Genomic DNA, 60,948 nt, shown 5'->3' with positions numbered 1-60,948 from the left:
TGCGTACAAACTGGCACAGTCAACAAATGTGTGTGGCGCAGTCAGAAGGAGGCGATCACTGCAAAATGACAGACGATGGAGAGACACCAAAATGATGGTGTCATCTGGCATTTTTTTAATTGCCTTCATTTTTTAATATAGCATTTACAGTATATTCCTGATATATTACTAATATAGTATATTTCCAATTTTAAAAAAACTTCTTGCAACATGCATTTTCTTGCCTCTGGATCATTCCAGCAAGTTATTACTGGCCGTGCGGTCTCCCAGAGTGCACTGTCGCGGTGCTAAAAATAGTTTATGTTGTCTAGATGCTTCTCTAATGCCCAGATTATAGTTATGTGTGTCAAGACTTGGACTTTGGCGTGGTTTGTTCTCTCGTGGTGCAAATGATTTGGACCGGACATGGCGTGAAGTTAAATACATGATTTAATAATAACACTCAAAAAAGGAATAAACAAAAGGCGCACACAATGGCGGAAGTACAAAAGTTGGCTATAAAAACAAAAACTCGCAAAAAGGCAGAACTATGGACAAAAAACAAAACTTGCAAACTATGGCAAGAATAAAGAAAACTTACTTGGACGAGAAAAGGGCATGAAAAAGAGCAGCATGGATCATAAGGGTGTGTAGAGAGTGTGTCAAGAGTGATGTCGCCAGCCCGACTGCCTGGCAACAATGGGCTTAAATACTAGTGACATGATTAATGAAAACAGGTGCGTGACTCAAAATGTGAAAACGTGAGACAGGTGCGTGACATGAGGATGTGAACCAGGTGAAACTAATGGTTACTATGGTGACAAAGCAAGGGAGTGAAGACAAGAACTAAAAAGTGTCCAAAAACCAAGCAAAACATGGCCAAACAAAAACATGATCAACACAGACATGACAATGTGCTGCATGTTCCACAACATGGCACAACACCACAGGTTAGATGTGCAAAAAATGAATGTCTCCATGGTGACAGCCGGTAATACACACATAATATGGTGGTATGCATGACTTTTGCACTTGCTTTCAATTGTGCACGCAGTCTTAGGATACACTTTGCATAATAGTACACATGTTTTATAGTTAGGACACGCTATTTAGCACTTGTTGTATGAGATCTTAGTAGATCACACCCTACGCCTCCATGCGACGTATCAGGACATGAATTGGCATGAAAATGCAGAGAGATAGTACACACATCCTGTTCGAAGTCTTTATCAGCGAGGACCAGCTGCCAGCAGCACACTCAGGCTGCAGGCGACAAGGAAAAGATCCTCATTCAGTGAAGACACACGACGCTGACGGTAAATAACGCTTTAAACCGTTAGAGATTCAAAAGTGTTCCATGACTGTTAACCTATTTTTACTTTACAGCATATTTTCTTAAGAATGAAGGAGCTCCAGCTCCTGTGTCTGCTTTTCTTTGGAGGTCAAGGGTCATTTGCGTGCCCCCACCCCTGCGCCTGTCATGGAAGCCAGGTGAACTGCAGCGGCAGGTCTCTCACCTCCTCTTGGCTCCCCGTCAGCTTCCCGGCAGGCACTACCGAGCTGCATCTCTACAACAACCTGCTGACCACACTCCCAAACGGCCTGCTGGACAAGCACACCTCCCTCCGTCATGTCTCCCTGCACGGCAACCCGTGGACGTGTGACTGCGGCGTGCTCTACTTGCGAGGTTGGCTTAGACGACAGCCGGTAGGGGGGCTCTCGTCCCACCTTGGCGTCAACTGCAGCTCCCCTCCTAGCCTGAGAGGGAGGCTGGTGGTGTATCTGACCGAGGAGGAAGTTCTGGACTCGTGTCACTACTGGTACTGCGACCTGGCTTTGGCCTCGCAGGTGTGCCTCTTTGTGTTTGTGCTGGTGCAGGCCGCACTGCTTGTTGCAGTCATCGTGTTCCTCAGGAGGTTTGAAAGACTCTCCAAGGTGGCCAGGTGGACCAAGGAGGAGAGCCTTACAGCTGGCGAGGCCCTTATGGAAAATGAGTATATGCGTGTGTATAAATGACCATAACAGCTGAAAGTGCCCTGTTTTAATACAAATATCAACTTTTATATACCATATAGATCAGTGGTCCCCAACCACCGGTGCGGGGACCGGCACCGGTCCGTGACGCATTTGCTACAGAGACATTAAATAATTTATAAACGATCGCATTTTCTCCCACTTAACTTTCGTCTGTCCCACGAGACACACCAATAATGTATTATAAAACTCCTGATAGGAAGTCGCCATTTGCTATATTTGTTACATCTTTCTTGCATGGGACAATGCAAAATAATAAACATATAAAATGTAAAGGTGCCAAATTGTAATCAAAAGCTAGGTTCCATCTGCAGTCCGCGGCAGGTTGATGACCTAAGATTGAGTTTGAGTTGGAGTTTATTTCGAACATGCAAGCACACAACATGATACATCACAATTTTCAGTTTCTCTTTTCAACAGGTTCGAAAAGGAGTAGGAAGAAGCAGAGCTTATTTAATCTTACCCCTTTTCTTTTACATAACAGTTGCTAAAACTTTTGTTCACTTCCTGTTCTCAATTTATTCACAATATACTCCATAAGTAATCACAATAATAAATAAATAAATAAATAATAATTGGTGAAGTAAGTTACATTTCATATGATGAGATAAGTAAGATTATTTTGAGAATGAAAGAATGGATGGATGAAATAAATTCAGAATGTTTATCTTGGTTCTTCTTCTTTGTACTTTGTAAACACTTTAAGTTTGAAGAGTTTCTTGAAGTGGATCATATTAGTATTAGTGCATACACTACCGTTCAAAAGTTTGGGGTCACATTGAAATGTCCTTATTTTTGAAGGAAAAGCACTTTAAACTAGTCTTAACTTTAAAGAAATACACTCTATACATTGCTAATGTGGTAAATGACTATTCTAGCTGCAAATGTCTGGTTTTTGGTGCAATATCTACATGGGTGTATAGAGGCCCATTTCCAGCAACTATCACTCCAGTGTTCTAATGGTACAATGTTTTTGCTCATTGGCTCAGAAGGCTAATTGATGATTAGAAAACCCTTGTGCAATCATGTTCACACATCTGAAAACAGTTTAGCTACAAAACTGACCTTCCTTTGAGCAGATTGAGTTTCTGGAGCATCACATTTGTCGGGTCAATTAAACGCTCAAAATGGCCAGAAAAAGAGAACTTTCATCTGAAACTCGAGAGTCTATTCTTGTTCTTAGAAATGAAGGCTATTCCACAAAATTGTTTGGGTGACCCCAAACTTTTGAACGGTAGTGTAGTTTGATTGCTCAGGGCGGATCAGGAACAAAGTGACCATAGTAGTTAAAGATGGAGAAGTGCTAAATTGTTGCATATAATAATTGTGCTGGAAGAAGAAAATACACATTTCCTTTGGCCTAGTAAGTTAAAGTGATGGTATACTCCTATTACACAAGTAGTTAACAATAACAGATGTATTTACGCATGGAAAATTGGAGCAAAATAAGATAACATTAGTGTGTCTACGTATGAAATATTGCACAAAATATGAATACATAACTTTTAGAATGGAAATAGACAGACATCTATTGTAACCAATGGCAAGTATTTCTAGCTTTCTTATATATCCATGCTCTTGTCCTTGAATGTGATGTATCACCTATAACCCATCATATAATAAAGCCAAAACAAAGCCTACTACTAGCAAAAATAAGTACAAAGCAAAAGTCTATGGAGGGTTTTTTTGCAAAGGCAAAAGGCCAGGGGCTCCCACTAATTATAAATGATAAATGGGTTATACTTGTATAGCGCTTTTCTACCTTCAAGGTACTCAAAGCGCTTTGACAGTATTTCCACATTTACCCATTCACACACACATTCACACACTGATGGCGGGAGCTGCCATGCAAGGCGCTAACCAGCAGCCATCAGAGGCAAAGGGTAAAGTGTCTTGCCCAAGGACACAACGGACATGACTAGGAAGGTAGAAGGTGGGAATTGAACCCCAGTAACCAGCAACACTCCGATTGCTGGCACAGCCACTCTACCAACTTCGCCACGCCGTCCCTCAATTCAACATTTTTGGGTGAGTATTTTCATGTATTCATTTTTTATGCACTTATTTGCTATACATGTATTTATCCGCCACATGTGGAAAGCCGGTCCCTGAAAATAATGAAATTAAATCGGTCCCTGGTGCAAAAAAGGTTGGAGACCCCTGATATAGACCATATTTTGTGTAAATGTATCTTTACTCAATGTGCTAATTCTCGGACCGGTACCAGTCCGTGATGCATTTGCTACCGGTCCGCACAGAAACATTAATTAATTTATAAACTACCGCATTTTCTCAGACTTAACTTTCGCCTGTCCCACTAAACACACCAATAAGCCTGTTAATAGATGTATATTACAACTTATAGTACATGGGACCATGCACATCAATGGACATATAACATTTTAATGTGCCAGATTGTGGCCAAAGGCTAATTTACACGTAGAAAGCCGGTCCGTGAAAATAATGCATACATTAAACTTTTTTTAATTCATTGGGTGTGTGATCAAAATATTTTTTTGTCAATTTTTGTCAAATTATTTTTTTACCCAAACACAAAGTCACTTACTGTTTTTGTTTTGAGAGTACCTTATTTTAAATTTTCTATAGAAATCAACTTACTATAATAATAATTGTAATAACAATGATCATCATTATTATTTGTGATGCCAACCGATTTCAATTCACTCAAACACAAAAACTAAATCCTTTTTAAATCATAATTTATTTAAATTAAAGCGAGACTGAAAAGTGCCAATAAAAATCTCACACAAAACCAAATAGGGTATTTTTAGAATGTTATATCTGTGCCATAATGTATTTCAATTTGTGTTTTGTCAAAATTTGCTTAATTGATGTGTCATCACCTTTTGCAATTTCATACAACATTGTGTTAATAAAAAAATTTGGAAAAAAGTGACATTTTTCTTCATTACTTGCAAAGCAGTTATACAAAGACATGCTAATTTACAGAACACCTAATAAAGACACAAACGTGGATACCATGCACATGCACAAACCATGCAATCATGTAGAAAATTTATTATTTTTTTCATTTCATCCCATTATAATGGAAAGCTTTGTTTTTAAAACATGAAAAGAGAATAATCCATTTATAAAAATACCATTTTAAAAACAAAAACACAAATTCAATGTGGCTTTTATGAGCGGAACCAATATTTGGGGAACAGTTCTTCCACGGGCCCTGCAATGAGGTGGCGACTTGTCCAGGGTGTACACCGCCTTCCGCCCGATTGTAGCTGAGATAGGCTCCAGCGTCCCCCGTGACCCCAAAAGGAATAAGCGGTAGAAAATGGATGGATGGAGTTCTTCCACGGACACATTAAGTACAAGGACTCAGTTGTGTTTACACGTGAGGTTTCGCTCAGGCTTCTGTACAGAAAAGTGCCTATACAAATCTCACACAAAATAAAATAGAGTATTTTTAGAATATTTTACCTGTGCCATAATGTATTTCAATGTGTGTTTCGTCAAAATATGCTTAATTGATGTGGCATCACCTTTTACAATTTGATATAACGTTGTGTTAATAAAGAAATGTGAAAAAAGTGAAATTTTTCGGTATAGCGGGGCGGTATAGCTCGGTTGGTAGAGCGGCCGTGCCAGCAACTTGAGGGTTGCAGGTTCGATCCCCGCTTCCGCCATCCTAGTCACTGCCGTCGTGTCTTTACCCACCTGCTCCCAGTGCCACCCACACTGGTTTAAATGTAACTTAGATATTGGGTTTCACAATGTAAAGCGCTTTGAGTCACTTGAGAAAAAGCGCTATATAAATGTAATTCACTTCACTTCACTTCATTACATGCAAAGAAAGCATACAAAGACATTGTAATTTACAGAACACCTAATAAAAACACAATCGTTATGCAAAAATGTAGAAAATGTATTATTTTTTCATTTCATCCCATTATAATGGAAAGCTTTGTTTTTAAAACATGAAACGAGAATAATTCATTTTTTTAAATACACACTAAAAAATACCATTTTAAAAACAAAAACACAAAATTCAATGTGACTTTTATGAGCGGAACCAATATTTGGGGAACAGTTCTACCACGGACACTTTAAGTACAAGGACTCCGTTGTGTTTACACGTGAGGTTTCGCTCAAGCTTCTGTACTGAAAAGTGCCTATAAAAGTATCACACAAAACAAAATAGAGTATTTTTAGAATGTTTTATCTGTGCCATAATGTATTTCGTCAAAATATGCTTAATTGATGTGTAATCACCTTTTGCAATTTCATACAACGTTGTAATAATAAAGAGATTTGAAAAAAGTAAAAAAGTTCTTCATTACTTGCAAAGCAGTTATACAAAGACATTGTAATTTAAAAAACACCTAATAAAGACACAATCGTGGATACCATGCAATTTTTTTTATTATCATTTAAATGCAATAAAGTAGAATTTTTTTCTTTTTTTCATTTCATCCCATTATAATGGAAAGCTTTGTTTTTAAAACATGAAACGAGAATAATTCATTTTTTAAATACATTTAAAAAAATACCATTTTAAAAACAAAAACACAAAATTCAATGTGACTTTTATGAGCGGAACCAATATTTGGGGAACAGTTCTACCACGGACACTTTATGTACAAGGACTCAGTTGTGTTTACACGTGAGGTTTCGCTCAAGCTTCTGTACAGAAAAGTGTGAAAATCTCAATGACATTATTTGGACACTGAAAATCAACGGTTTGTGATTTTAATAGTATTTGTTGACGAGAATTGATGTTTAAATATGTTTTTGATTTAAATCGATTGTTACCAAAGTCTCGCCGCCTATCATTATTTATGGTTCCCCTTTCTCAGGTAGCGATGGGCAACCTGAGAAAGAAACACAACTGGAAAGGAAGACAGAAAGGCGACCCTAAACAAGCAGTAAACGTAGAAAAAAATGAAATCGCCATCGAAATACGAGGTGACTTAAAACGGCGTGATCGGCGCTTTTAGTGGAGCTTAGCAGCAGTTAATAAGTAGTGTTGTGCTTTCCTAGATGGAGTCAGACTGAAGGGTGTCGATGAGAGCAACGCCTTGGTGCTCCCAGCCAACAAAGCCAAAAAGAAGAAATGTTCAGTGCCTCCTGTTTCCACCAAGAAGCCTCTCACTAAGAAGCAGAGGAAGGAACTGGAGAAAGTTCTAGAGAAGAAGCAGAAGAAAGCCCAGGTAATGAGCTCCTAATGCTTCTGTACACAACCTCCAAGTGAATTAGTAACTAGTAAAGATTGACACCGGTGTGTTCTGTTCAGAGGGCTGACATTCTGACCCGACTGGCGGAAGTGCAGGTTCCGGAATCTGAACTGAAGTTACTGTACACAACATCCAGACTGGGTCTTGGGGACAAGATTTACCACACTAAACAGTATGTATAGAACAGTGTTTTTCAACCACCAGTGCCGTGAGATACAGTCTGGTGGGAGATTATGTAATTTCACCTGTTTGGGTTAAAAATATTTTTTGCCAGCCAGTAATTATAATCTGCAAATGAGTGTCGGTGCTGTCTAGAGCTCGGCAGCGTAGCCAGGTTATACTTTTCCATATCAGTAGGTGGCAGCCGGTAGTTAATTGCTTTGTAGATTGATTGATTGAAACTTTTATTAGTAGGTTGCACAGTGAAGTACATATTCCGTACAATTGACCACTAAATGGTAACACCCGAATAAGTTTTTCAACTTGTTTAAGTCGGGGTCCACTTAAATTGATTCATGACACAGATATATACTATCATCATAATACAGTTATCATCAGTCATCAACAATTGAAAACAGAAAAATGGATATTGGAACAGTGTAGGTCTGACTGATGTCAGGAACACGTTGTGTGAGACGACAAGGGTTTGTCGTCGTATCTAATGCTTAAACCAAAAATAAATAAAAGGTTAGTGCCCCTAAGAAAAAGCATTGAAGATTAGGGAAGGCTATGCAGAACGGAACTAAAACCTAACTGGCTACAAAGTAAACAAAAACAGAATGCTGGACGACAGCAAAGACTTACTGTGGAGCAAAGACGGCGTCCACAAAGTACATCCCAACATGACATGACAATCAACAATGTCCTCACAAAGAAGGATAGCAACAACTTAAATAATCTTGATTGCTCAAACAAAGCAGATGTTTAAGGAAGACATGAAACTGGTACAGGAAAACATCAACAAAACAGGAAAAATCACCAAAATAGGAACGCAAGACAAGAACTAAAACACTACACACAGGAAAATAGCAAAAAACTCAAAATAAGTCACGGCGTGATGTGACAGGTCGTGACAGTATACCTCAATCAATCAATCAATCAATGTTTATTTATATAGCCCTAAATCACAAGTGTCTCAAAGGGCTGCACAAGCCACAACGACATCCTCGGTACAGAGCCCACATACGGGCAAGGAAAAACTCACCCCAGTGGGACGTCGGTGTGAATGACTATGAGAAACCTTGGAGAGGACCGCATATCAATTTCATGGCTGGCTCAAAGCGTGAACACTCTGTGATCACATACGACCGACAGACAATTCTGGATGTGGATGGATCGGGTCGTTATAGACTGAAAGATGCATGTACGGTGGACCTCCTCACTAGCATGGGAATACTTCGCGGGCTACATCGAGCGACCTTTGTAGCAGCGGAGTCAAGTGCTAGCGGTGACCGCCGATGGAGACGACGTAAGCGGTGTGAGCGGAAGCAGAAGCGGGGATGCCGAGCAGGGCTAACAACAAAGGGAAAAGCTAACCAAAGAAGCGTGGAGTCTCCGGGTAAGAAGTCATTTAAACTAGAACTAGCCGGCGCCAGGCTGGATAATCCCCGCACACATAGCAATTCTCTTAGAATAAAACACAACTCACATAATGTTTTTCTTTTGTGACCGTGTCAGAGGCAGACATACATTGTACTGAGGTGGCTAACTATGATGCGTTCAGTATATCGCAACATCTAGCAAACAATCGGACAATTCCCGTCGTATCAATTATGGTCGATATGGTCGAAACTATTTAAAGTGCACTACGCATAATAAACGCAACATTATTAATATTGCTACTTCGGATAATTTCAACAAACAATCCTCAAAACAGCCCACTACCTATAATATGGGCTTTTTAAACATAAGATCATTATCTTCCAAAACGTTATTAGTTAATGAGGTCATTAGAGACAACAAACTTGACGTCGTTGGTCTCGCCGAGACCTGGCTCAAACCAGACGATTTTTTTTGCGCTAAATGAGGCATCTCCTCCTAACTATACCAATACACATGTTGCCCGACCTCTTAAAAGGGGAGGGGGTGTCGCACTAATATACAACGAAAACTATAATTTTACACCTAACCTAAATAATAAATATAACTCGTTTGAGGTGCTCACTTTGAGGTTTGTCACACCGCTGCCTCTCCACCTGGCTCTTATCTACCGCCCCCCTGGGCCCTATTCGGACTTCATCAGTGAATTGTTAGAGTTTGTTGCTGATCTAGTGACGCACGCCGACAATATAATCATAATGGGGGACTTTAATATCCATATGAATACCCCATCGGACCCTCCATGCGTGGCGCTCCAAACTATAATTGATAGCTGTGGTCTTACACAAATAATAAATGAACCCACGCATCGCAACGGTAATACGATAGATCTAGTGCTTGTCAGGGGTGTCACCACCTCTAAAGTTACGATACTCCCGTACACTAAAGTAATGTCCGATCATTACCTTATAAAATTCGAAGTTCTGACTCATTGTCAACAAACTAATAATAATAATAATAACTACTATAGCAGCCGCAACATTAATGCTGCCACAACGACGACTCTTACTGACCTACTGCCTTCGGTAATGGCACCATTCCCAAATTATGTGGGCTCTATTGATAACCTCACTAACAACTTTAACGACGCCCTGCGCGACACTATTGATAGTGTAATACAGCTAAAGCTAAAAAGGGCCCCTAAAAGGCGTACCCCATGGTTTACAGAAGAAACTAAAGCCCAGAAATTATCATGTAGAAAGCTGGAACGCAAATGGCGTGCGACTAAACTTGAGGTTTTCCATCAAGCATGGTGTGATAGTTTAATAACTTATAAACGCATGCTTACCTCAGCTAAAGCTAAATATTACTCAAATCTCATCCACCTCAACAAAAATGATCCTAAATTTTTGTTTAGTACAGTAGCATCGCTAACCCAACAAGGGACTCCTCCCAGTAGCTCCACCCACTCAGCAGATGACTTTATGAATTTCTTTAATAAGAAAATTGAAGTCATTAGAAAAGAGATTAAAGACAATGCATCTCAGCTACAACTGGGTTCTATTAACACAAATACGACTGTATATACAACGGATACCGCCCTCCAAAATAGTTTCTCTCTCTTTGATGAAATAACATTGGAGGAATTGTCAAAATGTGTAAATGGGACAAAACAAACATGTTTACTTGACCCAATTCCTGGGAAACTTATCAAGGAGCTTTTTGTATTATTAGGTCCATCAGTGTTAAATATTATAAACTTATCACTTTCCTCTGGCACTGTTCCCCTAGCATTCAAAAAAGCGGTTATTCATCCTCTACTCAAAAGACCTAACCTCGATCCTGATCTCTTGGTAAACTACCGGCCGGTGTCCCACCTTCCGTTTATCTCGAAAATCCTCGAAAAAATTGTCGCACAGCAGCTAAATGAACACTTAGCGTCTAACAATCTCTGCGAACCTTTTCAATCCGGTTTCAGGGCAAATCACTCTACGGAGACAGCCCTCGCAAAAATGACTAATGATCTATTGCTAACGATGGATTCTGATGCGTCATCTATGTTGCTGCTTCTTGATCTTAGCGCCGCTTTCAATACTGTTGATCATAATATTTTATTAGAGCGTATCAAAACGCGTATTGGGATGACAGACTTAGCCTTGTCTTGGTTTAACTCTTATCTTACTGACAGGATGCAGTGTGTCTCCCATAACAATGTGACCTCGGACTATGTTAAGGTAACATGCGGAGTTCCCCAGGGTTCGGTTCTTGGCCCTGCACTCTTTAGTATTTACATGCTGCCGCTAGGTGACATCATACGCAAGTACGGTGTTAGCTTTCACTGTTATGCTGATTACACCCAACTCTACATGCCCCTAAAGCTGACCAACACGCCGGATTGTAGTCAGCTGGAGGCGTGTCTTAATGAAATTAAACAATGGATGTCCGCTAACTTTTTGCAACTCAACGCTAAGAAAACGGAAATGCTGATTATCGGTCCTGCTCAACACCGACATCTATTTAATAATACCACCTTAACATTTGACAACCAAACAATTAAACAAGGCGACTCGGTAAAGATTCTGGGTATTATCTTCGACCAAACTCTCTCGTTTGAGTCACACATTAAGAGTGTTACTAAAACGGCCTTCTTTCATCTCCGTAATATCGCTAAAATTCGTTCCATTTTGTCCACAAGCGATGCTGAGATCCTTATTCATGCGTTCGTTACATCTCGTCTCAATTACTGTAACGTTTTATTTTCGGGCCTCCCTATGTCTAGCATTAAAAGATTACAGATGGTACAAAATGCGGCTGCTAGACTTTTGACAAAAACAAGAAAGTTTGATCATATTACGCCTATACTGGATCACCTGCACTGGCTTCCTGTGCACCTAAGATGCGACTTTAAGGTTTTACTACTTACGTATAAAATACTACACGGTCAAGCTCCTGCCTATCTTGCCGATTGTATTGTACCATATGTCCGGCTTATTAGTGATTCCCAGAGCCCAAAAAAAGTCTGCGGGCTATAGAGCGTTTTCTATTCGGGCTCCAATACTATGGAATGCCCTCCCGGTAAAAGTTAGAGATGCTACCTCAGTAGAAGCATTTAAGTCTCATCTTAAAACTCATTTGTATACTCTAACCTTTAAATAGACTCCCTTTTTAGACCAGTTGATCTGCCGTTTCTTTTCTTTTCTTTTGTACTCTGCTCCCAACCCGGGGTGGACCGCTAGCCTGTCCATCGGATGGGGACATCTCTACGCTGCTGACCCGTCTCCGCTCGGGATGGTTCCTGCTGGCCCCACTATGGACTGGACTTTCGCTGATGTGTTGGACTTTCACAATATTATGTCAGACCCACTCGACATCCATTGCTTTCGGCCTCCCCTAGAGGGGGGGGTTACCCACATATGCGGTCCTCTCCAAGGTTTCTCATAGTCATTCACATTGACGTCCCACTGGGGTGAGTTTTCCTTGCCCGTATGTGGGCTCTGTACCGAGGATGTCATTGTGGCTTGTACAGCCCTTTGAGACACTTGTGATTTAGGGCTATATAAATAAACATTGATTGATTGATTGATATGTGGGTAACCCCCCCCCCCTCTAGGGGAGACCGAAAGCAATGGATCTCGAGTGGATCTGACATAATATTGTGAAAGTCCAGTCCACAGTGGATCCAACACATCAGCGAGAGTCCAGTCCATAGTGGGGCCAGCAGAAAACCGTCCCGAGCGGAGACGGGTCAGCAGCGCAGAGATGTCCCCAACCGATGCACAGGCTAGCGGTCCACCCGGGGTCCCGACTCTGGACAGTCAGCACTTCATCCATGGCCACCGGACCTGTGCAACTCCCCCTCCCAAGGGAGAGGGGAGCAGAGGAGAGAAGAAAAGAAACGGCAGATCAACTGGTCTAAAAAGGGGGTCTATTTAAAGGCTAGAGTATACAAATGAGCCTTAAGATGGGACTTAAATGCTTCTACTAAGGTAGCATCTCTAACTGTTACCGGGAGGGCATTTCAGAGTACTGGAGCTCGAATAGAAAACGCTCTATAGCCCGCAGACTTTTTTTGGGCTCTGGGAATCACTAATAAGCCGGAGTTCTTTGAACGCAGATTTCTTACACCTACTTTGAGACAAGAGCTATAGTGATGTATGGTTGGTTATGGTTTAAAGTCATATCCAACAATTGCGACAACAACTTTTTACTGTCAACTGAGTTTCATTTTTAATGATTTCTGCTGGTGGCGTGCCTCCGGATATTTTCAATGAAAAAAATGTGCCTCGGCTCAAAAAAGGTTGAAAAACACTGGTATAGAAGATGAATAAACTACTTATTGACATTTTTTTCTGTGGCAGATCACTCACTTGTTTCCATCTTTCAGGTCATCAGATGAAGTAAAAGATGAAGTTTCTGGCTCAAAGATCAGCAGTGTCAGTGGGGCCAACAGGAAGAGAAAATGGAAAGAAGAAGAAGAGGAGGCGGAAGAAGCAGAGAGTAGTGAAGGCTCATCAGATGATGATGATGATGATGATGATAACAAGGAGAAGGAAGATGATGCGGTGGACAAAACCGCAGAAGCAAGTGAGTGCAAGGAAATAAGCACTCTGAGTGAGGACTCCAAAGAGGAGGTCAAAGAAGCACAGGATGAGAGGAAGCAGATGAATAGGATGTTGCAGCCGTCTGTCTTCATCCCAGTTGATCGATTACCGAAAATACAGGTAAGAGAAAATGACACTTTACTTTATCCTTATTATTATTGTGCAAGATGTTAGGCCAGCTGTAGTTTTGCTGTTTTAATTAGGCAAATAGTAATCTGCATCATAATTGTACTACCCACAGGATTGCCATCCTCCATAAACCAGGAAGTAGGTTTGTGCGATACAGACAATATATGATATAAATTATTTAAATTTGGCTGCCAATAGAGATTTTAATACAATCGGAATAATGCATGTTGATGACAGATGTTTTTCCGTAAATTTGACAGCAACAGCAACACACTGTACGTTCTTACTAGTGATGAACTAATCCTCGTCTCCATGGAGACAAATAGACTACGTTTCTCACACATAACATTATCACTTGAGAACGAAGAATAGCTAAACATGCTACACTACATAGAGTAGGAGGATGTGATAAGTCATGCTAATTGCTAGAGGTGGGGGAAATAATAGATTTTTAGATGCATCGCATTAGCAATTTTGACATGGAAGATAATCAAATTGATTAGTTAACGTCAATAATCGATTTATTTATTGTAAATAAAGTAATACAGACGGTTCTAAAATTTGGCTGATTGCAGCGAGCCACCTCACCAAGAGATCCGACCAACTCCTCTATTATCGCACACTTATGGTCCAGTTTTGCACACAATTGTATTCATTTAATAAATGTGGGAATTAATTTAACTGTTTGTTATTCCAATTTTTTTTTTTTATAGTTGCAAGTGATAAACGCTTATTTAGTGAAACGAAACAAAGTTTAATACTGCGTTAATATACATAAACTAAAGATGGATCGATAATCGATTTTTAATCGGATCGTAGCTCCTGAATCATTATCGGAGCTACGAATTCCTAAGCTCGAGCTCTTGAATGTAAATAGGAGTGGGCGGATATTTGTATGGTCGATACTGAAGTGATTACATCGATATTTTAAAATACAAGTATCTGAAGACAGGAAAACTTTAAGGGCAAAACCAAATAACTCATTTCGGAGCCAATAGTAGTTTTTGCTTAGTTTTTCTTGCTTACTTTGTTTAGTTATTTTGAACTATTGATTTTATTTTAATATTTAAAAGGGAATAAGGAAATCTTTTAAATATTAATTATTTTTTTTACACCGCCATTCTGTGTTTTAGTCTGATTACAATTGTGATCAAAATTGAATCATTTAAGTATATTGAACATTTTAAGTATGAACATTGGTAGGACCAATACTGCCTTTGTAACTACTTGGTATTGTATCAATACCCAAATTTGTAGTATCGCCCACAACTAAAGTAAAGTATCCAAACAACAGAAGAATAAGTGGGGTTTTTTTACATTTTAACACAAGGGTAGGTAGAACCATGTTACAACAGAAAGTAACCAGGACCAGCTATTGATAATAGATTTGATAAAATAATACAACTGGAAATGACACAATATGTTATCGCATACACTACCGTTCAAAATTTTGGGGTCACATTGAAATGTCCTTATTTTTGAAGGAAAAGCACTGTACTTTTCAATGAAGATAACTTTAAAGTAGTCTTAACATTGCTAATGTGGTAAATTACTATTCTAGCTGCAAATGTCTGGTTTTTGGTGCAATATCTACATAGGTGTATAGAGGCCCATTTCCAGCAACTATCACTCCAGTGTTCTAATGGTACAACGTGTTTGCTCATTGGCTCAGAAGGCTAATTGATGATTAGAAAACCCTTGTGCAATCATGTTCACACATCTGAAAACAGTTTAGCTCGTTACAGAAGCTACAAAACTGACCTTCCTTTGAGCAGATTGAGTTTCTGGAGCATCACATTTGTGGGGTCAATTAAACGCTCAAAATGGCCAAAAAAAGAGAACTTTCATCTTAAACTCGACAGTCTATTCTTGTTCTTAGAAATGAAGAATATTCCACAAAATTGTTTGGGTGACCCCAAACTTTTGAACGGTAGTGTACGTCGCATACGAAATTGTTCGATTAACATTTAAATGCCTAATAATATATTGTGATATATATCGTATCGCAGGAGGTTGCAATATATATTGCAATATAGATTTTTCGCAATGTCGTCCATCTCTACCAGGAAGTTGCCTGCTAACTGACAAACTAATGCACAAATTCACCGTGACTGGGGTCTGCTTTCTGCTGACTAACATTCTTATTCCTCATACTGCAATACAAGCTGTGTACTGACTGTATGGTAAACTGTACGGTAATTAAGTTTCATTTTTAAAATCGTTGATGAAGTGTGGGGAGTGTACACATGGTATCTTTGAAACTAAGTAACACATTTTGTGTCTGTGGCTTGTAGGAGGCTCGTTTGAAGCTGCCCATCTTGGCAGAGGAGCAGGTGATCATGGAGGCCGTGAGCGAGAACCCCTGTGTCATCATCTGTGGAGAGACGGGAAGTGGGAAAACGACGCAAGTGCCTCAGTTTCTGTATGAAGCCGGCTACGGCAGGTTGGAACCCCACTTTCTGTGTGTAGTGCACATACAAGCTTAGAGACCATTGTTGACGTTAGTTGTGTTTCCTCCCCCCAGTGACACAGGCATCATTGGTATCACTGAGCCAAGAAGAGTAGCAGCAATCAGTATGTCCCACCGAGTGGCAAAAGAGATGAACGTGTCCACACGGTAACACACATGCACTAATGCTAATATTATCTTCAACTTTAATACATTGTTTTTGTCTGTGTTGTTTAGAATGGTGTCCTATCAGATCCGATATGAGGGGAATGTGACTGATGAAACCAAAATCAAGTTCATGACAGATGGTGTTCTTTTGAAGGAGATCCAGAAGGTAGAAGCTCTACAGAACTACAGTTCTTTAATTTAATTATTTACATTCTGGTAATGTCCAGTTGTTGGCTTTAGTTAAATTTTTTAAATATATATTGTTTACATTTAATCCCTTTTTCCATGGATCTGTTTTAAATTGGTAATTTGTTTTTATCCAATCATTATTTTTATGTAGAGATATTGAGAAAGTGTTTGAAAATTAGGATGTTGTGTTTTTTATAGCAACAAACCACCTGTTGTATTAAAAGTAAAAAACGGTTTGTACATGCAAACCAGTTTTATTTTCCTGTCACTCACACAAACAAATCTGGAAAAATGCAGCCATGACACAGAGACTCGAAAAGGGATATTCATAAACGAGAACTGTAGTTATGGCCTCAGTCCTTTGCACAGTCCTCTGTACATGTTTGTGTATATGAAGCTTTTAAGTGGCTAGTATAGCTTGGAAATCCATCCGGAAAAAAATATAAGTTTAAATTAAAATATTGATTAAAAGGGGTTTATTCTTTTTTCTGTGTAACTAGGATTTCCTGCTGCAGCGTTACAGCGCTATCATCATAGACGAGGCCCACGAGCGAAGCGTGTACACAGACATTTTGATCGGACTGCTTTCTCGTATTGTTCCACTGAGAAACGAGGTAACAAGCAGCGTGTGTCTGTCTATGTGTGTGACCTTTTAATTTCTTATGCTGCAGTAATGTTAACTTGCTGTTTTGTGTATCCTCTGTCTGCAGAAAGGTTTGCCCATGAAGCTGCTGGTGATGTCAGCTACTCTGCGTGTGGAGGACTTCACCGACAACCAAAAGTTGTTTAAGTTGCCCCCACCCACCATTAAAGTGGATGCACGCCAATTCCCTGTCACCATACACTTCAACAAACGCACCCCACTAGATGATTACACAGGAGAGGCCTTCCACAAGACCTGCAAGATTCACCGGATGCTGCCTTCAGGTGCATGAACATATTTTTACTGCTTCTTTGCTGCCCCCCAGTGGACAGTCTTTGTGGACTCATTGTCATTTGTCCATGCTTCAGGGGGTATCCTGGTGTTCCTTACCGGTCAGGCTGAGGTTCACAGCTTTTGCCGACGACTGAGAAACGCTTTCCCTTTCAGGAAGGGCAACACAACCACTGGTAAGTGTGTTATACATTTGCACTTTAAAGGCCTACTGAAACCCACTACTACCGACCACAGTCTGATAGTTTATATATCAATGATGAAATCTTAACATTGCAACACTTGCCAATACGGCCGGGTTAACTTATAAAGTGCAATTTTAAATTTCCCGCTAAACTTCCGGTTGGAAACGTCCATGTATGATGACGTATGCGCGTGACGTCACGACGGCAACGGAAGTATTCGTACCCAATGTGTCACCATACAAACTGCTCTGTTTTCATCGAACAATTCCACAGTATTCTGGACATCTGTGTTGGTGAATCTTTTGCAATTTGTTTAATGGACAATGGAGACGCAAATAAGAAAGTTGTAGGTGCGATCGGTGTATTAGCAGCGGACTACAGCAACACAATCAGGAGGTTGTGTTGTGTTTGAGCTGGATAGCAGACGCACTACCGCGAGTACAGCTTTGGCTTCCAAACATTTGATCGCTTGCCCGTACGTGCGTGTCGCTATGTGCATGTCACGTACGTAACTTTGGGGAAATATATGTTTCTTGCCGACTCTGATGGCGGCCGGGGTGTCGTCGAAAGCTACAACGCCCGCCGCCGCTCCGTAGTTAGCTTCAATTGTTAAGCTTCGCCAAGCTGGAAATTATTAACCGTGTATTTACATGTTCATGGTTTAATAGTATTGTTGATCTTCTGTCTATCCTTCCAGTCAGGGTTTTTATTTATTTTGTTTCTATCTGCATTTGAGCCTGATGCTATCACGTTAGCTACGTAGCTAAGTTAGTTAGCTTCAATTGTTAAGCTTCGCCAAGCTGGAAATTATTAACCGTGTATTTACATGTTCATGGTTTAATAGTATTGTTGATCTTCTGTCTATCCTTCCAGTCAGGGATTTATTTATTTTGTTTCTATCTGCATTTGAGCCAGATGCTATCACGTTAGCTCAGTAGATAAAGAGCTTCACTGATGTATTGTCGTGGAGATAAAAGTCACCGTGAATGTCCATTTCGCGTTCTCGACTCTCATTTTTAAGAGGATATAGTATCCGAGGTGGTTTAAAATACAAATCCATGATCCACAATAGAAAAAGGAGAGTGTGTGGAATCCAATGAGACCTTGTACCTAAGTTACGGTCAGAGCGAAAAAAGATACACCCTGCACTGCCTCTCTAGTTCCTCACTCTATCGTTCCTCATCCACAAATCTTTCATCCTCGCTCAAATTAATGGGGTAATCGTCGCTTTCTCGGTCCGAATCTCTCTCGCTCCATTGTAAACAACGGGGAATTGTGAGGAATCCTTCCTCCTGTGACGTCACGCTACTTCCGGTATAGGCAAGGCTTTTTTTTATCAGCGACCAAAAGTTGCGAACTTTATCGTAGTTGTTCTATACTAAATCCTTTCAGCAAAAATATGGCAATATCGCGAAATGATCAAGTATGACACAGAATGGATCTGCTATCCCCGTTTAAATAAAAAAAATTCATTTCAGTAGGCCTTTAAAACAAGCACGTTTTTGCCTGACTTTTGTTTTTCTGTCCAGGCCATGATGAGGAGGGGGCAGACCACTCAGAGGCAGTGAAGAAGTTCAAGAAGGCCAAACATAAGAAGACAATTGTATGTTTCACTGTTATGTTGTGTATCATTGAACTACATTTAACCAGATTACATTGTGACAATGTTGTGGTCTCTTTGCTTACAGTCACTGCCTCGTATCGACTTGGACAACTACTCTGCCTTGCCTGTGGACGAAGGAGACGAGGACAGGGAAGCAGGCATTGCAGAAGACGAAGACGAAGGCTCTGACCTGGACATCGGAGATGATCCCGGCGACACAGGTGAGTTTTGGCACTAATTTCAAAACAGTAGAGGGATGTGAAACCTATCAGCTGAAAAGTTATGTTGTGTTTTATTCTCGTAGAAGAGAAGGCTGACCCGTCCATCCCCATGTACGTCCTCCCGCTCTATTCTCTTTTGGCTCCTGAACAGCAGGCCAAGGTAAACAAACAAAACAAACTGACCTGGAGATTATATGAGTCTATTTTTACTCCTATCATAATAATATCCATAGAGGAAGTCTTTATTTAAGGCATATAGCCTCGCCTCCAAAAAATAGTACTAGTATATAGTGATAGTACTATTAGTTTGTCCAAATGTATGGCTTAAAACTTCTAGCAGATTAAAAAGTTAAGGCTTTTGCTCATTGTATAGATTTGTCCACTGTTCCTGGCGATGAAGTCATGTTATCGATGGGAAAGTTCATTTTTAGACAATATGATTTGCCTGAGCGGCTAGGAGACACTGAGAGTAACAAGCGGTAGAAAATGGATTAGAAAGGACAGATTTTTAAATAAAAAATTTTTTTTTTACTTGGGATTTCCCGTGGGCCGGTTTATGGATGCTGGCTGGCCCGCGGGCCGTAGTTTAGGGATCCCTGATCTAGAATATAAATAGCTAAAAGAAAATTTTGCCAAATTTCTTCTAAATACAAGGTAACAAATATTACCAAGAGTCCACAACTCTATCATAAAATAAATTATAAAATTAGGGCCGTCAACTTTAATGCATTAATTGTGTGATTAATCACAAAAAATGATGCATTAACAGATTAATCACGCAAATTATTTTAAGCTCTCTTTTATTTTAACCGTGAAAATCCCCGCTTTCCATCCAAGCTGATGGAGCTTGAGAGGTGCTGCAAAGACAAATGGGCAAAACTGCCCACAGCTAGGTGTGCCAAGCTTGTGGCATCGTATTCTAAAAGACTTGAGGCTGTAATTGCTGCCAAAGGTGCATCAACTAAGTATTGAGCAAAGGGTCTGAATACATGTGATATTTTCGTTTTTTTAATTGTAATACATTTGCAATAATTTCTACATTTGTTTTTTTCTGTCAAGACGGGGTGCTGAGTGTTCAATAATGAGAAATAAAATGAACTTTTTTGATTTTATTAAATGGCTGCAATGAAACAAAGAGACACAAATTTAAAGGGGTCTGAATACTTTTGGTACCACTGTATGTATGTGATAATTGTGTTTTTTACTTGCAATTATTTTACAAAATGTCCTAAAGTGTGTCATTCTCTCCCAGGTGTTCAGGCCTCCTCCTCCTGGCACTCGTCTGTGTGTGGTCGCCACCAATGTTGCTGAGACCTCGCTGACAATCCCTGGCATCAAATATGTGGTCGACTGCGGGCGGGTGAAGAAACGTTTCTATGACCGTGTGACGGGCGTGTCCTCGTTTAAGGTGACTTGGACTTCGCAGGCCTCAGCCAATCAGAGGGCGGGTAGAGCTGGGCGAACGGAGCCGGGACACTGTTACAGGTACGAGTTATTGTTGTGTCTGCTTGAGGAGAATATGTTTCTTAATGAGAGTTATGTAACCCTTCTGCAGGTTGTACTCGTCTGCGGTGTTTTGCGACTTCAGTCCATTCTCTGAAGCAGAGATCACTCGCAGGCCTGTAGACGATCTTGTTCTGCAGATGAAAGATCTCAACATAGAAAAGGTCCCTTCTTAGATCATCGGCTGACTTATGTTAAAAAAAATTATTATAATAACAGTATTTCTTGTGGTTGCAGGTGGTCAATTTTCCTTTTCCCACTCCTCCGCCTATTGAAGCTCTTGTTGCAGCGGAACAGTTGCTCGTCTCCTTAGGAGCACTCAAACAACCGCCTCGCATTGGAAGGTACCGTTAACTATCTTTTTCCACTCCCGCCGTTATATTGGAAATATTTCAGTCAGTTAAAAGATTAGATTGCCTATATTTATATTTATTGGTTATACTATACTGGATAGCAGTATTTAACATGTCAGATGTAAACACATGTAAATTCTGTGTTGTTTTAAATTACTGTATAGTCCCCTCTGTTTTCAACATACTCGATTATCCCCCTAGTGCTAAACGACATCTTTATTGATGTCATCAGCCATATTTATTGATTACTTTTTAAGTTTTTTAAAAGCTATCTGTCTTCTTCCAGGGTAAAAGAGATGGAGCAAGCTAGGCTGAGCTCGCCTATTACGCCGCTGGGTAGAGCCATGGCCTCTTTCCCTGTCGCGCCACGCTACGCTAAGATGCTGGCGCTCGGCAAGCAGCAGGAGTGCTTGCCCTACGTCATCGCCTTGGTCGCTGCCATGACAGTCAGGGAGCTTTTCGAAGACCTCGATAGGTGAGGATGCATTCGGTTTGAAATATACAGTGCCTACAGTAGATGGCGAAAATAAATATAATGGGATTATTATGATTCTTGTTCAGACCTGCAGGTAGTGAAGATGAGAACTCCAAGCTCTCCCAACGTCGTGCTCGTCTGGCCCAAATGAGGAGGTTGTGGGCAGGGCAAGGGGCGTCACTCTTGCTTGGGGACCTCATGGTCATGTTAGGTAAGTTTGTTTTGTTTGGGGTGGCATCCACTGCATGCATAAGTCTGGGTACTGGGGTTGTGCGATTATGATTATAAATCAGGGTTTGTTAACCTTCTTGACCTCGGGAACCAACTTTTCCAGTACAGAGGGACCTGGGGCCCACTCAAATGTTAACAATGAAATAGTAATCTTACTCGTAATTAATCGTATTCAATAATTATATCTAACCTACAGTACAAACACTTTCACAGGCTACACCTTGTCAAATGATATGGAACCATGTGCCTCACTGCTTGGCACTCAGCATCAAGGGTTGGAATTGGGGGTTAAATCACCAAATGATTCCCGAGCGCGGCCACCGCTGCTGCTCACTGCTCCTCTCACATCCCAGGGGGTGAACATGGGGACGGGTCAAATGCAGAGGATAATTTCACCACACCTAGTGTGTGTGTGACCATCTTTGGGACTTTAAATTTAACTTTAACTTTAATCACAAAGATTATTATCAAGGCTTAGCTCATAAAAAAAACATGTACCGTATTTTTCGGACTATAAGTCGCAGTTTTTTTCATAGTTTGGCCGGGGGTGCGACTTATACTCAGGAGCGACTTATGTGCGAAATTATTAACACATTACCGCAAAATATCAAATAATATTATTTAGCTCATTCACGTAAGAGACTAGACGTATAAAATTTCATGGGATTTAGCGATTAGGAGTGACAGATTGTTTCCTTCTTTATTATACATTTTCGGACGGTGCGACTTATACTCCGGAGCGACTTATACTTCGAAAAATACGGTACATACAAACAAATAAATACACTCTAAATAAATTAATAATAAATAATAATACATGATTTCTTAAATAAACTGTCAATAAAATGTATGTGCAAATGAAAATACAGCTTACCACTTCCGTCATCATTTTTGCGCTTATGGAACTTCTCTGTGACTTTAGCTCCAGACTTCTTCTCTTTGTTTGATATACCGTAGTCATTACTGCCACAAGTGGTGGAAATGTGTTTTACAACTGTGTACCGCTGCGGCCCATACTAAAAAACAGATATTTTTTGGCCACCCTCTATAGGGCGCATGCGGCCCAACAATGGTTAAAAAACACTGATATAAATTATATAAATTTGGCTGACGATAGAGCTTTTAATACTATCGTTATATCGTGATAATGCATGTTGAAGACACATTCTAGCAGTGTCCCACAAATTTGACAGCGACAAACAAACATTTACATCCTCAACACAATGTAGCATTCTCGCTAGTGGCCATGTCACTTCACAGTACAAAGACACTTCTAAGTCAGCTATCCAAATAAGCTTATTTTCTTACAAGTATCAAACCTGGAATAGCTTATTATGTTACACAACACACTGTAGAAGGATAATGCTAACTGCAAGCGAGAGCTCTTGAATGTAAACAAAGTTGGCGGATTGATACAAATATTGACCGTACCGAGACAAAGTAAAGTATCAGTATACATTAAGGTCGATACTACAGTGCTTACACCGATATTGTTGGGAATCAAAAAATCTTTTGTCGTTTTTGTTATAGTTTAGAAACTCAGGAAATAAGTCCCCGGATACAGGAGGGCTTTAAGTGCAAAAACCAAAGGTTTTACTGTAAATCAATGCCAATAGTAAGAACTAGTTTAAACATTCCTAAAAAATCTACAAATGTCCTATTATTGGCTTGATATTGTTACACAGCCCTCCTGTTTTTTGGTTTTTGGTCTGATTATAATTGTGATTAAAAAATGTTGTCATTCAATGATCTTGAAAATTTGAAGTATCAGTAAGCATTGATATAAACAATACTGCCCCTGTAACTACTTAGTATTGGATTGACACCCAAACGTGTGGTATATCCCAAAACCAATGTTAAGAATTGAAACAGCAGCAGAACAAGGTATTGTTACATTTCACCAGAAATGTAGATAAAACCATGTTACAACTGAAAGTAACTAACTATTAACACAAAATTAACAATGATATTATTACTTGTTTTGAGAAAACATTTGTAACCCGTTTTTTATTGGTTATTTTATAATTTACATACCAAACAATATGTTGTGACATACTGTATGTCGTTATCCCAGGAGGCTGCAATATATAGTGTATTGTGATACAGAACTTAGGCCATATTGCCCATACCTACTGGTTATAGTCTGCATGTCTCACTGCAGGTGCTGTCGGTGCGTGCGAATTCACCGGCTGCACGCCCAAATTCTGCGAAGACAACGGGCTGAGATACAAAGCCATGGTGGAGATCAGGCGGCTCAGAAGTCAACTTACTAATGCAGGTACTTAATATGAAATGTGCCTAAATGCAAAGATGTGAACACCTGTGTTAAAAGCACACATCATCATATAATATTTTTTCCCAGTGAACGCTGTGTGCCCAGAGCTGGGCATGTTTGTCAACCCCAAGATGAGTCCGCCTACAGAGCACCAGGTGGTGTGCCTGCGACAGATCACTTTAGCAGGACTCGGGGACCATCTGGCAAGAAGAGTGCAGGCGGAGGAATTGTTAGATCCAAAATGGATAAACGCTTACAAGGTGAGCCCCTTGTGTGTGTTTTGGTATCACTTTCCTACACCGCTTTACATTTTCCCTCCATCCCCAGACGCCGCTTATAGACGACCCGGTGTTCATTCACCCGACGTCGCCACTATTCAAAACACTTCCTGAGTTTGTCGTCTACCAAGAAATCTTGGAGACTACAAAGATGTACATGAGAGGTTAGTCTGCATAAGTACAAAGTTGTACTGTATTTTATGTTCTGTTTTTTTTTTTTACATACAGTACAGCACTGTGCAAATGTGTTAGGTCTGGGGTCTGCAAACCGCGGCACTGGAGCCACTCGTTATAAAAATGGCAACAGATTAGGGAAAAAATATATTTATTGTTTTAATATAGTTTCTGTAGGAGAACAAACATGACACAAACCTTCCTAATTGTTAGAAAGCCCACTGTTTATACTAAACATGCTACAGTGTTGAGAGTATTTGGCAATCGCGTTTTGTCCTACTAATTTTGGACTCTCCGTAGTTTGTTTACATTTACAACTTACACCAACGCAGCCACAGAAAGACGTGTTTAAAGCCACTCCTTCTTTGTCTCATTATGTCTACCAAACCTTGTATGCTTTGCATGAAAGCACAAAAGTGCGCTTTGTAGATGTTATTGACTTGTTGGAGTGCTAATCAGGCATACGTATTTGGTCAACGCATGACTGCAAGCTAATCGATGCTAACATGCTATTTAGGCGTGCATCATTATGCCTCGTTTGTAGGTATAATTGAGATCATTTAATTTCCTTTACTCATGTCCTTTGTGTTTTTTTTTATATTTGCATGTCTCATGACACATTATCTGTATGTAATATTGGCTGCATTTCTGATAGTTGTTTATGCTATAGTCCGGTGGTCCCCAATCACCGGTCCGGGGCCGTGATGCATTTCCTACCAGTCCGCACAGAAACATTAATTAATTTCTAAATTACCGCATTTTCTTCGACTTAACTTTCGCCTGTTCCACTAAACACACCAATAAGTTTGTTAACAGATGTATATTTCAGCTCATTTATATTACAACCTCAGGGTTATAGTGAGGTGATTTTTCATGCTAATTTTTTGCTGTTTTTACCTGCCACATGTAGAAAGCCGGTCCGTGAAGATAATGCATACATTAAACCGGTCCCTGGTGGAAAAAAGGTTGGAGACCCCTGCTATAGACCACAGCAAACGTTACCCAGCTTGCAAAGATTGTAATAAATCCATTAGAAGAAGAAAGCCTGCCGTTTCCTTTAACTTGGACACACACATCTATAACTTTGGCCACTCTAAGCCAGTAATTTCAAGGAATTATCTCACTCTCTGAGAAGCATCAGTTTTACTAATGTTTTCCAATGTTGTAAAAATGTGTAGAATAAATATTACATTTCAACACATCTGTCAACAAAGATTTGCGTCTCCCTGTGACACATAATCATTTTGATAGTAGGCTATTATATCTAATATAGACACATCATGTGTTGCCTTCATTATAAGACTTATGTAAGGCTCGTATTTGTTTGTGGCTCCAGACAGACCATCTTTGCATTTTGGGTCCAATATGGCTCTTCAAACATTTTGGCTTGCCGACCCTCTGTGTTAGGCCTTAGTCTAGTGTATTCTTTTACATGGGCAACAAATTGCAAAACAATGTAATTATATGTTGTAGGCCTCTCTAAAATCTTCATGGAATGGAACCCTCATTAAGCCTTCAGAGTCCAGGGTAGTATTTAGCAGCTAATCATTATTTTGTGTTTACCTTTTATATTTCCCCATATAAACTGTTGATCTGGCCTAGGTTGGTTTCCTTTGTTTCAATACAGCTTCATGTGTATGACTGCACTGTTTTCATTTTGACATAGTGGAATACCACATTGGGCCTAAAATCACATTTAAACCTCAAATCTGAGTAGAGTGAAGAATGTTTTACTGTAAAAATGTCTCGTGTAATGAGCCCTTATTGCTAAAAATGTGAATATCGGGTGTATGATTTAAAAATGTACAGTATTTACACATTTAGTCCACAACAAATAGTGTTAAATTCCAAAAAAGTGATTTTTGTCCAACTCTAAAAAGCTGATAATGCTGTAAAACCGATGGCAACGTTGGCTTACTTTCCCCTTCTACCTCAGCAACCAAACAGCCTCTAATACTTTGATTGATTGATGAAGCGCTTTTTTTCGCTAATAAGAAAGTGGTGTCATGTTTTAGTGCCGACTTTACTTTCAGAGTGCTGCCTTCCTGCACCAAAAGCGCATCTAAAGGAGCAATAAACATGATTTCCAAAGTAATGGTGAACATTAGCGATCATAAATCTGATTTTACATGTCTAATTTACACTACATAAAGACAAGTATGCAGTTTAAAGTCATGCTACGCCACCCTTAATGGTGCGCCTGTGTAGACCGCTGATTCTAGATTGTGGACTCTTGAGAGTTTGTTAGTATAATAGCCAATGTCTGTGCTTTCCTGTTCCTGTCAGGTGTGTCCGCGGTGGAAGCCGAGTGGGTCCCCCAGCTCCTGCCACAGTACTGCCATTTCAGCTCTCCTCAGGAGACACCACAACCGTGGTTTTGTTCCTCCACAGGCACCATTCGATGTCACCGCTCAAGCACCTTTTGTATGTTACTTAACTTTTTTCCCTCATTTCAAGGAAATGTAACTCCAGTGTCTTTTGTTTTGTAGTCCGAGTGGCCTGGCAGTTGCCTGCTGTGGAGATGGAATATCCAGATGGTCTGGAGCGATACAAACTGTTTGCCCAGTTTCTTCTTGAGGGACAGGTACTGCAGGATGGATCGCATTTACACGGTTGTAGTAACATTTTTTAGAACATTTTATTAGAAATCTCTTCCAAATTCACCCCAGATTTTTTTCTTGCACTACTAAACGGTTGGTTAAATAATTTTTAATCACTACATGTTTGTAATTGTAGTTTGTCCTTTCTGAAGTGTCTGGCTACAATCTGTAAAAAATATTAATCTGGATTTTTTCCATTAATTTAACTGTTTTTATTATTACACACACAGCACAGCCTTTATTGCAGAAAAAAGTATTTCTATTATTGCCCAGGGTCTGAATCTTTATAGCAAAGTTCATCCCAAATCAAATCCAGGTTGCATATATTCAATGCGTAATTTGAATACTATATAATGCATTTACTGTACTGTCGTTGCAATACATACAACTCTACAATAACGCTTACATTGCTGTCATAAATGTAGTTGTTTGGTTATTTTTATTCATTTTTTTTATATGTTGCTGTTTATATGTGCCCTGCGATTGGCTGGCGACCAGTCTAGGGAGTACCACGCCTCTCGCCCAAAGTCACTTGGCATAGGCTCCATCTTCAGGCATGTGAGCACCCTTTGAGGAAAAAAAAGAGGAAAACTGGCGACAAAAAGAGGAAAATTTATATTGGCACAAAGTGCTGCCATGCAATCCCCAAATAAAATTTGGAAAATCAAGACTAAATTTCCTGCAATTGGGTGGATTTCCACACTTTATTTTACCTTTAGATTTATTCTCATCTACCAACCTCTTTTGGCTGTCGTTTTGGGACTTACATGTCTCATGTAACTTTCCACATAATTTTTTGTAGATATTTTCAATTATTAAAATTAAAATGTAATGTAACATTTTTATTACATGAACTCAAAACTCAAAAGTTGACCATTTTGGACGGCGTAGCTCGGGTGGTAGAGCGGCCATGCCAGCAACTTCAGGGTTCCTGGTTCGATCCCAGCTTCCGCCATCCTAAAGTGTCTTGCCCCACTTCACCCTTGCTTTTGATGAGTCGTGGTTAGGGCCTTGCATGGCAGCTCCCGCCATCAGAGTGTGAATGTGGAAATAGTGTCAAATCGCTTTGAGTGCCTTGAAGGTAGAAAAGCGCAATATAAGTATAACCCATTTACCAAACGGCAAAGCTATCCTATAGCCACGCCGCCTTGGTAATATACGTCCGGTGTTGTCATCCGTGACGTCGAAAAATATACCTTCTTCAATGGTTCAGAACTAACAGTGTTCGGATTGTAATCATCCAAATAATATTAACAGCAAAGTAGAAAGCCGTGAACGTTGTGGCTTGGAGAGTGAATGCAGACGACAACAAGTAAGCTAGCTGGATGATGCTAACCATGCTAATTAGCGAGCTTGTTTCCGCACCCCTGATCGTCTCCTGTCTTGCAATTCAGTGCGGCGTTTAGGCAAGAGGAACAGCTAGTACCTTAAAACAAATTTTGTTCAGAGTCAAATTTTTTTATATTTCATTGAAAAACCGCAGAAATAATATTTTTTTATGAAAAATAAATGTTCAAAAACAAAGATTTCCATGTTTTCTAAGACATTTCACATGCCTCCATCTTACTCGTGATCCTAATTAGAGATGTCCGATAATATCGGCCTGCGGATATTATCGGCCGATAAATGCTTTAAAATGTAATATCGGAAATTATCGATATCGGTTTAAACCTCCCGATTTTCCCGGGAGACTTCCGAATCGGGCAACCATTCTCCCAAATTTCTCCTGATTTCCACCCGGACAACAATTTTGGGGGCGTGCCTTAAAGGCACTGCCTTTAGCGTCCTCTACAACCTGTCGCCACGTCCGTTTTTCCTCCATACAAACAGCATGCCCAGTCACATAATATATGCGGCTTTTACACACACATAAGTGAATGCAACGCATACTTGATCAACAGCCATACAGGTCATACTGATGGTGGCCGTATAAACAACTTTAACACTGTTAAAAATATGCGCCACACTGTGAACCCACACCAAACAAGAATGACAAACACATTTAGGGAGAACATCCGCACTGTAACACAACATAAACACAACAGAACAAATACCCAGAACCCCTTGCAGCACTAACTCTTCCGGGACGCTCCAATATACACCCCCCCCCCACCCCGATCTCAACCCCGTACAACAAAATTAGGCATAATAATGTGTTAATTCCACGACTGTATATATCGGTGTCAGTTGATATCGGAATCGGTAATTAAGAGTTGGACAATATTGGATATCGGCAAAAAAGCAATTATCGAACATCTCTAATCCTTATGAGCGGTATAGAAATTAAATGGATGGATATTCGATTATCCATATAAGGAGTTAATATGGATGGATGGATAATAGTTACTTGTATTTAGTTTTTCTCCGTGTACCCAGAAAAAAGTGTGAAGTCCTTATTTTCGTTGATTTCATATGTAATAAATATTCATGTATTGGTGGAGGTCTGGCCTCTCAGTGTTCATGTTTGTCCGGTGCGCAGGTGTGTCCCAAACTGAAGGCCCACAGGAGTCATCTGCTGTCCAATCCATCCATCATGATGAAAATGTGGTCTAAGTAGGTCAATGCCCTCACTTACAATTTCTCAAAAGAAAGAAAACGAGCAACTTCTCACTCTTCTTCGTCAGGCTGCAGCCCAGGACGGAAGCCGTGCTTGGGGCTCTCGTGTCGCAGAGAGTCGACTGCAGAGACGCCCTGCTCTCCCTGTGGAAGACTGAAGATAAATGTGCGTATTTGTTGACGCTGCCAAAACTTGTCTGCTTTTAGGTTTTCACCTAACCTTTGTGTTTATACTCGCACAGTTCTGCTGTCTCCTTACTGCCAGTGGCTACCTGAGGCAATGCATGAGGACATTGCCAAGAGTTGGCCTCCGCTATGAAAGCTGGCCTGAAGAAACAAAGTGTGCAGAAGACCAGAATGACCATTTTCACTACTCTGTATTTTTGTACATGCATCTTATGGTAAAAATATCTGTTAGGACTCAGATAATTAATTGTGCTCCTGTCAACCATGTTCGTTTGATTTAGTCTTCATAAGACTCATAAAATATTAAACTTGGAGTAATGAATTTTGTGTCACCAGCAGAGGTGGGTAGTAACGCGCTACATTTACTCCGTTACATCTACTTGAGTAACTTTTGGGATAAATTGTACTTCTAAGAGTAGTTTTAATGCAACATACTTTTACTTTTACTTGAGTATATTTATAGAGAAGAAACGCTACTTTTACTCCGCTCCATTTATTTACATTCAGCTCACTACTCGCTACTGATTTTTATTGATCTGTTAATACATGCTTTGTTTGTTTTGGTTTGTCAGACAGACCTTCAAAGTAGGATCTATCGCATGCCTGCGTTTCACCAATCAAATACAGTCACTGGTGACTTTTGACACCGTTTCACCAATCAAATGCAGTCACTGGTGACGTTTGACTCCGTTTCACCAATCAAACAGAGCCAGGCGGTCACATGACCGCCTGGCTCTGTTTCTGTGCCGCTGAAACATAAAGCTTAAGCTTACATGAACTCAACGTCAAATTTGAGGAAGCACATGGCGGTAAGTAACGTTAGTAGATATTTTGGCTGTCACTATAGGCTGATGTTAGCTTCCCTGCTATGAATCACTGTCAAATGTACATCGTGTGGGGACATTTATTAACGCACTGCAGCCTCATAGACATGCACAGTCGCACACACACACACACACGCATACATAGAAACACCAATCAGAAGTGCACAGTGTGTTCCCAGGTTTAGTTAGTTTAGTCTTTATTTGAAGGGACAATGCACAGAAACATTAAGCTCAAAGACCGATATGTTCTGTACCAGATTATAGCTAAATAGCTCATTTCCATCTGCAGTCCCTGGCTACCTAAATTAAAGGGATACAAAAATTATGACAATAAAATCATACACAAGTATTAAGAAAAAAGTCATAAAATGCCCTTTCATGGACACATACTTAATATACAATACAACCACACCTCATTTACATCATCACACAAAGACAATACATGCTCTTGTTCACATCTGTCATCATTTGTAAAAACAACCTTGATTTTAACAGACACACCTCACAATTTACAACAAAAATGCTCTCATGGATAAATATAATACACATTAAGTTGACATGTCAAACAAGGTGCCCACCTTAGTGACCGTGTGAGCAGCTTTGATTGCTCCAAAGCCACTTGCAGCCCACACCTATCAGTTTATGGTTTGCGTAAAGGCTAACTTGTTATTTTCCTTTGTAATCTCTGCCTACTGAGCCTATGGTGCTGTTAAGTTATTGTGGCTCAATTTGCCTTAATTTTTTTATGTTAATGTATATTATTATTTAATATATATTATTGTTTTAGTTGTTTAAGAGATATTCCTGGCTCTGAATTTGCTCATTGCTATTTTTATGTTTTTGTGCATTATTTGTTGCCACCATCATTAAATGAACAGGATACTCATCAGTTACTCTGTACTTGAGTAGTTTTTTCACAACATACTTTTTACTTTTGCTCAAGTAAATATTTGGGTGACTACTCCTTACTTTTACTTTAGTAATAAATCTCTAAAGTAACAGTACTCTTACTTGAGTACAATTTCTGGCTACTCTACCCACCTCTGGTCACCAGGCAGAATTCAAACTGTAAATCCCGCCCCCCAGTTTGCACACCTCACTAATAGTCCCGCCCAGTTTCTTCCTCTCAGGAAGTGCACGACATCGTGCACGCGCATAGATTGTTGACAGTCTGAAGAGTACCGGAGGATCCCCGAGTTCCTATTTTGTTGCAGAAAATGTCGTCACAGGTACGTGTTTCTTTATTCTAATTATGAAATGTTTATGTTGCTAAGCTGTAATATCACCATATATAATACAAATATTTAGGAAAGATCTAAAGGCAAAAACCACAAACTATGTCTCCGCTTACAATACACGGGACAGCAATCGTGTCAGCACGCAACAAGATAGACACCAAATATAGGAGAATGGAACACGAGATGACCTGTCTAGAAGGAAAACAGCCGCTTACGCTTCCGAAGTTAGTCCAAAACTGGCCCGTAATGCCCTCCATCTTGAATACGCCGGACCAATATTAAATCGAGTTTTGGCTCTTTGTTTGTTTAGACGTACAGCGTCTTTCTTTTCTTCTTCGGATTTCCTCTTTTTGTTTTTTTTAGCAGCGCATGTGGGTGTTTGGCAGCCGTTCTTTACTGAAAACAATTCCGCGCAGTGTACGCGCGTCACTATATATTGCGTCAGCCAATGAGGAGGCTCCTTCGTGGGCTCTGCCCCCCCCCCCTCCCCTCTTTAAATCCTGTGATTGGATCTTAAAGGCCTACTGAAATTAAATGTTCTTTTTTAAACGGGGATAGCAGGTCCATTCTATGTGTCCTACTTGGTCATTTCGCGATATTGCCATATTTTTGCTGAAAGGATTTAGTAGAGAACATCGACGATAAAGTTTGCAACTTTTGGTCGCTGATAAAAAAAGCCTTGCCTGTACCGGAAGTAGTGTGACGTCACAGGTTGTGGAGAGCCTCACATCTGCACATTGTTTACAATCATGGCCAGCAGCAGCGAGAGCGATTCGGACCGAGAAAGTGACGATTATCCCATTAATTTGAGCGAGGATGAAAGATTCGTGGATGAGGAAAGTGAGAGTGAAGGATTAGAGGGCAGTGGAAGCGATTCAGATAGGGAAGATGCTGTGAGAGGCGGGTGGGACCTGATATTCAGCTGGGAATGACTAAAACAGTAAATAAACACAAGACATATAAGTATATATACTCTATTAGCCACAACACAACCAGGCTTATATTTAATATGCCACAAATTAATCCGCATAACAAACACCTCCCCCCTCCCATCCATGTAACCCACCAATACAAATCAAACACCCGCACAACACACTCAATCCCACAGCCCAAAGTACCGTTCACCTCCGTAAATTTCATACAGCACATATATTTCCCCAAAGTTACGTACGTGACATGCACATAGCGGCACGCACGTACGGGCAAGCGATCAAATGTTTGGAAGCCAAAGCTGTACTCACGGTAGCGCGTCTGCTATCCAACTCAAAGTCCTTCTGGTTGTGTTGCTGCAGCCAGCCGTTAATACACAGATCCCACCTACAGCTTTCTTCTTTGCTGTCTTCATTGTTCATTAAACAAATTGCAAAAGATTCACCAACACAGATGTCCAGAATACTGTGGAATTTTCCGATGAAAACAGACGACTTAATAGCTGGCCACAATGGTGTCCCAATATGTCCGCACAATCCGTGACGTCACGCGCAAACGTCATCATACCGAGACGTTTTCAGCAGAATATTTCGCGGGAAATTTAAAATTGCACTTTACTAATCTAACCCGGCCGTATTGGCATGTGTTGCAATGTTAAGATTTCATCATTGATATATAAACTATCAGACTGTGTGGTCGGTAGTAGTGAGTTTCAGTAGGCCTTTAGGAGGTTAACCCATAGACATTTTATAAGTAGACGCAGCATTGGCTGCTGTGACGCGAGAAATTCGGCCGCCATCTTGAAGTGGTTTTGATTGATTGATTGAAACTTTTATTAGTAGATTGCACAGTGCAGTACATATTCCGTACAATTGACCACTAAATTGTAACACCCGAATAAGTTTTTCAACTTGTTTAAGTCGGGGTCTACTTAAATTGATTCATGATACAAATATATACCATCATCATAATACAGTCATCACACAAGATAATCATCAGAGTATATACATTGAATTATTTACATTATTTACAATCCGGGGTGTGGGATATGGAGGGGGGGGAGTAGGTTTGGTCGGTATCAACACTTCAGTCATCAACAATTGCATCATTAGAGAAATGGACATTGGAACAGTGTAGGACTGACTTGGTAGGATATGTACAGCAAGTAGTGGACACAGAGAGAGAGATCAGAAAGTATAAGAAAAAGTGTCTACATTTGATTATTTACATTTGATTATTTACAATCCGAAGAGGTATGATGTGGAAGGGAGGGTGTTAGTTTAGGGTTGCATGGAGGTGTTCTTTTAGTGCGGTTTTGAAGAAGGATAGAGATGCACTTTCTTTTACACCTGTAGGGAGTGCATTCCACATTGATGTGGCATAGAAAGAGAACGAGTTAAGACCTTTGTTAGATCGGAATCTGGGTTTAACGTGGTTAGTGGAGCTCCCTCTGGTGTTGTGGTTATGGCGGTCATTTACATTAAGGAAGTAGTTTGACATGTACTTCGGTATCAGGGAGGTGTTGCGGATTTTATAGACTAGGCTCAGTGCAAGTTGTTTAACTCTGTCCTCCACCCTGAGCCAGCCCACTTTGGAGAAGTGGGTAGGAGTGAGATGGGATCTGGGGTGGAGGTCTAGAAGTAATCTGACTAGCTTGTTCTGGGATATTTGGAGTTTAGATTTGAGGGTTTTGGAGGTGCTAGGGTACCAGGAGGTGCATGCGTAATCGAAAAAGGGTTGAACGAGAGTTCCCGCCAGAATCCTCATGGTGCTTTTGTTGACCAGAGAGGAGCTTCTGTAGAGAAATCTCGTTCGTTGGTTAAAGGCCTACTGAAACCCACTAGTACCGACCACGCAGTCTGATAGTTTATATATCAATGATGAAATCTTAACATTGCAACACATGCCAACATTTCCCTCGCCCGGACGCGGGTCACCGGGGCCCCCCTCTGGAGCCAGGCCCGGAGTTGAGGCACGGCGGCGAGCGCCTGGTGTCCGGGCCTGTCCCCATGGGGCCCGGCCGGGCACAGCCCGAAGAGGCAACGTGGGTCCCCCCTCCAATGGGCTCACCACCCATAGCAGGGGCCATAGAGGTCGGGTGCAATGTGAGCTGGGCGGGAGCCGAAGGCAGGGCACTTGGCGGTCCGATCCTCGGCTACAGAAGCTAGCTCTTGGGACGTGGAACGTCACCTCGCTGGGGGGGAAGGGGCCTGAGCTAGTGCGCGAGGTGGAGAAGTTCCGGCTAGACATAGTCGGACTCACTTCGACGCACAGCAAGGGCTCTGGAACCAGTTCTCTCGAGAGGGGATGGACTCTCTTCCACTCTGGCGTTGCCGGCAGTGAGAGGCGACGGGCTAGGGTGGCAATTCTTGTTGCCCCCCGGCTCAGAACCTGCATGTTGGAGTTCAACCCGGTGGACGAGAGGGTAGCTTCCCTCTGCCTTCGGGTGGGGGGACGGGTCCTGACTGTTGTTTGCGCTTACGCGCCAAGCAGCAGCTCAGAGTACCCACCCTTTTTGGATTCACTCGAGGGAGTACTTGAGGGTGCTCCCCCGGGTGATTCCCTCATTCTACTGGGGGACTTCAACGCTCATATTGGCAACGACAGTGAAACCTGGAGAGGCGTGATTGGTAAGAATGGCCGCCCGGATCTGAACCCGAGTGGTGTGTTGTTATTGGACTTTTGTGCCCGTCACGGATTGTCCATAACGAACACCATGTTCAAGCATAAGGGTGTCCATATGTGCACTTGGCACCAGGACACCCTGGGCCGCAGTTCCATGATCGACTTAGTAGTTGTGTCATCGGATTTGCGGCCTCATGTTTTGGACACTCGGGTGAAGAGAGGGGCGGAGCTTTCTACCGATCACCACCTGGTGGTGAGTTGGCTGCGATGGTGGGGGAGGATGCCGGACAGACCTGGCAGGCCCAAACGCATTGTGAGGGTTTGCTGGGAACGTCTGGCAGAGTCTCCTGTCAGAGAGAGTTTCAATTCCCACCTCCGGAAGAACTTTGAACATGTCGCGAGGGAGGTGCTGGACATTGAGTCCGAGTGGACCATGTTCCGCACCTCTATTGTCGAGGCGGCTGATTGGAGCTGTGGCCGCAAGGTAGTTGGTGCCTGTCGTGGCGGTAATCCTAGAACCCGTTGGTGGACACCGGCGGTGAGGGATGCCGTCAAGCTGAAGAAGGAGTCCTATCGGGTTCTTTTGGCTCATAGGACTCCTGAGGCAGCGGACAGGTACCGACAGGCCAAGCGGTGTGCGGCTTCAGCGGTCGCGGAGGCAAAAACTCGGACATGGGAGGAGTTCGGGGAAGCCATGGAAAACGACTTCCGGACGGCTTCGAAGCGATTCTGGACCACCATCCGCCGCCTCAGGAAGGGGAGGCAGTGCACTATCAACACCGTGTATAGTGAGGATGGTGTTCTGCTGACCTCGACTGCGGATGTTGTGGATCGGTGGAGGGAATACTTCGAAGACCTCCTCAATCCCACCAACACGTCTTCCTATGAGGAAGCAGTGCCTGGGGAATCTGTGGTGGGCTCTCCTATTTCTGGGGCTGAGGTTGCTGAGGTAGTTAAAAAGCTCCTCGGTGGCAGGGCCCCGGGGGTGGATGAGATCCGCCCGGAGTTCCTTAAGGCTCTGGATGCTGTGGGGCTGTCTTGGTTGACAAGACTCTGCAGCATCGCGTGGACATCGGGGGCGGTACCTCTGGATTGGCAGACCGGGGTGGTGGTTCCTCTCTTTAAAAAGGGGAACCGGAGGGTGTGTTCTAACTATCGGGGGATCACACTCCTCAGCCTTCCCGGTAAGGTCTATTCAGGTGTACTGGAGAGGAGGCTACGCCGGATAGTCGAACCTCGGATTCAGGAGGAACTGTGGTTTTCGTCCTGGTCGTGGAACTGTGGACCAGCTCTATACTCTCGGCAGGGTCCTTGAGGGTGCATGGGAGTTTGCCCAACCAGTCTACATGTGCTTTGTGGACTTGGAAAAGGCATTCGACCGTGTCCCTCGGGAGGTCCTGTGGGGAGTGCTCAGAGAGTATGGGGTATCGGACTGTCTGATTGTGGCGGTCCGCTCCCTGTATGATCAGTGTCAGAGCTTGGTCCGCATTGCCGGCAGTAAGTCGGACACGTTTCCAGTGAGGGTTGGACTCCGCCAAGGCTGCCCTTTGTCACCGATTCTGTTCATAACTTTTATAGACAGAATTTCTAGGCGCAGTCAGGGCGTTGAGGGGATCCGGTTTGGTGGCTGCGGGATTAGGTCTCTGCTTTTTGCAGATGATGTGGCCCTGATGGCTTCATCTGGCCAGGATCTTCAGCTCTCACTGGATCGGTTCGCAGCTGAGTGTGAAGCGACTGGGATGAGAATCAGCACCTCCAAGTCCGAGTCCATGGTTCTCGCCCGGAAAAGGGTGGAGTGCCATCTCCGGGTTGGGGAGGAGATCTTGCCCCAAGTGGAGGAGTTCAAGTACCTCAGAGTCTTGTTCACGAGTGAGGGAAGAGTGGTTCGTGAGATCGACAGGCGGATCGGTGCGGCGTCTTCAGTAATGCGGGCGCTGTATCGGTCCGTTGTGGTGAAGAAGGAGCTGAGCCGCAAGGCAAAGCTCTCAATTTACCGGTCGATCTACGTTCCCATCCTCACCTATGATTATGAGCTTTGGGTTATGACCGAAAGGACAAGATCACGGGTACAAGCGGCCGAAATGAGTTTCCTCCGCCGGGTGGCGGGTCTCTCCCTTAGAGATAGGGTGAGAAGCTCTGTCATCCGGGAGGAGCTCAAAGTAAAGCCACTGCTCCTCCACATCGAGAGGAGCCAGATGAGGTGGTTCGGGCATCTGGTCAGGATGCCACCCGAACGCCTCCCTAGGGAGGTGTTTAGGGCACGTCCGACCGGTAGGAGGCCACGGGGAAGACCCAGGACACGTTGGGAAGACTATGTCTCCCGGCTGGCCTGGGAACGCCTCGGGATCCCCCGGGAAGAGCTAGACGAAGTGGCTGGGGAGAGGGAAGTCTGGGCTTCCCTGCTTAGGCTGCTGCCCCCGCGACCCGACCTCGGATAAGCGGAAGAAGATGGATGGATGGATGGCACATGCCAACACGGCCGGGTTAACTTATAAAGTGCAATTTTAAATTTCCCGCTAAACTTCCGGTTGAAATCTCCTTTGGATGATGACGTATGCGCGTGACGTAACCAGTGAAACAGGGGTATGGCTCCCCCATTGAAGCCAATACAAAATAGCTCTGTTTTCATCTCATTATTCCACAGTATTCTGGACATCTGTGTTGGTGAATCTGTTGCAATTTGTTCACTGCATTATGGAGAAAGAAGCTGGGCAAGCAAAGAAGAAAGTTGTCGGTGCGAAGCGGAGTATTTTGCGAGGGAAGTCAGCAACACAACACGGCCGGTGTTTGTTTACATTCCCGAAAGATGCAGTCAAGATCGAAGAACTCGGACAACAGAGACTTTTACCAGGAGGACTTTGACTTCGATACACAGACGCCTGTAGAGAACTGGGACAACACATACTCTTACCAGGATTACTTTGATTTGGATACACAGACGCAGACGCGGTACCGTGAGTACGCAGCTGCGCTTCCACATTGATGTGGCATAAAAGAGAACGAGTTAAGACCTTTGTTAGATCGGAATCTGGGTTTAACGTGGTTAGTGGAGCTCCCTCTGGTGTTGTGGTTATGGCAGTCATTTACATTAAGGAAGTAGTTTGACATGTACTTCGGTATCAGGGAGGTGTTGCGGATTTTATAGACTAGGCTCAGTGCAAGTTGTTTAACTCTGTCCTCCACCCTGAGCCAGCCCACTTTGGAGAAGTGGGTAGGAGTGAGGTGTGATCTGGGGTGGAGGTCTAGAAGTAATCTGACTAGCTTGTTCTGGGATGTTTGGAGTCTATATTTGAGGGTTTTGGAGGTGCTAGGGTACCAGGAGGTGCATGCGTAATCGAAAAAGGGTTGAATGAGAGTTCCCGCTAGAATCTTCATGGTGCTTTTGTTGACCAGAGAGGAGATTCTATAGAGAAATTGCGTTCGTTGGTTGACCTTTTTGATTACCTTGGTTGCCATTTTATCACAGGAAAGATTAGCCTCTAGAATGGAACCTAGGTAGCCGGATGAGGAGCCGGCGAGAAGCCTAAACTGACAGTTGACAGGTAGAAAACAAAGATGGTGTTCAGTGTTTTCCTGCTCAAATGAGCAGACTGTTGAAAATAGGAATCGGGGGATTACTTTTCACAAGTAAGATTTAACATTAACGTACTACTGGTTGTATTTTGTAAAAAGAATATTACCACAGAGTTGAGAAGGAGCAAAGATCTTCAATAGTACTGAAATCGTCATCGGCGGTCACTCGAACGAGTATGACGATCCTCCTGGTAGGGGTGTATCCCTTTATGGAGGATGCCTGTGTGTGACTTAGTTTAACGTGGGGAGACTGGTGCACAGACAGTCACCACACGATCCTTGACAGAATCGGGTCAGGGTGCAGTGACATGGAGTCCAAGACGACTGGGGATCCTTTTCTGCTGCAGCCTTCTTCCGCTATCGCAGCCGTTGTGGTAGTTCTTAAATCTACCGTCTTCCGCCTGCTCGGCCGTTGAGGTCTTCACCGTATCCTTGGCTAGGGGGCAGTCAGGTACTAGGCCTTTGCCAAGGGCCACCTGGGGTAACAGTAGTAAAGGGGTTAACCTCCTAGTGCACCAAGACCCCATAGAGGAGCCTCCACTGCCGGATGCACTTTAACGCCGCTAGCAAACAAGAGTATGACCATAATAGAATTGCTTGTTAATTAAATTAATTACATTTAAACATTTCATACTTGAATAACATAAAGTTGAAATAAATGATGAAGATAAAGATTGTAAGACAGAATTTGATTTTATTCTGAATTCAGTTAAACAAATTGGTGGTTTTAGCTGATATAAAGACTTTCAGGTGTTTATATATGTTTATGTTTAAGTATTTGGCAGATGTTTTTATCCAAAGCGACATACATAAAAAATAAATATAAAACAATCACTGTAAACATTATCATTTAAGGGAATAATGTAAAATATCAATACAAAGTGTCAAGACAGAATAAACTCTCTGCTGCAGCAACAGAAATAAGTCTATAGGTCCCTAAGATACATAGATATCTAATGTATTCATACATTGTTTATGTAGGATATACGCATGTGTATATATAACCTAATCATATTGTTTCTTGAACTTGTCAGTGATGCCTACTGGCGTCTCGTCAGTGCCAGTAGGCAGTAGCGGTCGATGCTGCGTCTACTTATAAGATGTCTATGGGTTGACCGACAGGAAGACAAATAAGTTTGTCCTCCGGGTTAGCGTGCAAACCAAATATTTTTTTGTTTTATTCTGAATTAAAATATTTGTATAACTCAATAATTAAAGAAGAAAACAAAAGAGCCATGATAACCTACGTTCTAAATTGTTTTGTTATTTGTTATTCCTTTATGTTTGTGTGTTACTTCTCGTTAATGTATGGAAGTACTCGATTATCGTTATTGGAATTGTTCAATGTCTGTATTATTCTTTAAAAGATAGATAAATAAAACAATTTTTAAAGTTTGTCATTCAGGGTTTTATTTACGTAAATACTTAATTATAAGGCACACACCCCATGCAGACGTACAATTTTTTCAGAAATAATTACTGTTACGATATACTGTATGATGCTAATATGATTTTTAGTTAAAGATTATAATTTAGGTACCCCAACTTTAAGACTGATCTGTGTGTTTTGTAAGCGCTTTGAGTTAACACAAGTGGTTTTATAATGAGTTTAAACTCATTTTAATTGAAGTGCTTTCATTGTTAACTACATTTTAAATCGTATTTATCAGCAGTTTAATGTCTCGTTAATCTCTAAAATAACTCTCGTTTTTAAAAAATACTTTCTTTTATATTTGCTTTTGTTTACAGTAGTACTGTAATCTTTACCATGTATATGCCATCTGTAGCTTGGATTATTCGGAAAAAAACAAGCAATCCTAATAATGACCTTTGACCCCAACAGCAAGGATCATATAATCCCATTGTTTTTTATTATCAATTCTTGTAAATTACAGAAAATGCACGCTTTAGACTACCACGAATTGATTTACGTGGACTCCGACTTAAACAAGTTGAAAAACTTATTCGGGTGTTACCATTTAGTGGTCAATTGTACGGAATATGTACTGTACTGTGCAATCTACTAATACAAGTTTCAATCAATTAATCAATCAAACCATACATCCATTTTCTACCGCTTGTCCCTCTCGACTAGTAGTGTCGAAATACAGACATAATTATTATTATTATTTTATTTATGTATTTTTTTATTTTATAAACCTTTATTTATAATTTTAAAAAAACAAAACAGGTAAAGAAACAGTTCAATAACAGTACAAAACAGCGCCAGGGGGTTATAAATTAACTAAAATAGAATGCAAAAAATATATATGTAACAGAATGTAAAGCCATAGGCTCACACAAGTTCTGTAAATAATTTAAATTTGGAACACAGCATCGTAGTTTTCACAGCTTTTTGTTTGTTAGAGGTAGAGTGTTTTAAAGTAGAGTTCTAATTCTTTTTTTAAAGGCACAACAAACAAGTCCAGTATTGAGAAACTTACATTTATGAATATATAACTTAGCCCATAGTGTAATGAGGTTGCAAAGGTAAAACAAATAGCACATCTTTAAAACAAAGCACAAATTTGTCATTAATATTCCGACAGAATTATTTTAGTTATAAAAGCCTACATCAAAGCGTTTTAAATGAGACATCACGATTGGTTGGATTCACAAACGTCATCGCCTACGTCATCCAGTGTACTTCCGGTATGATCAGAAAACAACAGAGAGGAGCGAAACGGCGTGTGTAAATGTTAAAATAGCGTAACAGAAGCTTGTATTTTTCTTTTGGCTTGTTCAAGGGAACAAAGACAAACACGTCGACATGGTAAGGCAACACTTGCTTTCATCTACAACCACTGACGAAGCCGTCAAAATGTAACAAAAAGTCGACGCTGTTGAGCTAGCTGCTGCCAACAACACCACAGAGAATCACGCACCGTCATCATGAAACTTAACATGAACAAACCGCCATTATGTGTTTATTCCTTTCCAACATGTTCTGGTTCATAACACATTGGGTTTTCTTTTACAGTTTTCTTTTCACGTCTTCGACCACCCAATGTCTCGCGGGTTTCAGAACCGCTTTTCCACCCAGTACCGCTGCTACTCGGTGTCGATGCTGGCTGGTCCGAATGACCGCTCTGATGTGGAGAAAGGAGGCAAAAGTAAGCTGGAATAATATTGCAAAATCAAATATGTAGAACTGTCAACAAACTAAGAAACATCTTCCATTTCATCACTCGTCATTTTTTTTCTGGTGCAGTTCTCCAGTGGTTTACTTCTTGTATAAATGGGAGAACTATTAATACTTCTTTTAATGATGTAATGTCCACTGTGTCCAAGCTGTCATGTGGTGTGGCCCAGGGTTCAGTTCTGGGGCCTGTTTTGTTTTTGTTGTATCTGATGCCGCTTGGGAGGTTGATCAGTAGTTTTAAAAATGTTTCTTATCATTTCTATGCCGATGATATTCAACTCCTTCAATGATTCAGTTTCACTTGTTATCTGAGTATCCTGTATTAAAAACTGGTTGTCCTCAAATTTCCTTCAGATAAATTCAAACAAAACGGAAACTCTGATAATTGATAAAAAATATCCCCCTGATCAAGAACTGACTTGGTGTTCTGGGTGCATCTGTTAAAAGCAGCCTCAGAAACCTTGGTGTTGTGTTGGATCAGTCCATGTCTTCGCAGGGTCACTGTCGTCAACTGACCAAAACTGTTTTTATCATCTCAGAAATATTTCTCAAGTGAGAAATTTGTTGTCAAAATTGGATCTCGAAATGATCATTCACACGCTCATTTCGTCTCGCATTGACTATTGCAATTCTCTCTTCACCCTTTTCAACAAGTCAACACTAAAGATACTTCAGATTGTACAAAATGCGGCTGCCAGACTTTTGACCGGTGCTCCCAGAACAGCCCATATCACCCCCGTTTTATCCAGTCTTCATTGGCTTCCAGTCAAATACTGCATTGAGTTTAAAATTGTAGTCCTGATATTCCGTGCGTTGCATGGTGGGGCCCCTCAGTACATCACTGACTTGCTATGCCCCTACTCTTCAGGGCGCAGCCTCCAGTCTTCAGGCCAGGGTCCTGAAAGATCCCGAAAACTAATTTTAAAACCCGTGGAGACCTGGCATTCCTCCTAACTCCTCATAGCTCCCAGACTCTGGAACAATTTGCAAGAGTCCCTTCGTGATCTTGACTGTGTTGAAACTTTTAAGAAACATTTGAAAACTCCTCTTTATATTAAAGCTTTTAGTTAATGCACCTTTTAACTATCATTTTTAATCCACTTTGTATCCTTTTTATGATGTTGCCCCTGTGGTTTTAAATTGAATTGTTTTACTTTATCTATGTTTTGTACAGCGCTTCGTGATTTTATCTGTGAAAAGCTAATTACTAATTTGCCTGATTTGTTTCCCTCAGTTATAATGCCACCTTCAGCACTTGACCAACTCAGTAAGTGCACATCTTCTCAGAAAAACTCTGTCATTACCTTTTCCCCCTAATTCCTAACTCTCCTTGTGTTGTCCATCTTCACAGGTAGACTTAACATCACCTACCCTATGCTATTCAAGCTGACCAACAAGAACTCCGATCGAATGACACACTGTGGGGTTCTGGAGTTTGTGGCCGATGAGGGAATCTGCTACTTGCCACACTGGGTGAGAAACAGATTTGTTATAAAAACCGAACCTTAAAAGGAATATGTTGCCTTCCAGCATACCTGTCAACCCTCCCGTTTTCTCAGAGAAACTCTGTTCCTATATTTTTTTTTACTTCCATGTAGGGCAGAAACTCGGTCTGGGCTTAAAAAATTAGATTAACAATTGTTTCCAATATTTTCCCCTTCTTTTTAAAGAAACAATCAATCAATCAATTTCCTTTATTTAACTAGGTAAAGACTCATTGAAATGAAAATCTCTCTTTCAAGAGCAACCTGACAAAGAGGGCGGCACAAACAAAGTTACAATAATAATTACAACAAGACAACACAACAGAACAACAGCAGTCATACCACAACAGGTCAAAAATAATTTAAAACAATTAAGTCATAATTCAATTTAAAAGAAAGTACATTTCCCAATAGAACCGGTATCTCGATCTTTTAAGATGGACTTAAACTCCCCCAAAGTGATCAATTCTACCAGTGAATACAAATGACAGAGATAATTCAAAACATGTTTTGCTTTTATTTGATCAAAACTAGTAGTTTGAAATGATATTACATACACTGCATCTTACTTAATCTTAGCAAAATTCTCATGTGTATAATGTTGTTATTTTTAGACCGCATATAAATTGTACCTTTTATGCAATCATTATCAAATAACTAAATTAGGAGCTTCCTCTGGGAGGCACTACTTCTGCTTCAATAAAATACTTATGCAAACAAAAATGTAGCATTGTACATTGCATGCAAATAAGTAATAATCTTCAACATTGAGATTAATGAAGTGCAAACTTAAAACTTCTGTCTTGAAAAAAATACTTCTGTAAACAAAAATGTAGCATTGCACATTGCATGCAATTCAATAAATCAATCAATAAAGATACCAATAATCCTTAAGTAGTAATAAAATGTAATCAGATGAATAAAATGCAAACCTAAAACTTCTGTTGTAAAAAAAAGATTACTGTAAATAAAATTGTAGTATTGTACATTGCATGCAAATAATCAGGTAAAACATTGAGATGACTCTGTATTTTTAGTTGGTGGATAAACACAGACTTTTCCTTGAAGTATCCTGTGTTCCTGTGTAGTGTGTACTGATGTTAAAGACATTTCATTGCACATGTAAAATATCACTATATTGATGTTTCAATGCTATATAATTACACGAGAGTTTTGCAGCTGCACTCCTGCGTAGTAATCGTTCTGTGCATTGTTTTCCTTTCTAATCATACTGTACATAGTACAATGTGTAAATTATTTCACCACAGTAAGCTGCTTATTAGGTGGAATTTGTTGTTCTTGCGGTCTTGTAGTCTCGTAAAGGGTTGCGTTACCCTTCAGTTCGATGCTGTTCAGATGCTGGAATAACTTTGTTGTGTTGCTGCCTTTTAAAATAAATTTTGCAGTGGCAGTTACTTGTTTTCACACCTTTTGCCACAAATCTAAAGCATTTTCATTAAGTTGAAATCACACTTCTGCACCCTGTATGGCCAGAACTTTTTTTATTTATTATTATAAGTAATAGATAGTGATGCTTTAGAATAGCATATAATAGAATGCCTTTTATATTCACTATACACAGGTACAATGAGATTAAAAGCAACTCCAGTATCTGTGCTACAGTCTACAAATATGCAAAACATAGGAAGGAAAGAAAATAAAAATAGTGCAAAAGGGGCTAAGGTGCACAGTCCAGTCCTGACAACAAATGTTCTGAATGTGTTGTTTAAATATTATACTATATACATATCAAGATACAGGTGATGGAATTCCTGCTGGGCATTGCTGCCTGACGCACCTCCTCCAGTGCCTTTTGACAGGTGTGCAGTGACACCTCACCGAACACCTCTGTGGGCATAATCGGGTCATCAGCTGGGGACCACCATTCATCAACGTTTCGCTCCTTTAACCCCAGAACGTCTCATGGTGGCTGAGCGATGGCAGGGATGTCTCACTGCCACCCCCTGCTGATGTCCTAGGTGTTTTCCCCCCAACTCTTATGCTTCCTCCTTAGCCACAGCCAGAAGCTGCCTTTTTCAGCCTCCTCGGCCAGCTCTTTCATGGCTTTCCGATGCCCCGCTCCTGTGCATCCAATGTCTCGGAGTAGGCGGGCAGTTGAGGAACCCACGAAGCCCCTACACCCCACTTCCACAGGGCAGATGACAGCTTTCCAGCCAGCCTCGCTGCACTCTGCTGCCAGGTCAGAGTACTTGGCTCGCTTCCGCTCATAAGCAGCCTCCAACCCCCCCTCCCATGGGACAGTGAGCTCGACCAGAAGAACCGTCCTGCAAGCCTCTGACCAGAAGACCAGGTCTGGCCGTAGCGATGTTTCGACGATCTCCCTGGGGAACTGGAGCTGCTTCCCCAGGTCGACCCTCATGCTCCACTCATTTCCTGGTGAGAGGAGTCTCGCTGTAGCTCTCTGGTGGGGGTGTTTGGCACCATCCCCAGCCCTCGCGAATTGGATGAGATGTCTGGCTGGAGCGGAAGGTCTGCTATTTGCCTCCTTTCTGCAGGTCTCTGACACCTCTGCCAACTTTTTCAAGACTTGGTCGTGTCGCCATCTGTAGCGACCTTGCGACAACGCTGTCGAGCAGCCCGACAGGATGTGCTGGAGGCTTGCGTTTATGGTGTTGCAGGTCTCCTCGGCACCAAACCATTGGTGGAGGTTTCGGGGACAAGGCAAGGTGTCGTATGTTGCTCTGATCAGGAAGCTGAGCCAGGCTTGGGGGATCTTCCACAGGTCAGACCATGACATCGTCCTGTCTGAGACCTTCCCACAATGTCCAACGACCTTGCTGGCCCTGGGACACCGCTTTGATGTTCAGTTGTTCCTGCTCATTTCTTGCCACTTCTGCCACCACCATGGCTCTCCGGTCTTCTTTGGAAGCCTTTGACCAGAACAAGGGAGCCTCGCCCCTCCCAAGCCCTGCTCGACCTTCCTGAACTCTGCCGACCACTTCACGGTGCTTCAGCCTGCAGATCGCCGTGTCGACCTCTTCTTGGGCTTTCCACTTTCATCCTGTTCTTATCTGGGTGCCCGCTGCTCTCACCAGCTGGTCAGTGGATTCCCTCAGCTCCAGCACTAGCCGAGCCTTCTCTTGCTTGTATCCCAGGCTGATGGATCGCAGTGGTAGTTGAAGAGCGTTCCTACCAAAGAGGCCTACGTCTGAGAGGCACCTTGGTAGTCCCAGCCACTTTCTGATGAACGAGTTTGCCACCCCGTCCATCTTGCTTACCACTGAGGGGATTTCGCTCATCTTCAGTGGCCACATCACCCTTTGGTACAGTATGAACTGGTAGCACCATACTTTGTACTTCCCAGGGAGTTGGCTTTGATTGATCTTGGCCAGGCCATCTGCGAGCTGCTTCCTCACCGTCTCCCCCATCTGCCTGTCAGAGAGCTCTGCTGTGTAGGTGCAACCCAGGCTACGAACAGGTTGATACATACATATATACAGAAGCATTCAGACTGTGGGTGGAAAGTAAAAATTTCATGGTAAAAGTGGAATTTTTTACATCAAGTCGAGCGTCACGTGACTCAATCAAACCATATTATTTTACGCTACATCATCAGTGTTTCCCATAAACTGCCAAGATACCTGTGGCGGTGGGGGCGTGACTGTGGGCGTGGTCACCATGACATCATCGAGTAATTTGCATAATTTACTACAATGATATGATTTTCTCTAAAAAGGCTCAAAAAATGTATACTTACTTATTAATATTAACAGTTTTGTTTTAAACGTCCATCCATCCATCCATCCATTTTACAATATAATTACAACACTTTATGTACATATTTATATACAGATTTGAACAACAAGTTATTCACTGAAATATATTTATTAATTGTGGTTCTTACAAAAAAGATATCTTATAAAATATAAAAGCTAAAATGTCTCTTAAAGCTCTGCCCCTTTAATTAGTGCATACTAAATCATTTAACTTTAGCCTACTACTACAACCATATTAGGGGCGGCGTGGCGAAGTTGGTAGAGTGGCCGTGCCAGCAATCGGAGGGTTGCTGGTTACTGGGGTTCAATCCCCACCTTCTACCATCCTAGTCACGTCCGTTGTGTCCTTGGGCAAGACACTTCACCCTTGCTCCTGATGGGTGCTGGTTAGCGCCTTGCATGGCAGCTCCCGCCATCAGTGTGTGAATGGGTGAATGTGGAAATACTGTCAAAGCGCTTTGAGTACCTTGAAGGTAGAAAAGCGCTATACAAGTATAACCCATTTATCATTTATTCATTTATTTATATTATTTACCAGCAACATAAAGTGAAATAGAGGCAGAGGTGTCCTGCCACAGTCAGTAACAAATAAACAGAAAACAGTAGTGGTGGTAGATAGACTCAGAGCTTCATCAAACATCTGATCCACTGAACAAAGAGCTCACTGACAAAGCTTAACCTATTGTTACTATAACAATCTACAAGGTTAATGTAGGTTGCTTCTATTTCTTCCCCTCCATTTTTCTGCATTCTTTCGTATCTCAAGTTATCATTACGTACAGGTATATGTATTGTTGCATTTGAACAACTGTATTGTGGATAATAAAGGTAAAGTATTGGTATTGTTCATTATCAATAGCGCTATTTCTATTGGTATTTGTATTGCTCCATTTGTAGTGTAATAATGCTCATTGTCATTTCTGTATTGTTTTATTTTCGCTAACTGCTTATTTGCTATTACTTTTACCATCATATTTGTACATGTCGTATTTGCTGATGTTGCTCTATTGTTGTTGTTGTTGTGTTTGCTGTTGTTGTTTTTGTCTCTGTCTAATCCCCCTCTTGTCCCCACAATTTCCCCCTCTGTCTTCCTTTTTTTCTCTTTCTATCCCCTCCTGCTCCGGCCCGGCTGCACCAAATGATAATATAAATACATTTAATAAAGTCAAATACAAATAAGGCAACAAGAGAAGTATCCTACACTTCTCATTTGTAAAGTAAATCTGAACAGCCGATATGGGTATCTACATCAACTATATGATTTGCCTGAGAAGCTGGACAGGACAACAACAAAAAATAAAAAAAATAAATGTTTTTAAATTTGTGGCGGACATAATTCTTTCGTGGCGGGCCGCCACAAATAAATGAATGTGTGGGAAACACTGATCATGTAGAAATGTTAACAGCATTAGTTGACGGGACATTTTGATACTGGTCTGCGGGGTTGGGTTCCCTGTTACTGTTATTTCAAGGAAATGTATGTTATTTTCAAATGAAAATGTTGACATGTATGCCTTTTACTAGATCTAATATTTTTCAATGGCAGTATAAGATATTGACATGATCTACATACCCCCACAGATGATGCAGAATCTGCTGCTGGAGGAAGGTGGTCTGGTCCAGGTGGAGAGTGTCAACCTTATGGTGGCCACCTACTCAAAGTTTCAGCCACAGAGTCCCGACTTTTTGGACATTACAAACCCAAAAGCAGTGTAAGGAAAAAAGCCGTGTGGAACATAAAACGGATCCCTGTCACGTGATCATGTAATATCTCTTTTTCAGGCTGGAGAATGCTTTGCGGAACTTTGCCTGCTTGACCACTGGTGATGTCATAGCCATCAACTACAATGAAAAGGTAGAACATTGAATTCACCAACTTGCTTAAGTAGTTTTTGTACAATGACGTTACCGCCACCACACCTGCTTTTTACACAATAATGACTGTGTTCTTAGTCATTTTCAGTGGATAGTAAATCTATGCTGCTGTACCAGCTGTACACTGACTACTCTGAAGTATATCCAAGTTTCATTTCTAAATCATTGTCCCTTGACAAGATATAATTGAATAGAACAATAGAGTTGTATTGTCATTATTACAGTGAACAGGTTCAAAGAACAACGAAATGGGAGCAGATCCCCTAAGGTGCATACACAATAATTTAGTAATATAAATAGTAAAAAAAGATTAAAAAAAAGAAGATATGTATCTATATATATGTATATATCCATACACATGCATATATCCATACATATGCATATATATACATATACACATATAACATTATTGCACATTATAGTCCAAAAAAATAAAAAGACATGACACATGAGGACATGACGGACACATTGTGCTCACTCAGGGCCTGTTTAATGCTATTATAGCTCTTGGTTAAAAACTGTTTTTTAGTCTATTTGTGCCCGCTTTTAGCACCCTATAGCGTCTGCCCGAGGGTAGCAGTTCTAGGTGGCAGTGCCCGGGGCGGGATGGGTCTTTCAGGATGCTCTGTGCTTTCCTGAGACAGCGGGAGCTGTACAGATCAGCCATGGAGGGGAGGGGGCATCCGATGATCTTCTGGGCAGACTTTACGACCCTCTGACATGTGGCGGCCCAACTGCACCCTCTGGGGGCGGTTGGATAAGAAGTCCTTAATCCACATGCAGATGGAGTTCGATAGACCCAGGTCTGACAGTTTGGACACCAGTCTGTCAGGTATTATGGTGTTAAATGCCGAACTATAATCCACAAAAAGCAGCCGCACGTAGCTCCCCCCCGTCTCCAGGTGACCCAGAGAGGAGTGTAGGGCTGTGGCGACGGCGTCCTCTGTGGACCTGTTGGCTCTGTAGGCAAACTGGTGTGGGTCGAGCTCGGGAGGGAGGACTGAGGTGATATGGGTCCGTACCAGCTTCTCGAAGCACTTCATGGCTATAGGTGTAAGTGCAACTGGACGGTAGTCATTCAGGCAGCTGATGGAGTTCTTCTTCGGCACCGGGATTATTGTGGAGGTCTTCAGGCATGATGGGATGACGGCCTGAGAGAGGGACTGGGTGAAGATCTTAGTATATACCCCAGCCAGCTGGTCTGTACAGTCCCTCAGTACCTGTCCCGGGACCCCATCTGGGCCCGTAGCCTTCCCCGGGTTCACCGCCCTCAGCGTGCGCCTCACCTCATGCTCCTCCAGTATAAGGGTACGGCTGCGGTGGGTGTTAAGTGGGGGTGTTGTGACGGCCGCAGGTGTCTTTCTCTCGAATCGGGCGAACAAGCTGTTTAACTCCCCCCGCTCGAGAGGTGTCACCGTCAGCCGAAGGGTTACTGGGTCTGAAGTTGGTCAAGTGTTGTATTCCATTCCATACCTCCTTGGTGTTGTTGCTCTGAAGGTGGTCTTCCATTTTCCTCCTGTGCTCGACTTTTGCCTCTCTGATACCTCTCTTCAGATTGGCTCTGGCAGCACTGTAGAGTGCCTCGTCCTGCGCTTTGAAGGCACTGTCTCTCTCTTTGAGTAAGCCCTGTACTTTTTTTGTCATCCAGGGCTTCCTGTTGGGGTAGACCCGGATGCGCTTGTCCACTGTGACAGTGTCTATGCAGTGTTTTATGTACCCCAGGAACGCTGCTGTGTACTGCTCCAAGTCTGAGTTTTCAAAAACTGACCAGACTGTTGATTCAAAGCAGTCCTGCAGCTGTTCCATGGCTCCCTCCGTCCATGTTTTGACCGTTTTGGTTGTGATAGGAGCACTTCTCCTTATTGGTATGCAAGCTGGTAATAGGAGCAGGAACATGTGGTCAGACTTGACTAGTTGGGATAGTTGTTTGGCTCTATATCCATTTTTTATGTTGGAATAGACTTTGTCCAGTGTGTTAGCTCCCCTCATGGCACACTTCACATGCTGGGGATGTTTAGGGAGCACCTTTTTCAGGTCGGCATGATTAAAATCCCCCGCTATGATGTGGACTGCGTCAGGATATTTGTTCTGTTGTGCACTGATTGTATCGTGCAGCAGAGCTAGCGCCGTGCTAGCGTTAGCATCGGGAGCTATATACACGTTAGTGATATAATTGAAAAATGGCTGCTGAAATATGAGTGGCCTTTTGAAGCCTGACCATTAACAAGAACAAACTTATTTCAGATTTATGAGCTGCGAGTAATGGAGACCAAGCCTGATAAAGCAGTATCAATTATTGAGTGTGACATGAATGTAAGTATTTCTCCATGTGCAGTATTTTTTTCAATGTTGTGCCACATGTAATACTTCAATGTGTCGTCACTCACACAGGTGGATTTTGACGCTCCGTTGGGTTACAAAGAGCCTGAGCGCCGTCCTCAGAACCACGAAGAACCAACCGTGAGGACCATGTTTAAAACGTGTATTTTTCTGCTCTGAGCTTCATCGATTGTTTTATCTATACAGGAGGAAGAGGCAGATCCAAGCAGTTACTTTGACATGGATCTAGGATTCAGAGTAAGTAGTTGTTAATAATGAGGGGGAGATGTCTTCATGTAGTTATGTGATCACACTGAGTCGACTCTATAGGCTTTCACCGGCTCTGGCAATCGTTTGGATGGTAAAACAAAAGGGATTGAGCCCAGCCCATTTCCTCTGACCGCCAACGACATTAAAAGGTTAAATAAAACTTGTTCAATATTTACCGTCCACTTACACAAGCGAATTCAGGCGCTGTAAAACATAGCTAGACATTTTTGTTGTTTTTATCTTGCCATACAGAGGTATTCCCAACTATGAGTTCAAAGTCGGCAGAATCACCTTCATCAGAAACTCAAGGCCACAGCCTAGGAAAATGCTTGATGATGTAAGTCCATGTGTTTAATATTTCCCTAAAATACCATCAATGTCATCACTTTGCTTACTCTCCAAGCCATGTGCCGCTATTAAAACTATTTTTCTCAGGATGACGCCATGAACAGATTCATCGCCTTTTCCGGAGAAGGACAATTATTACGCAAGAAAGGAAGAAAGCCATGATGAGTTCGAACAGGACTTCATTCAAATGCGCGTGCACTCACACACACACACACACACACACACACACACACACACATATTGTCACTTACACTTGTAGAGGGAAAGCATTCTTTCAGGTGCACAGGGATGTTGTGTTCCCATCACTTTGGAAATTGCAGTTCTGTGGAGTTGGGCTAAGTGCCGTGTTAAAATGGGCAGTCATATTTCTGCTCAATGAAAGAGCCATAAATTGCAGCCAGTGCTTGGTTTGGATTCTTATAGTAAAACATGACCAAGGTTAATTTATGAAGCATCATTATTTGGATTTGAAGGTTTACTTGACCTATTTTTATTATAATTATTAATTTGGGGAAAAAAATCATTCCACTTCCAACATGCTGTTCCCGTTATGACTTATTATTGTAAGAAAATGGTTGCAAAATTTGTTGACCTAGTTTTTTGATAATAATAATAATGGCAAATAATTTTTTTTCTGAGACATTGTAGGGATTATTTGGATTATTTATAGATAAATAAATGATTGTTCCAACAAAAGTGGTTGTTTGTGTTGTTCATTAAGCGCACCATGAAAAATAAAACATGTCCATACATAGTAGGTGCACTGGTGCATTTATAATCAACTGTTAAAATAACAGTATTTTTGCAATATTGTGACATAGTTTCTCAAAATTAGAATATTGTGATATTTATTTTCTGTAATGCAATTAAAAAAAAAAAAAAAAAAAAGTCATACATTATGGATTCATTACACATCAACTGAAATATTGCAAGCCTTTTATTATTTTAATATTGCTGATTATGGCATACAGCTTAAGAAAACTCAAAAATCCTATCTCAAAAAATTAGAATATTTCCTCAGACCAAGTTAAAAAAAAAGAAAGATAACAGCAAAACAAAATCAAACATTTGAAAATGTCAATTAATGCACTCAGTACTTGGTTGGGAATCATTTTGCACTGATTACTTACACCAGGGTGGCCGAGTGGTTAAGGCGTTGGACTTAAGATCCAATGGACATGTGTCCGCGTGGGTTCGAACCCCACTCCTGGTAATTTCTTTTGATTTCAAATTAGAAATGGTCACAGCTGATGAGGTGTTTAAAAAATTGAGCGCGCTCCACCCAAACAAGGCCACCGGCCTTGATAATATTCCCTCTAGATTCCTCAGGGACTCTGCCTCCATCATTGCCCCGATCATCACGTACATAATAAACCTATCAATTACACAAGGCCAAGTACCAAAAGACTTTAAGATAGCAAGAGTAACTCCCCTCTTTAAAAACGGAAGCAAATTGGAACCTGGCAACTACCGACCTGTTTCTATTCTCAGTTCCATTTCAAAAGTAATGGAGAAAATAGTTTATGAACAGGTCGATAGTTACCTTGCCACTAATAAACTCATGTACAAATTCCAATCCGGCTTCAGAACTAACCACTCCACTGACACATGCCTTCTCTATCTGACCGACCACATCAAGCATGAGGTGGACGCGGGCAAATACTGCGGCATGGTCATGCTGGACCTTCAGAAGGCCTTTGACACCATTAACCACGCTATACTGTTGGATTAGCTCAGAGCAATCGGATTTAACAAAACCTCATGGAGCTGGATGCAATCTTACTTGGAGGGGAGGGAGCAGGTGGTAGAGGTGAACGGCACCGTGTCCCCCCCCCCCCTCTCAGTGAGCTGTGGAGTCCCCCAAGGCAGTATATTGGGGCCTTTACTGTTCCTAGTATACATAAACGACTTGTCATCGGCATGCGACTGTGTTTGCGGATGACTCGGCCTTGCTGGTATCAGACAGGGACAAGTCATAGGTGGAGAAAATCCTCAGTGCTGAGCTCTGTAGAACTTGCACCTGGCTCGCTGACAACAAGCTATCTATACACTTGGGTAAAACGGAATCCATCCTATTTGGGTCCCACATCAACCTTAAGAAAGTCAATGACTTCACTATAAAAGTGGGTGACATTGTTATCACCAGGAAAGATGAGGTCACCTACCTAGGTTCCATTCTAGAGGCTAATATTTCCTGTGATAAAATGGCAACCAAGGTAATCAAAAAGGTTAAAGGCCTACTGAAATGATTTTTTTTAATTTAAACGGGGATAGCAGATCTATTCTATGTGTCATACTTGATCATTTCGCGATATTGCCATATTTTTGCTGAAAGGATTTAGTAGAGAACAACGATGATAAAGATGCAACTTTTGGTATCTGACAAAAAAAAAAGCCTTGCCCCTAGTAGCGTGACGTAGTCAGTTGAACATTTCCGCAAAGTTCCCTATTGTTTACAGTGATGGCGGCCTGAAGTGAGAGCGATTCGGACCGAGAAAGCGACGATTTCCCCGTTAATTTGAGCGAGGATGAAATATTTGTGGATGAGGACAGTGCAAGTGAAGGACTAGTTGGGAGTGGAATCAATTCAGATAGGGAAGATGCTGTGAGAGCCGGGGGTGACCTGATATTCAACTGGGAATGACTACAACAGTAAATAAACACAAGACATATATATACTCTATTAGGCACAACACAACCAGGCTTATATTTAATATGCCACAAATTAATCCCGCATAAAAACACCTAGGTGTTTGTTATGCTAGCTCCTAGCTCCTAGCTACTAGCTCCCGTCCATATAACCCGCCAATACAATTCAAACACCTGCACAACACACACAATCACTCAGCCCAAATGACCGTTCACCTAACCCAAGGTTCATAAAGCTTATATATTTAACCAAAGTTACGTACGTGACACGCATGTACGGGCAAGCGATCAAATGTTTGGAAGCGCAGCTGCGTACTCACGGTACCGCGTCTGCGTCTGTGTATCCAAATCAAAGTAATCCTGGTAAGAGTCTGTGTTGTCCCAGTTCTCTACAGGCGTCTGTGTATCGAAGTCAAAGTCCTCCTGGTAAGAGTCTCTGTTGTCCGAGTTCTTCGATCTTGACTGCATCTTTCGGGAATGTAAACAAACACCGGCTGTGTTGTGTTGCTGACTTCCCTCGCAAAATACTCCGCTTCGCACCGACAACTTTCTTCTTTGCTTGCCCAGCTTCTTTCTCCATAATGCAATGAACAAATTGCAACAGATTCACCAACACAGATGTCCAGAATACTGTGGAATAATGAGATGAAAACAGAGCTATTTTGTATTGGCTTCAATGGGGGAGCCATACCTCTGTTTCACTGGTTACGTCACGCGCATACGTCATCATCCAAAGGAGATTTCAACCGGAAGTTTAGCGGGAAATTTAAAATTGCACTTTATAAGTTAACCCGGCCGTGTTGGCATGTGTTGCAATGTTAAGATTTCATCATTGATATATAAACTATCAGACTGCGTGGTCGGTACTAGTGGGTTTCAGTAGGCCTTTAACCAACGAACGAGATTTCTCTACAGAAGCTCCTCTCTGGTCAACAAAAGCACCATGAGGATTCTGGCGGGAACTCTCGTTCAACCCTTTTTCGATTACGCATGCACCTCCTGGTACCCTAGCACCTCCAAAACCCTCAAATCTAAACTCCAAATATCCCAGAACAAGCTAGTCAGATTACTTCTAGACCTCCACCCCAGATCCCATCTCACTCCTACCCACTTCTCCAAAGTGGGCTGGCTCAGGGTGGAGGACAGAGTAAAATAACATGCACTGAGCCTAGTCTATAAAATCCGCTACACCTCCCTGATACCGAAGTACATGTCAAACTACTTCCTTAACGTAAATGACCGCCATAACCACAACACCAGGGGGAGCTCCACTAACCACGTTAAACCCAGATTCTGAACTAACAAAGGTCTTAACTCATTCTCTTTCTATGCCACATCAATGTGGAATGCGCTCCCAACAGGTATAAAAGAAAGGGCATCTCTATCCTCCTTCAAAACCGCAATAAAAGTTCACCTCCAGGCAGCTACAACCCTAAACTAACACCCTCCCCGGATTGTTAATAATCAAATGTAAACAATCAAATGCAGATACTTTTCTTATGCCTTCTGATCTCTCTCTCTCTCTCTCTCTCTCTCTCTCTCTCTCTCTCTCTCTTTCTCTCTCTCTCTCTATCCTACCAAGTCAGACCTACACTGTTCCAATATCCATTCCTCTGTTCTCAATTGTTGACTGATGATAACAACCAAACCTAACCCCCCTCCATACCCCTGATTGTAAATAATTCAATGTGATTATCTTGTGTGATGACTGTATTATGATAGTATATATTTGATAGTATATATCTATATCATGAATCAATTTAAGTGGACCCCAACTTAAACAAGTTGAAAAACTTATTCGGGTGTTACCATTTAGTGGTCAATTGTACGGAATATGTGTAACCTACTAATAAAAGTCTCAATCAATCAATCAATCAATGGGGTGTGGCATGGAGGCAATCAGCCTGTGGCATTGCTGAGGTGTTATGGATGCCCAGGATGCTTCAATAGCGGCCTTTAGCTCATTTGCATTATTGGGTCTGGTGTCTTTCAGCTTCTTCTTCACAAACCCCACAAATTCTCTATGGGTTTCAGGTCAGGGGAGTTGGCAGGCCAATCGAGGACAGTAATGCCATGGTCAGTACACCAGTTACTGGTGGTTTTGGCACTCTGGGCAGGTGCCAGATCATGCTGGAAAATGAAATCATCATCTCTATAGAGCTTTTCAACAGATGGAAGCATGTAGTGCTCTAAAATCTCTTGGTACACAACTGCATTGACTCTGGACTTGATGAAACACAGTGGACCAACACCAGCAGCTGACATGGCTCCCCAAACCATTGCTGACTGTGGGAACTTCACACTGGATTTCAAGCAACTTGGATTTTGCTCCTCTCCAGCCTTCCTCCAGACTCTAGCGCAGACCTGGGCATTCTGCGGCCCGCGGGCCGCATCCGGCCCTTTGTGCGTCCCTGTCCGGCCCGCGTGAGGCCAATTATAAATTACAAAATAAATTTTAAAAAGTATCTATGTCGAGTGTGCAATACAACGGTGCTGCTTTTGTTTTGAAAATCGTTATTTGTATTACTTCCGTGTGGACGTATGCGTGTGCGTGGTTGTGAGTGAATGTGAACAGCTGCAATTACAAAATAAAGTTGAAAAAACATCTATGTCCTGCGCGCAATACAACTGTGCTGCTTTTATTTTGAAAAGTATTATTTAAGGGCGTGTGTCCGTGTGTAACCTGCGAGTGAAGGTGCACATGCAGCGACAAGTGATGCACGGTTTACACCCGAGACGCTAAAAAGAGAAAAGTTGATGAGGAATGCCGTGTTTTCAACAAGACATGAACTGCAAAGCAACGTTCCCTCTAAGGTGTGTGCCTGCGCAATTGCGCACTGCTCAAGCGTCCGCTGCGCGCAGCAAGTATACGCCGCGCACCAAATCAAATCCCATCTGAATTCTAAACAAAATAAACATATTTATTCTATGGAATTTTGCAATGCAACTTTGAGTGACAGTGACAACAAGCGGCCCTAACGGTGTTCGTCAACACCGTTTACAACACCGTTCAATTGAACACCGTTCAATTATTGTAACGTCTATCGAGATGCTTCGAGGACAGGAATTATATCGATCACTTTATTGAGCAAAACTGTTTATATTCGGACATAACCACACCAAAAACATGAGTAAAACAATTCTATCTCGAAAAACTAGTCATTTTCTGCCGTACAAACCAGGCCAAAACCAACTTGTCATCTGTCACCAACACGCATAGCACTAAACCACTGGTGCGTTTATGGCCACACAAAAAGTCGGACAACTCAAACACCACACAAAGTTACGCTATGACTCCTCAGTCATACGTGTGCTTATTTTACTGTCATTTATTATTAATGTTAATTTATTTATATTAGTCATGGAATGCTGTTACACACACTATGTTGAAGTATTACTATTATTATTATTTATCTTACGGTATATATCAAAAATAATATTGAGCAAAATTTAATTGAAATATTGTCGATGTGGCCCTCCAGCAGTGCTCGGGTAGCTCATGCGGCCCCCGGTAAAAATGAATTGCCCACCCCTGCTCTAGCGCCTTGACTTCCAAATGAAATACAAAACTTGCTTTCGTCTGAAAACAGGACTCTGGACCACTCTGCAACTGTCCAGTGCTTCTTTTCCATAGCCTAAGTCAGACGCTTCTAGAGATTTTAGAGCACTACATGCTTCCATCTGTTGAAAAGCTCTATGGAGATGATGATTTCATTTTCCACCATGATCTGGCACTGTGACCACCAGTAACTGGTGTACTGACCATGCCATTACTGTCCTCGATTGGCCTACCAACTCCCCTGACCTGAACCCCATAGAGAATTTGTGGGGTAGAAGAAGCTGAAAGACACCAGACCCAATAATGCAAATGAGCTAAAGGCCGCTATTGAAGCATCCTGGGCACCCATAACACCTCAGCAATGCCACAGGCTGATTGCCTCCATGCCACGCCGCATTGATGCAGTAATCCGTGCAAAAGGATTCCCAACCAAGTACTGAGTGCATTAATTGACCTTTCCAAATGTTTGATTTTGTTTTGCTGTTATAAATCTTTTTTTTTTACTTTGTCTAAGGAAATATTCACATTTTTTGAGATAGGATTTTTGAGTTTTCTTAAGCTGTATGCCATAATCAGCAATATTAAAATAATAAAAGGCTTGCAATATTTCAGTTGATGTGTAATGAATCCAGAATGTATGACATTTTTGTTTTTTTAATTGCATTACAGAAAATAAAGAACTTTATCACAATATTCTAATTTTCTGAGACAGTCCTGTATAGTACACGTTAATACCCCACAAGTTTTTTTTTCTGGATGTTATGCCTAACAAAAATAAGCCACAGAGTCCCTACTTTTTGGACATTACAAACCCTGCCTTGTTCTTTAGTTCATATTTCTTTATTCTTGTGTTCCCTGTTCAAACTGTAAAATGCCACAAGACCCATTGCCTTGAAACGTGTGTTATGTGACAAAACATAGGTGTGTTGCAATCACGTGACCTAGAGACACATCCGGGCACTCCTGTATTTCAGGCGATGGTTCTAAACCCCATTAGGCTGTTTGTTTACCTGCATACGTGCAGATTTAGGCTAATTTTGAAAGGTTTAAAAGAGGCAAATATAAAACTGATCGTGACAAAATATTTAAAATGGGATAGAGTGGATTATTACATTATTACACCACCCTTGTGTGGTGTTCGGGTCTGTGGGACCCGTTTTCGATTTTTATTAAAAGAAAAATGATACAATTAATTAATTTTTCAAACTGAGACTCACTGGCTTTGGCTCATTTTCTGTGAAGAACATATATCAGAATACATATTTAATTTCTAGCGGGAACCCTCATTCAACCCTTTTTCGATTACGCTTGCACCTCCTGGTACCCTAGCACCTCCAAATCCCTCAAATCTAGACTCCAAACATCCCAGAACAAGCTAGTCAGATTACTTCTAGACCTCCACCCCAGATCACACCTCACTCCTACCCACTTCTCCAAAGTGGGCTGGCTCAGGGTGGAGGACAGAGTAAAATAACTTGCACTGAGCCTAGTCTATAAAATCCGCTACACCTCCCTGATACCGAAGTACATGTCAAACTACTTCCTTAACCGCCATAACCACAACACCAGGGGGAGCTCCACAAACCATGTTAAACCCAGATTCCGATCTAACAAAGGTCTTAACTCATTCTCCTTCTATGCCACATCAATATGCAAGGCACTCACTACAGGTGTAAAAGAAAGTGCATCTCTATCCTCCTTCAAACCCGCACTAAAAGAACACCTCCAGGCAACTTCATCCCTACACTAACACCCTCCCCCCTCCACATCCCCGGATTGTAAATAACCAAATGTATATACTTGTTCTTATGCTTTCTGAACTCACCATGTTCACTGCTCGCTGTACATATCCTACAAAGTCAGACCTACACTGTTTCAATGTCACTTTCTCAGATGATGCAATTGTTGACTGAATTGCTGATATCAACCAAACCTAACCCCCCTCCCCCCCCCTCCCTCCACATCCCACCCCCCGTATAGTAAATAATGTAAATAATTCAATGTATATACTCTGATGATTAACTTGTGTGATGACTGTATTATGCTGATAGTATATATTTGTACCATGAATTGATTTACGTGGAAGTAAACAAGTTGGAAAACTTGTTCGGGTGTTACCATTTATTGGTCAATTGTACGGAATATGTACTGCACTGTACAATCTACTAATATCAATCAATCAATCAATCAAAGTTTATTTATATAGCCCTAAATCACAAGTGTCTCAAAGGGCTGTACAAGCCACAACGACATCCTCGGTACAGAGCCCACATACGGGCAAGGAAAACTCACCCCAGTGGGACGTCAATGTGAATGACTATGAGAAACCTTGGAGAGGACCGCATATGTGGGTAACCCCCCCCCCCCTCTAGGGGGGGGGGTTACAATGGATGTCGAGTGGGTCTGACATAATATTGTGAAGGTCCAACACATCAGCGAAAGTCCAGTCCATAGTGGGGCCAGCAGGAACCATCCCTAGCGGAGACGGGTCAGCAGCGTAGAG

At 41.7% G+C, this 60,948-nt stretch overlaps 3 protein-coding genes and 1 non-coding gene across 5 annotated transcripts; all 4 read left to right on the top strand.

The window, feature by feature from the left end:
• Positions 1-1,211: 1,211 nt before the first annotated feature.
• gp1bb (glycoprotein Ib platelet subunit beta) lies at positions 1,212-4,753 on the top strand. The gene is made up of 2 exons (XM_062024224.1): positions 1,212-1,295; positions 1,366-4,753. The coding sequence occupies exon 2, from the start codon at positions 1,381-1,383 to the stop codon at positions 1,993-1,995; it is 615 nt and encodes a 204-aa protein (XP_061880208.1). The 5' UTR covers positions 1,212-1,295; positions 1,366-1,380; the 3' UTR covers positions 1,996-4,753.
• A 1,840-nt stretch (positions 4,754-6,593) lies between these two features.
• On the top strand, positions 6,594-30,194 carry dhx37 (DEAH (Asp-Glu-Ala-His) box polypeptide 37). Its single transcript, XM_062025597.1, has 27 exons — positions 6,594-6,728; positions 6,846-6,954; positions 7,030-7,199; positions 7,283-7,395; positions 13,147-13,483; positions 15,787-15,935; positions 16,017-16,109; positions 16,179-16,275; positions 16,799-16,912; positions 17,009-17,225; positions 17,310-17,408; positions 18,947-19,020; positions 19,106-19,241; positions 19,325-19,401; positions 20,494-20,726; positions 20,797-20,908; positions 20,982-21,088; positions 21,384-21,572; positions 21,659-21,783; positions 23,965-24,081; positions 24,166-24,338; positions 24,406-24,520; positions 26,817-26,954; positions 27,020-27,114; positions 29,610-29,683; positions 29,755-29,852; positions 29,929-30,194. The coding sequence occupies exons 2-27, from the start codon at positions 6,852-6,854 to the stop codon at positions 30,003-30,005; spliced, it is 3,432 nt and encodes a 1,143-aa protein (XP_061881581.1). The 5' UTR covers positions 6,594-6,728; positions 6,846-6,851; the 3' UTR covers positions 30,006-30,194.
• A 1,614-nt stretch (positions 30,195-31,808) lies between these two features.
• On the top strand, positions 31,809-52,920 carry ufd1l (ubiquitin recognition factor in ER associated degradation 1). Of its 2 annotated transcripts, none has more exons than XM_062025598.1 (12): positions 31,809-31,925; positions 42,043-42,175; positions 43,439-43,471; positions 43,556-43,677; positions 49,007-49,137; positions 49,208-49,280; positions 51,545-51,613; positions 51,692-51,760; positions 51,827-51,877; positions 51,950-52,038; positions 52,142-52,226; positions 52,325-52,920. In XM_062025598.1, exons 1-12 carry the CDS (start codon positions 31,914-31,916, stop codon positions 52,397-52,399), a joined length of 942 nt encoding a protein of 313 aa, XP_061881582.1. In that variant the 5' UTR covers positions 31,809-31,913; the 3' UTR covers positions 52,400-52,920. The 2 variants fall into 2 exon arrangements, with proteins under 2 accessions (XP_061881582.1, XP_061881583.1); XM_062025599.1 differs by lacking the exon at positions 31,809-31,925 and adding an exon at positions 41,675-41,835 and having other exon boundaries at positions 52,325-52,919.
• A 447-nt stretch (positions 52,921-53,367) lies between these two features.
• Positions 53,368-53,450, top strand: trnal-uaa (transfer RNA leucine (anticodon UAA)). Its single transcript has one exon. It is a non-coding gene; the product is annotated as a tRNA-Leu (tRNA).
• Positions 53,451-60,948: the final 7,498 nt, after the last annotated feature.

The sequence above is a fragment of the Entelurus aequoreus genome, linkage group LG17 (assembly GCF_033978785.1).
Source record: "Entelurus aequoreus isolate RoL-2023_Sb linkage group LG17, RoL_Eaeq_v1.1, whole genome shotgun sequence".
Lineage (NCBI taxonomy): Eukaryota > Metazoa > Chordata > Actinopteri > Syngnathiformes > Syngnathidae > Entelurus > Entelurus aequoreus.
The sequence above is the reverse complement of the archived record's forward strand: the minus strand, read 5'-3'. Positions and strand labels throughout refer to the sequence as shown.

Bases quoted from the DNA above. Each gene is read 5' to 3' on its own strand.
- ufd1l (XM_062025598.1), top strand. The intron at 43,472-43,555 runs GTAAGTGCACAT...CCATCTTCACAG, and splicing joins TTCAGCACTTGACCAACTCA to GTAGACTTAACATCACCTAC. The intron at 52,227-52,324 runs GTAAGTCCATGT...TATTTTTCTCAG, and splicing joins CTAGGAAAATGCTTGATGAT to GATGACGCCATGAACAGATT.
- dhx37 (XM_062025597.1), top strand. From the start codon at position 6,852: ATGGGCAACCTGAGAAAGAAACACAACTGGAAAGGAAGACAGAAAGGC. The intron at 20,909-20,981 runs GTCCCTTCTTAG...TTGTGGTTGCAG, and splicing joins AAGATCTCAACATAGAAAAG to GTGGTCAATTTTCCTTTTCC. The intron at 29,684-29,754 runs GTAGGTCAATGC...CTTCTTCGTCAG, and splicing joins ATGATGAAAATGTGGTCTAA to GCTGCAGCCCAGGACGGAAG.
- gp1bb (XM_062024224.1), top strand. From the start codon at position 1,381: ATGAAGGAGCTCCAGCTCCTGTGTCTGCTTTTCTTTGGAGGTCAAGGG.